This window comes from Silene latifolia, chromosome 10 (genome assembly GCF_048544455.1).
Source record: "Silene latifolia isolate original U9 population chromosome 10, ASM4854445v1, whole genome shotgun sequence".
NCBI lineage: Eukaryota > Viridiplantae > Streptophyta > Magnoliopsida > Caryophyllales > Caryophyllaceae > Silene > Silene latifolia.
The window spans coordinates 29,096,394-29,168,482 of NC_133535.1; the positions used below are offsets into that span (position 1 = coordinate 29,096,394).

The 72,089-nt window shown below is 37.4% G+C and overlaps 1 protein-coding gene, 1 long non-coding RNA gene and 1 other non-coding gene across 3 annotated transcripts; 2 read left to right on the forward strand and 1 right to left on the reverse strand.

The window, feature by feature from the left end:
* Nucleotides 1-17,722: 17,722 nt before the first annotated feature.
* On the reverse strand, nucleotides 17,723-18,772 carry LOC141607362 (uncharacterized). Its single transcript, XM_074426712.1, has one exon. It carries the CDS (start codon nucleotides 18,770-18,772, stop codon nucleotides 17,723-17,725), a length of 1,050 nt encoding a protein of 349 aa, XP_074282813.1.
* On the forward strand, nucleotides 18,303-18,409 carry LOC141610331 (small nucleolar RNA R71). The gene has a single exon (XR_012528234.1). It is a non-coding gene; the product is annotated as a small nucleolar RNA R71 (small nucleolar RNA).
* A 1,204-nt stretch (nucleotides 18,773-19,976) lies between the features above and the next one.
* LOC141608903 (uncharacterized) lies at nucleotides 19,977-20,335 on the forward strand. Its single transcript, XR_012527054.1, has 2 exons — nucleotides 19,977-20,062; nucleotides 20,153-20,335. It is a non-coding gene; the product is annotated as an uncharacterized LOC141608903 (long non-coding RNA).
* The last annotated feature ends 51,754 nt before the right edge of the window (nucleotides 20,336-72,089 follow it).

A 72,089-nucleotide genomic window follows, 5' to 3' on the forward strand; every position in this document is an offset into this window, starting at 1 on the left:
GTTCCAAACAGAAAGTTGTAGCAGATTCTACTACTGAATTCGAGTACTGTGCCGCTTCAGAAGCAGCAAAGGAAGCTATATGGATGCGTCAATTCTTACAAGGACTATCCATAGTTCCTAGTTCAAATGACGCAATCACCATCTATTGTGACAATAGAGGTGCCATCTTCCAGGCCAAGGAGCCTAAGTCTAGCAACAAGTCTAGACATGTACATCGGAAGGCTCACCTGATCCGTGATTACGTGGAGCAAGAGGAGATAGTGATTGACAAGATTGCTTCGGATGACAACATCGCGGATCCTCTCACTAAACCAATTAAATATGATAAGCATGAAGGGCACGTTATTTCCATGGGAATTAAACGTGTTCCTGAGTTGTACTAGTTGCTTATGGATTCGATACATTTTCTTTTTCATATTCTATTTATAACTTCATCGTATTATTTAATACTTTGTTTTTTCATGTGGATTGTACGACAACATTGAACGCCACAAAGTGAACTGAATTACATTATATTTTTTTTCATCCGTTATCGCCTACATGAGCTGATAACTCTGGCTATTATATTGTGAAGTTGATTGATGGTGGGTTAAACGAGTTATAAGTCAAACGGTTGGCTGATCGATCACAGATGCGAGTTATAACGATACCTCGTAGGACATTGTGACAACGTAATGGAGTCCTAAATGTTTAAAAACATTCAGTGTCAGGTCGTGGATTGGACTTCCATTGTGTTCCTAGAGTCGATTCTTTTGACTATTGACTGTCTCTTGAGATTAAGGCAGTTTTTGGGTGACTTTGGTTTCTTTCTCATGGTCGACCGTAACAGGAGGCTAAGCAGATTTTTACTGGGTCATTTCATACTGTGCTTATATCTGCAAGATTCGAGTTGAAGAAAATATCCAACCTTTATCAGGTTTAGTCATTTCTCAGGGCCACTCGAGGAGTTCTAAATGAAATGCATGGCCATGCTCGAATGATGATTCGTTTATCAGTTAAGTTACTCTCTAGTCGGGAAAACCACTCTTGATATTGATCACTTGTAAAATACGACCTTTGTGAATACGAAATTTGCAAATTGTTTTACATTGAGTGGGAGAAATTAAGGATATGAGAATCGGTTATCGCACATACACGTGTGAGGACAAGTGGGAGATTGTTGGAGCTAGTGTCCTCCACAGTTAGTGTGATAACGTTGATGTAAGACTTTTGTCGTCACTTCCCAATCAAAAACAATTTATAAGGAACCCAAATTAAGTAGTATAATTAGGGTGTCGAACACAAAGATGGCGGGGGTTAGATACTTAGTCCGTTTAAGTCTCAATTTAGTCAAATAAAAATAAAGTTGATTAATTATAAAGTAAGATGCAACAAGGTATAAAATTTAAACTAAATGAAATTGTTTTTAATTAATAAGGGAAGGCTAAGGTCTTTGGGTTCACAAAGGGCAATTAGGGGGAAAAACAAGGTCTAACAAGAAAAGGGTAATAATGGTGGTCAAGGGTTTAAGACTAATTTCTTAGTCACCTTAAGCTCCTCAATAAGTTGTCACTTGATCGAGATGAACTAGCTACAAATAAAGCATAAAGACTACCCAATAGCATGAGAACCAAGACGTACCGAATGCATCAAAGAGATGTTCTAACTTTCATTAAAACTCATTGATAAACACTTCTATAACCATCTAATAGCACAATGCACCAAGGTAAGCCAAACATGTTAAGGTAATGTCAAATTTTCATTGAGGCATTTCTACAAACACTTCAAATGCATTAAGAGTAGAAACCACATAATCACCCAATTCAAAAGGTTAACAACCCAAATTCATCCCCTTAATTACCCAAATTCCCCCTAGACCCTAGATTAGACTACTCACACATGTTCATGGGTGAGAATTCAACAATAAATTGCAACAAAACACAAGTAAACATTGTAAACATGATAAAGATTAGTACTTTAGATGAATAATGATTAAACAACATAAGAAATGTAAACTAATGAAGTAAATGTAAACAAAAGATGAGAATTGTACCAACAAAGAGGAAAAGAACAAGCTTGGACAATAATGGAAGAATGAATTTCTTCTAGTCTCCCAAATACAACCCAATTGACTAATTGTATACTAATGAGAAATGAAGAACTTGCATAAACAAAGGAAGAATTAAACTAATAATTAAAGAAAGATTACAACTTTTTATTGAATGAAAATGAGAGGGGAAATATTAGGGTTCTACAATTGTTGAGAAGAGGATGAACTAAGCTAGTCTAATTTCTATTCTAAATTCTAAGGTAGTGTTGTAAGGTGTAGTATCTATTTTCTAATGAGTAGGTAGTGTCCTCTTTATACTATTCTATAATCTAATAATAACAATAATATTATAATAATGCTAATAATAATAATAATACTAGTCCTAATTACAAAATCAATCCATCGACAAAAACTACACATACTTGATTCTTATTAAAACAAAACAAAAATAAACAAAAAAGGGGGAAAAAAGGACGCGTGAAACAAGACGCAGCAAAAGGGGCTCCTGCCGGTCAACCGGCGGCCGGGCATGATGCCGGTAGCGAGGGCAATGAAGCAAGGGACAGAAATTAATGTGAAATGTATTATGCCGGTACGACGGCTGCCGGGGCACCGGTAGAGGATCACAAAAATTGATGCGAGATGTTGGATTGCGTGTTGCGTGCCGGTAGCCCGGCTGCCGGCAACGAGACTTTCACAAAAAGAGAGCAAATTGATGTTGCGGCTACCGGTAGGGGAGGTCGCCTGCCGGTATACCGGTATGGAGTAGCATCTATTTTCAATTACTGCGGTTTCGATCCCGAGTTCGTGTCCAATTAGTTCAGATGGTGTGAACTGTTGATGGCGGAGGAATTGTTGATTAATGGTGGTGGTACTACTGGTTGTCGTGGTTATACGAGGCAGAGGAGTGGTGAAGGTGCAGGGGAATGATGTTGGTGAATGGTAGCTGATGGGTTTGTTCCTTTGATGCAGGTGGCGACATGGTGGTGGTGAATGAAGGGGGTGATGGCGGAGCTGCTGCTATGCTCGAGTCTGGGCTGATGGGCAGCCATGGTCTCGAGGAAAGCTCATGTCGGGCTCTAATTAAGCCATGGTGACTCACAAAGCTTGAAATTGAAACTCCGAAATCGAATACGGTGTGAAGCTTGTATCAACGGTGGATGATAATGTTGGGAGTGAAGGAAGGGGGTGATAATGTGAAGTCTCATGGTGAATTAATTTGCAGGAGGTTGATGGTGGTTAATGAAGGAGAAAACAGGTGAGGTGAGTGAATGAATGGTGAATGGAGAACGAGTTTGATGGTGATGTCGAAAATGGTGATGGAGGTGACAATTGTGTTTGATGATGAGTACAGGGGACGAAAATGAATGTTGAGGAGTTGATGATGATGGTGAAGTTGCTCGTGGTTGTTGATGCACAGGTGGTGAATGAGTTGCGAATTGCAGGTACTGGGTTGTGAAATGATGAAGGAGCAGGGGACGGTGCTGATGAAGGAGAAGCAGTGAAAATGGTGGTGAAGTGGTTAACGGGTACGGTGGTTGCAGAGATTTGAACAGAGGAGATGGAGGACACGGGTTGGTGATGAATTACGATGGGATGGTGGAGTTGAAAATTGAGATGGGTTGAATTTGATGAAGAGGTTGTAATGTTGCTGGTGGTTAAAAGTCAAGGTTGACCTTTGACCTTCTTCTATTGTTAGCATTGACTCCGCCTTGACCCGCTTTGCTCACCAATTTCCGCCTCAATTTATTCCAACTTGAATTTCCTCTTTATTATTCCGTCTCGCCTACACATTAAATTAATATATTAATAAAATAATAGTAATAATACAAATATTATAATAACAATACGACTAAATATTAAATGTAACTAATACGACTAATTATTATAAACTAGTAATTAAATGAGCTTTTTAGACATTTAAGTACAAAAAATCGATTCGGAATAAGGTATAAATACGGGGTAAAATACGACTAAAATGATACTTATCAAATCTCCCCACACTTAAACTTTACTCGTCCTCGAGTAAGCTCATTAAATTAAACCAAGATCCATAATATAAGAAAGCTAGCTAAACTAATAATATCCGATGAAAGACAATTAACGGGCCTTCTCCGTCCCTTCAACTCACATCGAGACACAATGAGGTATGCATTCCGATGCAAGGCAAGTGGGGGCTTGCGTAAAATCTAGACACATCCAACATTTAAGCACGTAATCAATCATAAGATGCATCACAAAAAGTCAAACCACTTTCCTCATCTAAGCGGCCGTATTGCTTCGAACAATTAAAGGTTTTGGTCGGGAGATACCGTCTCATAGTCCTGGCGGGGTGTCAATGCCCTAATGGTGGCTCAAGCAACCTCAATATAACAACCAAATGCCTAGGAAACAAATTCAAAGGCGGGAAAGGGGGAAGCAAAGCCTAACCTTCAAGATTTACACGACACACACAAGATTCGACCAAATTGACCCATGACTAAGGGGACCTAGACCACCGACTTCCTCACGGTTTTCACTAGTCTCTCATTTTCTTTTTAGAACGGGTGATTTTTGTGCAAAAAGTAACCAAAATCACTCAACTACTCGACTCGTGAGACATGCCCGCAATCTAGCATGGAATCCTCTCCTACAAGACCATTCATGAGATGCAAAAAAGGAAAATATGCATAAAAGAGCCAAGGGTTGTAACGGGCCTAGGTGACGTGACGAAACGGGATTGGTGCAAGCACCATTTTGGGAAAAATGTGGAGGTACACATCAAGAAGTTGCCAAAATTCCATTTCTTTCACTTTTATTACAACAAATGAGTAACGTCTACACCCTAACAAAAATTGGTTTCCCGAATTAATGCAAACATTGTGCAAACCCGACTCACTTTGGAAAAACACGAAAATTATCACCTTATTGCAACCAATGAGTAACGTCTACACCCTAACAAGAAATTGGCTTGCCAAAATCAAGCAAAAATTGTGTAAACCCGACTCACTTAGGAAAAACATCAAGTGCTCTTTTATTCTTACAACGCCTTTTTCTACTCCATTGATGAAAGGAGTGTTGCTTGACTTTTTCTCATCAAACAAAGTATAAGTGCAATTTTTACTTCTTTTTCCTTACATTTTTCTCCTTTTCTATTTCCTTTTCTTTTCTTTTTCAAAACCTCTTTATTCAAACCAACCAAATGAATGCAATTATTCCGACTCAAATCATCAACTACGACTCAAAACACCCTTCTTCATACAACCAACAACATGTAAGCAACTTTCTTGATAAGGGAAGGTTGTTTATGGTATGTAGCTAGTTTTGTAGGTGCCAAAAGAGAGGTTCAAGCTCAAAAGGGGTTAGCAAAATAGGACCTAGTCTAAAGGGTCGAAAAATAGGCTTATTTGGCAATGTGAGGCTCAAAAGTGAAATGCAACTAATTGTTTCAAAATATGCACATAAATGAACATCTCATGGTCTAAAAAGGAAAGGACGCCATGCTTGTGCGTCGTGATGTAACATGCCACGCAAGGAGCCTACTCACACCTAAGGCAGACCGGGTATGGATGTACCGGTCCCAAGGAGGCTATAAACCTCACATGAAAGTAGCTATGTCGAAATCTAGGCCTAGTCTACGGTCTTGGTCTCACATGGTGGTCAAAACTTTCCGGTCTAGCCTCATTTCCTGGGTATTTGCAAGCAAACACCCTAATAAGGAGGTCACAAGGTGCAAGCCACTAAGAGGGGAAAGACACGACCTAGACAATATCATCATAGAGGGTATCATGCTCCCTTCCTAGACCAAATTTTGTTCAAAAATTTATATACAAATTCAATGCAATAAGAAGGAAACACAACACATATATTACATGTGAAACGAATGCAAGCAAGAAATGGAAATGAACATAAGGTAAACATGCAACAATTTTTTACTAATCCTAGCAACTCATCAACACCAACAATCCACAAGTTCCCCAAGGGAACATCCAAGCCACAAAATCCCATTCTCCTTCAAATATATAAGATATAAAAAGAAAGAACGGTAAAGGAGTGAGAGATTAGAACGAGTTTACCAAGCGACTTCTAGCTCCTTTTTGCCTCAAATGGTAGATGCATATGCCAAAGGTTAGCCAAACATATATATACAATGCAATATTTTTTTATTTTTTAGAAATTTTTCAATTTTTAGGCATTTTCTTGCATTTTCTTAAATTTACAAGTATATAATGATATGAACAAATATAGACAATATTCACAAAATGGATATCTCCCTCCCCACACTTGAAATTTACATTGTCCTCAATGGAACAAAGTATAGGGAGACAAAAAGGAAAAATAAACAACATATTTTTGCTAGTTTTTCAACTTTTCGAAATTAAAGAACATGTTTTTGGATTTTTGAATATTTGAAAATAAATAACATGTTTTTGTATTTTTAAAATGTTGGAATTTCCTCCCCACACTTATTTATTTACATATTCTCAATGGAAATAAATGTGTGGAGGAAATTCGGAAATGAAATACATGTTTTTGTTGATTTTTGATTTTTCAAATTTTTAGTGATTTTGAAATAAGGATGCAATGCATGATCTGTTCTATATGCGGAATTGAAATACGATGCAAGCTATACTATATGAATGCAAAGAGAACTAATTTAGATTAGCTCCTAATCGGATCATATCACTAAATGCAAAATGCGTAAAAACTTGATTAAAGAGAAGGAGAAAGTATATACAATGCGGTGGTTCTTAAGTAACTCCACCAAACCTCTTCATTCAAAAACTTTATTCAACCGGGATCAATATCCCGAGATCCCACCAACCTTCCACCATTTTTACTACCAACAAAATAAGAGCCTTTCACCCTTGTCATCACATCATGTAACCTACACATGGCATGTTGAACCTCTTGCCATTTTCGGTTCATTTCTTCTTCAAGCTTTTCTTTAGTCTCTTTGTCAACATTAGGGTCACATACCTTATTTCCTTTCGATCTCTTCCTCCATATTTTGGGTTTCCTCTTTTCAATTTTTGGTTTTGATTTTGGAGGGACATTGGTGGTAGAATCGAACTCGGTTTCCCGAGTCTTGCCCATTTCCCCACACTTATCTTTAGCATTCACTTGTTCTTCAAGGAACTTACCCGGTGGCTCATCATCAACTTTCGGCTCACAAGAAATTAAGAGCTCCATGTTCTCATCTTCATTCTCATGGAATTCTAAAGTTTCCACTGTTGGAGTAGTGTTCTCCACAATGAGTGCGTTTACATATTAAATCTCGTAAAAGGAATATCAGGGATTTATTTATTTGTCAGCTGGTCATCGTTAATCGGTAATGATTGGCTGACTAGAGTTTGACATTACTGTTGTGTGACGGCGGTGATCAGCTGATCCCTTTAGGTCACACCTATAGGATGACACCCAAATAGAATAAATTAATTGTTTGTATGAGATACAAAATAATTAATTCCTTGTATTATTTGACTCTTAGTTAGTCACATAAATGTATTATTTGATGACGGGTTACGAACTCGGGATAAAGAGATTTATTATTTAATTATGAGATATTTAAATAATAAATGATTATAATTTATTAATTAATTGTTAATTAATTAATTTTATACGATATGTGTATATGTTTTGAGGTAGAATCAATTAGCTATTAAATTTTACAAGAGGTTGTAAAATTAGCTAAATGGGTTAATATTGACACATTGTATGTTGATAAAATGGTCTTATGATTACTTAATGGTTAAGTAGTTATTGGTAGTTGATTTATATTATTTAAGTGTTAAATAATTAAATTAATATTTAATTATGTAAGATAATTAAATATAAGACTTATAAGCATTTGTGGGGCAAATGTCGAAAACCAAAATGGACACAAATTGGACATATATTCCGGTTTTTTAGAAGGGCAAACAAGTGTCCTCTTTGTCTTTATTTTGTCCCCATATTTTTGCTATATATACCCAAACATTCACCTAATTCATAAGTGGAAAAAAATTAGAAGAAAACTTGGTCTTTTGGTGCTCTACTTGGACGGTTTGCATACTACTCCTTAGACCATTTTTTCTTCTTATTTTGTTCATAGTTTTTATCTTAAATCACATATAAAAACTAACTAATAATATTATCAAGGTAATAATATTAATTAGTACATCAAAAATACCATATACAAGGTTACTACTATTATTAACTAGTTATTAATTTTAGTAGTATTTTTGGGTTAATCTTGGGTGCCACCAAAGGAGATTACCTATATTGGTAATTGGTGTTCTTGGAGGATCATCTAAAATAGAAAAGCTCAAGAACTATAAAGGTAGGAGACCTTTGTAATGCCCATATTTGCCTTATAGCAATGTAAGGAACTTTTGTCTTAAGATGGTTTTAGACCATCTCTTTTATACATTCTTTTGCATGCATGTAGATTTAGACCAAAATTAATTAATTTGTTATTTTAATATCATAAGATGAGTATTAATATGGTCTAAATAACTAACAAGTGGTATCAGAGCATTGTTAAATACATGCATGTTGTCTTAAGACGATTTTTGTAATTTATGAGATAAATTAATAAAATTGATATTATGTTACTAAAATTCGTTTTATCACATAATATAGTCTTGCATGTAAATAATCTGGTCTTAGGATGATATGGGACGAAAACTTGATTTTCGTTAAATTTTTCCATTTTTTATTACTTAAATTGGCATAAAATTGAGTAAAAATGCATTAAAATTAATTAAGAGTTAATTGAATTGGGTTGCATGTTAATTTTATGCATGTTTATTTAGAAATAACCACATGCATGTTATATTTATGAGATAAGTAGATACTATAAATTAATGTGATTAATTTAGGTTGTTTATTAATTTTTATTTGATAAAAATGGGTAAATAATGGTTATTTTGTAAAAAAATATTGATTTAACTTTAGGGCTCGAAATTTCTGAATTTTTAGGTTTGATTTAGAATTAAATCGTAAAAATTATCGCTTTACCGATTAAATTGTGAAATCGTTTTAAATAAATTTCAAAAACAAAAATTTTCACTTGCATGGTATTTTTGGTGTAAGACCAAAATGTTCATGGCTTTAAAATTTATTTTCCCATAAATTTTTATATTAAATGGAATTTTATATGATAATTGTGAATTATTATATCAATTTTTGTCACAATTGTGTTTTAATTCCCATATAAATTCAAGATAATTGTTGAGAATGATTATTTTGATAGTAGACCAGATTAGTATGATGAGTAAGTCTTAAAATTGTTTTAAGAAATGATTATGAATTTTTATTGGTAAAAATTCCGTCAAGGCAAGCTCAAATGATCGTTGTTGGTAAGTTAGACGATTTGGCATGTCATTTTCCATAATGCATTATTTTATTCATTTAGATGAATGGTTTTTAGAATTATAATTATGTAATTTTTCCTAATATGGCCATAGGTAGAAGTTGGTATTTCCCGAAATGTAAGGGAATATCGACTTGTTTTGTAATTAATTGCGATTTCGTATCGCCTAATTTGTAATTAGTTAATAGTTTTATTTTAATTTTATTACAAATTGTATAATAGGGTATTGTTATGTAATTTAATTATTAGTAATTAGATGAAGCTTCTAAAGACGGAGTTTTCATGAAGACGGTGTTTTCGGAAAGGCGTTCCGAAATCCTAAAGAAGAAGGCCAATTTATGAAGACTCAAGGGACCAAGGAGTTGGTTTCCGAAGTGTAATAATTTTAGTTAATTAGATTAACTAGGTGGCCATATTAGGACTTGTTTGTTTTAATTCTTTTATGCATTCATGCCAAATCGTCACTACATGTTTTATTTTGTTGTTATCGATTTAATTGTCTAGCATTCACCAATTTAGTTCACTTAAAAGTGATAGACAATTAATTTGATAAGATCTCTCACATTTGTTTAAAATTGAGATTAGGCCTTACCAAATAATAGCACCTATGAATCCCTTCTTCATTAGAGGTAGGTTCGGATCACCGAGGTACACTCTTTTTACGTTAGGTAAGTAGGGTAATAAAAGTTATTACGCGTGAAAATTGGTTGGACTCAACGGGATAAATATGGGTTGAATCGGTCCATCGTGCCCATATTTATTCTGGGGCTAAAAGATAGATTTTAAGAAAATCCGTCAACCAAGAGTTCTAGTAGTAGAATCAGTCAAAGTTGTTGACTCACCAAATTTATATAAATATGGGTTGAATCGGTCCACCGTGCCCGTGTTTATATAAAATTGGATCTTGGAATCATTTATATAATTCAGTGGGAGATCATTATATAAATGGGAACTTGTTAAATAGTTTCACAAGTTAAATATTTCTAGACGATAAATGTTAATCTTTCCTTTATTTCCTTTGTAGTAATCACGATGACTTCTACTAGTGAAACCGCCACAATAGCTAGAGATTCATGGCTACGTTCTTTTATGGACAAATATGTTTTAAAAGCCGACGGTAGTAATTTTAAAGATTGGGAGGAACAACTTCGATTAGCTGCCGCAGGTGATGGCAAATTACGCTACCTTGTCGAACCCTCTCCCCCTTCGCCTAGTACTAGGGCCACTGCCGATGTAAGGGAATCAAAAGGATTCCGCTGCAATAAAAAATGTTTTGATTTTTTCAATGGATCCTGCTTTACAAAGGCAATGTGTCAAGTTTCGCGATGCACATGAAGTATTTTCTCGGCTTTCAACTATGTTTTCTCAAGCCCCGAGAATAATTCAAGATGATGACACGCTTGTTCGTTTCTTTGAGGCTAACCTCAAAGATGGTCAACTCAGTAAGTACACACGTACTTAAAATGATTGAGTACGTGGAAACTTTAGAGGGGTTGGGATGCAAGATCCCCGACGAACTTGTGGTGGACCGAGTGCTCCACTCTCTCTCGCACGTCAAGGGATTTACCCAATTTAGGGTAAATTACAATATGACGAACATGAAAAAGAGTTTACATGAGCTCCATTCTCTGCTTGTGCAAGCAGAGAAGGACATGGGATTGAGTGGGAGTACAAGGAAATATGTGCTTGCGATTAACGTGAAGGGGAAGAAGCAGTTTAAGAGGAACGCAGGTAAGAAGCCCGTTCAGGTGGAGGGCAAAGGTAAAGCAATTGCGAATTGCTCTACCAAGCCAAAATCCATAAAGGGTAATCCTCTTAAAGATACTTGTAATTATTGTAATAACAAGGGACATTGGAGACGTAATTGCACAAAGTACCTGGATGACATAAAAGCTGGCATTGTGAAGCCGACATGTAATTTCTCAACTGAATCTTTTATGATAGACATAAATTATGCTTCAAATACAACTTGGGTATTAGATACTGGTTGTGGTTCTCACTTGTGCAATCATTTGCAGGGCCTAAAAAGCATAAGAAAGCTAAACAAAGGTGATGTCGATCTCCGAATGGAAAACGGGTCTCAAGTAGCTGCCGTCTCAGTAGGAACTTATGTACTTAGTTTAGCTTCGGGTTTGGAGTTGCATCTTAATAATTGTTATTTTGTACCAACGCTATCTAGGAATATAATATCCGTATCTGTGTTAGACACAGAAGGGTTTTCTTTTGTAATTAAAGACAAGTGTTGTACTTTTTCCCTTAATGGGATTGTATATAGTCAAGCTATTTCAATCAATGGTATTTATATTCTAGATACTTGCAACGATGTTTATCATTTAGATAATAAAAGACTCAAAACAGGTGATCCTGATCTATCTTATTTATGGCATTGTCGATTAGGACACATTAACGAGAAGCGCATTAAAAGACTAGTGTCGACTGGTATAATTAAACCTTTTGATTTCGAATCATTTGGTACATGCGAATCTTGTCTTCTTGGCAAGATGACTCGTTCACCTTTTCTAGGAAAAGGATCTCGAGCTGGTGAGTTATTTGGTTTAATACACACCGATGTGTGTGGCCCAATGACAAATCCTTTGCTAGAGGTAATTATGACTATTTCATTACTTTTACCGATGACATGAGTAGATATGGGTATATCTACTTAATGAGGTATAAAAGTGAAGCTTTTGATAAGTTCAAAGAGTTTCAGAATGAAGTAGAAAACCAATTAAATAAGAAGATTAAAGCATTACGATCAGATCGTGGTGGGGAATATTTAAGCAATGACTTTAAAGATCACCTAATAAACTGCGGTATTGTATCTCAGTTAACTCCTCCTGGCACACCACAATTAAATGGTGTGGTTGAAAGGAGAAATCGAACTTTATTAGATATGGTTCGATCGATGATGAGTCAAACAGAATTACCTAAGTCATTCTGGGTTTTGCCATTTTATCTCATTTGTACAATCACTTAATAAAAGTCCCACTAAAGCAACTGACAAAACTCCATATGAGATATGGAAAGGGAAAGTCCCGAATCTGCGATACATGAAAGTATGGGGTTGTGATGCTTATGTCAAGAGTAAGTCTGACGATAAGCTTGCACCTCGTTCTGAAAAGTGTATTTTTGTAGGCTACCCTAAGGAAACTTGTGGATATTACTTCTACAATAGTAACGAGAACAAAGTGTTTGTGGCTCGTGAAGCTGTCTTTCTAGAAAAAGAGTTTATTTCTAGAAGACAGAGAGGGAGAAAATTTGAACTTGACGAAGTTCAAGAGCCACAAACTGATATGACAATACAGGAAGATGTTCATTCTACGTCCGAATCGCTTATTGTTCCTTCCGAACCTAGGAGGTCAGAAAAGGGTTAGTCGCCAGCCTGATAGATACCTTGGTATTATCAAGGAAGATGGTGACTATGAGGTTTTACTTTTAGAAAGTGATGAACCCAAGACCTATAAAGCAATATTATGAGTTCGACTCTAAGCTATGGCTCGAAGCCATGCAATCCGAAATGGAATCCATGTACGATAATCAGGTATGGGACCTGGTTGACTTACCTAAAGATGTTCGACCTCTTCAGTGTAAGTGGATATTCAAGATTAAAATCGGCATGGATGGACATAAAGATGTCTACAAAGCTAGATTGGTGGCAAAAGGTTTCACTCGGGTTCATGGTTTACACTATGATGAAACTTTTGCACCAGTTGCTATGCTTAGATCTGTTCGGATAATGTTAGCGATCACGCATTTCATGATTATGAGATATGGCAAATGGATGTCAAAACCGCTTTCCTGAACGGGTTTCTGGAAGAGGAAGTGTTCATGACACAACCTGAGGGTTTTGTGGATCCTAAGAATCCTAACAAAGTATGCAAACTTAAGAGATCCATTTATGGTCTTAAGCAAGCGTCAAGGAGTTGGAATCATCGTTTTGATCATGTTATTAAACAGAATGGTTTTTCTCGAAGTGTTGAGGAACCATGTTTATACATGAAGTTTAGTGGGAGTAAAGTTGTTTTCTTACTTCTTTATGTGGACGACATATTACTCATTGGGAATGATGTTGATATGCTTGCTTCTGTTAAGAAGTGGTTGGGAAATCACTTCCAAATGAAAGATTTGGGAGAAGCTCAGCGCATCTTGGGTATCCGGATCTATAGGGATAGATCCAAAAGGATATTAGCATTGAGTCAAGAAGCCTATATCGATAAGATTCTTGACCGATTCAATATGAAAAACTCCAAGAGAGGTTTTCTACCTATGGGCAGTGGGATCACTTTGAGTAAGTCATAGTGTCCTACTGAGCCTAAGGATATTGAACGCATGAAATCGATTCCCTATGCTTCCGCTGTTGGATCGATCATGTATGCTATGATATGCTCTCGTCCTGACGTCTCGTATGCATTGAGTATGACGAGTCGTTTTCAGAAAACTCCAGGTGAGAGTCACTGGATAGCCGTCAAGAATATTCTGAAGTACTTGAGAAGGACTAAAGATTCATTCTTAGTGTTTGGAGGAGAATCTGAATTACGTATAAGAGGTTATACGGATGCTAGTTTCCAAACCGATAGGGATGATTTGAAATCCCAGGCTGGTTTTGTGTTTTTGTTGAACGGAGGGGCGGTTTGCTGGAGAAGTTTCAAAGAGACTCGTGATCGCGATTCTACAACGGAAGTCGAGTACATTGCGCCCTCCGAAGCCGCAAAGGAAGCTGTTTGGATTAGGCAATTTTTAGAGGGACTGAAAGTAGTTCCGACCACCGAGGATCCTATCACTTTATATTGTGATAACAGTGGGGCTATTTTTCAAGCAAAAGAGCCCAAGTCTAGTAACAAGTCTAGGCATGTACTTAGGAAATTTCATGTAATTAGAGATTTAATCGAAAGGAAAGAAATTACAGTTTGTAAGGTTGGGACAACTAACAACATCGCTGATCCTTTAACCAAGCCATTGTCTCAAGCTAAACATGATAGTCATGTAGTTTCGATGGGGTTGAGACGAATGCCAGAACTGTTGTAAATTATTTGATATATAATAATCAAATATTGTATTTATTATTTCATATGTGATAAGTTGCATTTATCGTTATATTCAGTTTTATGTCTGAATTTTTATACTTTGTTTTCTCCAAATAGGTTGTAAAGACAATGTCGAACCCTATTAAGTGAACTGGATTAACATTGTATTTTGTCCCTAGTTACTTAATGAGGTGACATCTCGGAGTGACTAGATTGTATGGTCATAGTGATGACTGGTCGATTACATAGGCATATTGTGAGACAATTTGTCGGACAGTGACCGTTTATAGAGTCCTTTTGTTGCTAGGTCGTGGCGAGGACTTCTATTTATTCCTTCGAGTCAATTCTTTAGACTGGTGACTATTTGTCTGAGTTGGTACGGTTTTCGGTGGCTTTGGTTTTTGTTCTAGGTCGCACCGTAAAAGGAGGCCGATGAGCATTTTCTGGGTCATTGTGATCTGTATCGAATGAAGAAAATAGGTCAACAGGATTGTCCTTATAAGTCATATTTTATCTCAAGGCCACTCGAGGAGAGATGATTGTGAATGCGTGGCCACGCTCGGATGATATCTATAGTAGATTATCCGGTCAAGCCAGTCATTCTCCGATCGAGGAAACCACTTTATGATATGATCACGTGCAAGAACGACCTGAAAGACATCTTGCATTGAGTGGGAGATATTATTGGACAAGAGAATTGGTAACGCACACTTGTGTCAGACAAGTGGGAGATTGTTGGAGTAGTGTCCTCCACAATGAGTGTGTTTACATATTAAATCTCGTAAAAGGAATATCAGGGATTTATTTATTTGTCAGCTGGTCATCGTTAATCGGTAATGATTGGCTGACTAGAGTTTGACATTACTGTCATGTGACGGCGGTGATCAGCTGATCCCTTTAGGTCACACCTATAGGATGATACCCAAATAGAATAAATTAATTGTTTGTATGAGATACAAAATAATTAATTCCTTGTATTATTTGACTCTTAGTTAGTCACATAAATGTATTATTTGATGACGGGTTACGAACTCGGGATAAAGAGATTTATTATTTAATTATGAGATATTTAAATAATAAATGATTATAATTTATTAATTAATTGTTAATTAATTAATTTTATACGATATGTGTATGTGTTTTGAGGTAGAATCAATTAGCTATTAAATTTTACAAGAGGTTGTAAAATTAGCTAAATGGGTTAATATTGACACATTGTATGTTGATAAAATGGTCTTATGATTACTTAATGGTTAAGTAGTTATTGGTAGTTGATTTATATTATTTAAGTGTTAAATAATTAAATTAATATTTAATTATGTAAGATAATTAAATATAAGACTTATAAGCATTTGTGGGGCAAATGTCGAAAACCAAAATGGACACAAATTGGACATATATTCCGGTTTTTTAGAAGGTCAAACAAGTGTCCTCTTTGTCTTTATTTTGTCCCCACATTTTTGCTATATATACCCAAACATTCACCTAATTCATAAGTGGAAAAAAATTAGAACAAAACTTGGTCTTTTGGTGCTCTACTTGGACGGTTTGCATACTACTCCTTAGACCATTTTTTCTTCTTATTTTGTTCATAGTTTTTATCTTAAATCACATATAAAAACTAACTAATAATATTATCAAGGTAATAATATTAATTAGTACATCAAAAATACCATATACAAGGTTATTACTATTATTAACTAGTTATTAATTTTAGTAGTATTTTTGGGTTAATCTTGGGTGCCACCAAAGGAGATTACCTATATTGGTAATTGGTGTTCTTGGAGGATCATCTAAAATAGAAAAGCTCAAGAACTATAAAGGTAGGAGACCTTTGTAGTGCCCATATTTGCCTTATAGCAATGTAAGGAACTTTTGTCTTAAGATGGTTTTAGACCATCTCTTTTATACATTCTTTTGCATGCATGTAGATTTAGACCAAAATTAATTAATTTGTTATTTTAATATCATAAGATGAGTATTAATATGGTCTAAATAACTAACATCCACGGCAAACGTGTTTTGAACCACGGTTTTCTTTGAGGCATGCGGTAGCTTGAATTCATCTTTTTCCTCCCCAACTTTGAATGACAATAGTCCCTCTTTGACATTTATGGTAGCTCCTCCCGTGGCCAAAAATGGCCTACCAAGAATGATACGAGAGCGTCTTCCCATAGGGATGTCCAATACAACAAAATCGGTAGGAATTGAAAGCTTACCAACTTAAACCATGATATCCTTGAGAATCCCAATTGAAGATTTGATTATCCCATCGGCAAGCTTGATTGTAATGGAAGTGCGGGTTAAGCTTGAAATATTCAACCTCTTCACAAGGGCAAGTGGTATGACACTCACACTTGCCCCTAAGTCACACAAAGCACTATCCACCTTTTGGTCACCAACGATACATGGAATTGAGAAACTCCCGGGGTCATCAAGTTTGATGGGGATTTCTTTAGATTTGACCACATTGCACTTCTCACTTGAGGCATCAAGCTCATGGCTACTAATGTCCACTTTTCGAGAAATGACATCTTCTTGCTTGGCCAAAGAGTGTTCTTCTATCATCACCATCTCTTCTTTTTCCGGGTTCCTCTCAACTTCTACCCTCACATTTGGTGCTTCCACTATTTCCACAAGCACAAATTCTTCACTCATAATGGTTGGTGTAGTCATAACCATCTCTCCCTTATCCGGGTCGACTTCAACATCCAATCTTGTACCATGAATTGTCATTATTTGCTCAAGCACATAGTCTTCTATGCTCTCTTTTTCGGGCTCATGGTCAACTTTTTGGAATGTTTCCATAGCCATGGAAAAGGGAGTGGTGTATGATAACTCCTCTTGACTTGGCAAATCAAATGACTCTTCTTTTTCCTCTTCAACTCCAACCATGATAGCATTAACTTCCTTTGACTTCATAGGATCCCTTGGATTTTACCCTTGTCTTAGAAATACACCCGGTGGTTTTTGAGAACTCGTGAGAGCTTGGGTAGCCACCTTGGCTTCAAGACTCTTGATTTGTTGTTGGGTATTACTTGCCAAATCTCCTATCAACTTCACCAAGTTGTCATATTTATCATCTCCCATGGTATTGCTTGCTTGGAGTGGTGGCTCTTGGTTGAAAGGTTGGTTGGAAATTGGAAGAGAAAAGCCATATCCTTGATCTTTAAAGTTGGAATTTTTGTTGTTCCCTTGGTACCCTTGATTGAACCCTTGATTTTGCCCTTGGTTGTACCTTTGATTATTGTTGTATCCTTGATTGAACCCTTGGTTGAACCCTTGACCAAACCCTTGGTTGGCTTGATTACCTTGGTTTCCTTGGTAAAAGTTTTAATTACCTTGGTTCCCTTGGTTACACCCATAATCTTGGTATGCTTGAGATTGGTTGGCATAGTTTTGGTTGGATGCTTGATTGTTGTTGAACGAGGGCCTAGGTGGACGGTTGGAAAAATTGTTAAATTCTTGGAAAGCATTCACCTCTTGCACATTGATCCCATCAATGTTGTTGTAATGATTATTTGCACATACTTCATACGTGTGACCAATCCCTCCACATGACTCACATGTTGATCTTTGCATCACTTCCTCCATGGATGGTCCATGAGAAGTGGTAGTTTGATTCACTTGGTTCACTTGCTTCTTCTTACTCAACTCTTTAAGTTTTTTTGTGAGCATATCAAGCTTAGCATTAGTTTCCACATTCACAAAGAATTCGGGAGGGTGCTTGCTTCTTCTCAAGACATTCACTCTTGTGCCATAGTTTGCCTCGGAGTCCACCATTTTCTTGATTAGAGTCGTACCCTCCTCATCACCCAAATGATCGAATACCCCTCCCACGGAGGCATTCACCATTTCTTTTGTTCTTGGCAACAAAGTTTGGAAGAAGGTTTGGGTGACATACCAATCCGGAATCCCATGGTGAGGGCAACTAGCAATAAGGTCGTGATATCTATCCCATGCCTCACCCAAGGATTCTCCATCCTCTTGTTGGAAAGTGTGGATCTCATTTCGGAGCATGGCGGTCTTGGATGATGGATAATACTTCTCTAGGAACGCCTTGGATAAGGTATCCCATGTAGTAAATGTGTCCGGAGGGTGCACATTCAACCAACGATCCGCCTTGCCCGTTAAAGAAAATGGGAATAACATCATCCTTAGTGTATCCTCGGATACCCCATTATTTTTCATCATAGAGACCTTCCTCTTGAACCTCCTTAGGTGAGCATGAGCATCTTCTTGAATGTGTCCTCCAAACAAGTCTTTTTCAATTAGGCCAACTTGAGCCGGGTGCATCTCAAAATTGTTTGGAGCCAAGGTGCCAAAATTGATGTGGTTACAAGCATCATTATGGTTTGGACGGTTATGATCACGTAAAGCCATTGGTGGTGGTGGTGGATTTGGTATATGAGTGGTGTTTGAGGTGGGTTATTTGGAAGTTGGAAGTTGTGAAATGGATATTCTATTGAAGGCTCAATTGTGTTGTTTGGTTGTTGTTGAGTTATGTTTACAATGAGAGGTTGGATGGGTGGATTTTCTTGGTTTATGGTTGCTTGAGAAGAGGTTATAACCCTTGCAATGGTCCTATTCCTTAAGGCTCTAACAAGCCTTTCGGGGTCGGAGTCAAAGAGCAAAGCTTGGTGGTTCCTCCTAGGCATACAACATGACAAACCGTAAGACTCCTAGTACTTTTACACACTAGGGTAAGGCAAAAATCACACACACTCTACAAGAAACACACAAACTACACAAACAAGCAAACAACAAGTAACTAAGACTAAGCCTAACACTCTAACTAACTAAGCATAACCTAACGCCATCCCTGGCAACGGCGCCATTTTGATGTAAGGCTTTTGTCGTCACTTCCCAATAAAAAACAATTTATAAGGAACCCAAATTAAGTAGTATAATTAGGGTGTCGAACACAAAGATGGCGGGGGTATTGCTAAGAATTGCTAAGAATTTTTTATGTTGCTGGAAATAATGAGATTAATGAGATTGATATTGGACTACATGAACCGTGAGGCTTCTACTCTCTTTTTAAGATTTGTTCTATTTGTTTGTGTAGGATTAAGTTATATATTCATAGTTTAGTTGGTAATGTTGTTAGTTTTGAGTTAAAATGGAAATGGCTTATTTTGAGTTCTTGAGAATAGCTTATTATTGTTAATTACTTTGTTTGTGTAGAGTCTAGTTAATTGTTCATGATATTTGACTTCATATTGAAAGTGCTTTGTTGCAAAAGGCAGAGACTTCCATATTTGCTCCAATGATAATGGCTGACTTTATTCTATAGCATCGAAGTATTATTGAAGTGTCTTAGCCTATTGACATCATAAGGAAATGCTCCACATGTTTTGTGATTTCTTTACATCTGAATCCTGCCGGTGGAATCATTTTCATTGGTTTATTTTAGAATAGATTTGAATATTGCTGACTACTAAATCTTCTTATGCATGCCTGCCTAAAGTAGAGTGTTTTATTTTGTGATTGATGTACAGTTCACACGTTGTTTGATAAAGTTTTATATCTGATATACAGCTAGTAAAGACGAGAGATATATATGATGGTCAAAACTATCAGAATACACAAGCAATGAGGATTTTTTCTTTTAATCCCATACTGTCGAAAATTCGAGATTCCACTATCGATGCCACTCATGCATATGCGACGGTATGAATTTTCTCAGTTCCATATTGTTGCGTGATACTGTGATTTGTAAATTTTGTTGTTGTTGATCTTAATAAGTATCTTTGGTTACAGGTTTTCGATATTTCTTTATCTCGAGAAGACGTTTAAGGAAGGAAGTGTTGTATAATTAGTGCCCTAAATATTTATTAGGTTTTTACCTACCGTGTGTATGTGATTATTTATACACTTGGATGTATAATTTTGAACATCGACATTATTTTCCTGTCGGATGATATGCAAGTTCGTTGGTTGTCATTCTTTTGTATGTATTGTTTGTTTATTTCACTATTTGGCTTGTCAAAAGTATAGGACATCGTTGTCGTAATTTTGGTAGCAATTTTTTTTTAAAAAAAAAAATATCTATCTATGGTGGCGGTTCTTAAGTATGAAACGCCACTATTAGTTTACCTTTAGTGACGGTCCTTTACTAACAACCGACGTCATAATTACCTTATAGTGGCGGTTCTTAAATATGAAACGCCACTGTTGGTTTTTATTGAAATACCCATGGTGGCGGTTTTCAAAAGATAACCGCCTCTATAGGTGAGTTATAGTGGCGGTTCATTGGTAACAACCGTCATTTTTTGTAAATCTATAACGGCGGTTGTTATAAAAACCACCACTATAAGAGATCTATAGCGGCGGTTGTACAACCACCTACAACCGCCGTAAAGTTTATACGACGCCGTGATAAACGACGGACCCTAAATCTCTGAAAACCGCCACAAAAGGTCATTTATAACCGCCACTGTAGGGGGTTTTTCTACTAGTGTTAGTCCGTTTAAGTCTCAATTTAGTCAAATAAAAATAAAGTTGATTAATTATAAACTAAGATGCAACAAGGTATAAAATTTAAACTAAATGAAACTGTTTTTAATTAATAAGGGAAGGCTAAGGTCTTTGGGTTCACAAAGGGCAATTAGGGGGAGAAACAAGGTCTAACAAGAAAAGGGTAATAATGGTGGTCAAGGGTTTAAGACTAATTTCTTAGTCACCTTAAGCTCCTCAATAAGTTGTCACTTGATTGAGATGAACTAGCTACAAATAAAGCATAAAGACTACCCAATAGCATGAGCACCAAGACGGACCGAATGCATCAAAGAGATGTCCTAACTTTCATTAAAACTCATCGATAAACACTTCTATAACCATCTAATAGCACAATGCACCAAGGTAAGCCAAACATGTTAAGGTAATGTCCAATTTTCATTAAGGCATTTCTACAAACACTTCAAATGCATTAAGTGTAGAAACCACATAATCACCCAATTCCAAAGGTTAACAACCCAAATTCATCGCCTTAATTACCCAAATTCCCCCTAGACCCTAGATTAGACTACTCACACATGTTCATGGGTGAGAATTCAACAATAAATTGCAACAAAACACAAGTAAACATTGTAAACATGATAAAGATTACTACTTTAGATGAATAATGATTAAACAACATAAGAAATGTAAACTAATGAAGTAAATGTAAACAAAAGATGAGAATTGTACCAACAAAGAGGAAAGGAACAAGCTTGGACAATAATGAAAGAATGAACTTCTTCTAGTCTCCCAAATACAACCCAATTGACTAATTGTATACTAATGAGAAATGAAGAACTTGCATAAACAAAGGAAGAATTAAACTAATAATTAAAGAAAGATTACAACTTTTTATTGAATGAAAATGAGAGGGGAAATATTAGGGTTCTACAATTGTTGAGAAGAGGATGAACTAAGCTAGTCTAATTTCTATTCTAAATTCTAAGGTAGTGTTGTAAGGTGTAGTATCTATTTTCTAATGAGTAGGTAGTGTCCTCTTTATACTATTCTATAATCTAATAATAACAATAATATTATAATAATGCTAATAATAATAATACTAGTCCTAATTACAAAATCAATCGATCGACAAAAACTACACACACTTGATTCTTATTAAAACAAAACAAAAATAAACAAAAAAGGGGGAAAAAAGGACGCGTGAAACAAGACGCAGCAAAAGGGGCTCCTGCCGGTCAACCGGCGGCTGGGCATGATGCCGGTAGCGAGGGCAATTAAGCAAGGGACAGAAATTAATGTGAAGTGTGTTATGCCGGTACGACGGCTGCCGGGGCACCGGTAGACGATCACAAAAATTGATGTAAGATGTTGGATTGTGTGTTGCGTGCCGGTAGCCCGGCTGCCGGTGTCTATGCCGGCAGCTAGACTTTCATAAAAAGAGAGCAAATTGATGTTGCGACTACCGGTAGGGGAGGTCGACTGCCGGTATACCGGTATGGGGTAGCATCTATTTTTAATTAGTGCGGTTTCGATCCCGAGTTCGTGTCCAATTAGTTCAGATGGTGTGAACTGTTGATGGCGGAGGAATTGTTGATTAATGGTGGTGGTACTGCTGGTTGTCGTGGTTATGCGAGGCAGAGGAGTGGTGAAGGTGCAGGGGAATGATGTTGGTGAATGGTAGCTGATGGGTTTGTTGCTTTGATGCAGGTGGCGACATGGTGGTGGTGAATGAAGTGGGTGATGGCGGAGCTGCTGCTATGCTCGAGTCTGGGCTGATGGGTAGCCATGGTCTCGAGGAAAGCTGATGTCGGGCTCTAATTAAGCCATGGCGACTCACAAAGCTCGAAATTGCAACTCCAAAATCGAATACGGTGTGAAGCTTGTATCAATGGTGGTTGATAATGTTGGGAGTGAAGGAAGGGGGGAGATAATGTGAAGTCTCATGGTGAATTAATTTGCAGGAGGTTGATGGTGGTTAATGAAGGAGAAAACAGGTGAGGTGAGTGAATGAATGGTGAATGGAGGACGAGTTTGATGGTGATGTCGAAAATGGTGATGGAGGTGACAATTTTGTTTGATGATGAGTGCAGGGGAGGGAGGAAAATGAATGTTGAGGAGTTGATGATGATGGTGAAGTTGCTCGTGGTTGTTGATGCACAGGTGGTGAATGAGTTGCGAATTGCAGGTACTGGGTTGTGAAATGATGAAGGAGCAGGGGACGGTGCTGATGAAGGAGAAGCAGTGAAAATGGTGGTGAAGTGGTTAACGGGTACGGTGGTTTCAGAGATTTGAACAGAGGAGATGGAGGACACGGGTTGGTGATGAATGACGATGGGATGGTGGAGTTGAAAATGGAGATGGGTTGAATTTGATGAAGAGGTTGTAATGTTGCTGGTGGTTAAAAGTCAAGGTTGACCTTTGACCTTCTTCTATTGTTAGCATTGACTCCGCCTTGACCCGCTTTGCTCACCAATTTCCGCCTCAATTTATTCCAACTTGAATTTCCTCTTTATTATTCCGTCTCGCCTACACATTAAATTAATATATTAATAAAATAATAGTTATAATACTAATATAATAATAACAATACGACTAAATACTAAATGTAACTAATACGACTAATTATTATAAACTAGTAATTAAATGAGCTTTTTAGACATTTAAGTACACAAAATCGATTCGGAATAAGGTATAAATACGGGGTAAAATACGACTAAAATGCTACTTACCAAACGTGTATAAATCTCTTATAGGTTCACAGGGTATACTTAATATTTTATCAGTTAATTAACGTTTATTAATAACGGTTGGCTTGATAGAAGTTTGACGTCATTATCATACTGATGGCAGTGATCACTTGGTCCCAAAAGTCAAACCTAAAGGATGTGTTTGAGAGATGTGATTATATGAAAATATAATCACATTGATGCCTTATATGACTAAAAGGTTAGTCCATGTATTTGACTAAAAGGTTAGTCAATGTGATGATGAGTCGATTATTTAATACAATTAAATAATATCAGCTGAGACTAATTAATTGTTAATTCGTAAATTGAATATAAACTGTTATATTTAATTAATGTATATAATGTTAGCTTAAACGAATTAAGATGTTAATTCGTAATTAAACGTAAACGGTTATATTTAATTAGCAAATTATAAATATGCGATATTTATAGTTAATGTATATATTATACGAAATTGTTATAATAAATGTTGACAGACCGATATTAATAAATCGACTACAAACTGTTGTGTGTGGACTTAATAAATACGTGACGGCATAAATGACATTTGATAAAATATACACATTTTATACAATAAAAAAACCAACCTAAAATAAGAAGATTTCTCTCCTCATTTTGGGATACACGGTTTTGAAAAAAAAAAAAGAAAAATATCTTCCCCCTATTTCTCTCCTTGGACAGTTAAAAGAAGGGAAGGGAATCATTTTTCTCACTTGCTTTTTGACCTAAAACTCTCTCATCACAAAACCCTAAAACTACCCTAAAATTATTAGAAAATTAGGGTTCTTATTCTAGCAAAAAAAGGCATTTCTCGGAGCATCTTGGGTGCAACGATTAGGAGAATATCGATCTCGATATTTGTTCTTAGACCGAATTTCTAGGACCGAAGGTTAATTCTAATCTCTTCTCTTTTGTTTATGCAATTCGTTTATGACTCCTAATTTCATATTTCATAATTTCGTTATAATCCGAAATTTTCTTGATGAAATATACCGATATTTCCCACATTTCCGTCTCAGGGAATTTTTTATTCCTTGAGACAGTTCTTATTTATCTCTTTTAGTGCTGTGTATGCCCAGGTCCAACAGGTCGGTATTAGTTCCAGCTGATTCGGAGCCAATAAGACTGTTTCGGCATAGACTCCGTCTGCAAAGAAAACTTCGAAAGGAAGACTTGAGTACTTTCGAGCCCGAGCTACAACACTTTTTATTTGCAGAAGACCAGTCTTTTGAAGAAGACAATCTCATTTCTGCCGACAAGCAAGTAAAGATGCCTAACATTGCAAGTCACTCGGAGCCCAAAGCATCCTCGATTCCTAAAGGTTTTACCCTCCAAACTGAGGACGGTAACACTTTCGATATCCGTCCGTCTTACATAAATCTGGTGGAAAGGAATCTGTACCGAGGTGTGGCGGGTGAATATCCGCGAAAGCATATGGAAGTCTTTACCGACTATTGTTCTACTATTCCCGCTACTAAGGGAGTAACTCAAGACAAGATAAAGGAAGGGATATTTCCTTTTTCTCGACGACTCGGCCGTGAGTGGTCGATCGATCTTAATGATTCACTGCTGGTATCACCAGTTGGGAGACTCTCGCACTTGCCTTCTACAAAAGATACTTCCCTCCACAACGCACTAATCAGCTGAGGAGTAACATTACTAGTTTCAAGCACCTGATGAGACTTTCTACGAAGCTTGGTGCCGGTTCAAGAAGTTGGTGAGGTCTCTTCCTCACCATGGTTTTGATCAGTGGTTTTTGTTCAACCAGTTCTACAATGGGTTGTACGACGACCACAGAGCTATACTTGACGCCTCGTCCAACGGAAGATTTCAAAAAAATATTGATGATGATAAGGGATGGGGCATTATTGAGGAGATGGCGACCCTGTAACACCCCGTAATTTCGGACCATTATTATATTGCGGAAGTAATTTATTAATCAAGTTGAATTTAATATTAATGTATTTGAAGTAAAAATAATTCAAAGAAATATAATTCTATTATATTTTGAAGTAAAGTATTTATTTTGATAGTTTCGAAATGTTTAAAAATAGTTTAAACCGTGTAAAAATCTTTTAATTCGAAATAAGGGCATATCGGGAAAAAGTGACAACTCTTTTGAAAATTGGGCAAACGATTTTGGAAATGGGTCAAATGAGTACTCAATCTTCTTGTAATCTCGTGTTTAAGAACTTTGGCCTTGTCGGAATTTGCATTTGACAAACGGTTCTAATTATTGTCGAAACGAGCCAAAACCGACTCATAAAATTCCTTCTCATCCTGCTCCTTTCCTCTCCTTTCCACGGCACCCTCCCCTTCCTCCTTTCTTTCTGATTTTTCTTGCCCAACCACATTACCTTGAACATTCTAAACAATTCCCAAATCAAAAACACCATTTTATATTAAAAACTTAAGATTTCTAAGGTAAATTCATCATAATTTCTTCGTTTCTAGTCCGATTTTCGCAAAATTTATATTTTCGGAATCCTCTCTTCAAGATCTACATCCTAGTTTATTTTAATTTCAGTTTTAATTATGTCGATTTTGGCTGATTTTGGGCATAATTTCGACTTTTATGCTTATTGTTGTGTTTTTATTGTTTATTTAGGTGAAGATTTAGAGGACGAGTTTGGAGACTCGTATATAGTTGAAGATATTGGTTAGTTGGCAGATTAGGGTTTGGGTTCAAGGTGCTAATTGCTCATTTTGTTGCTAAAGGTAACATATTTCGAGTTACTCGACGAATAATCGTCACATTCTTTGCTTTTTGTTTGATTTTGTGATGGTTAATTGAGTGGTTTGTTTCACATGATAATATGGGTTAATTTCATGTCTAATTCATGTCTTTTGTTAGTTTAAGTTCACATATTAGTATGGAAATGAATTGGGAATGATTATTTGATGATTCAGACGATGTTAAACTGAACAAAAATGGAGAAATGGAGGGTTGGGGTGGCGGCCAGCAGGCCTAGCAGGCCCAGGCAGGCCCACGGCAGGCACTGGGTTGGCCCGGGTTGGCCCGTTGCTTGTTTCGCGGTTTTTCATGCATTATTTGTCGTTTCAGGTTTATTAATGTTATATTTAGTATAAGTAACAAATGGGTAATCTTTTGAAATGAATCATATTAGTAGTAAAAATTATGTTGATGGTAAAAATTATGTTTATATTGGTAGTTGCACATGTTAGGATAGGTTATGATATGAAATTGTAATGAATAGGCTTAAAATGAATTTTATAGCGATAATTGCAATGTTTTGATGATTAAGCCGGAAATTGAGCCTTGGTCCCTTTGACTGAATCGATGTCAGTCAATTGTGTGATTGGTCACCGCAATTTAACCCGCACTGTCGCAGGTCAGGGGGTTGCGGGTAAAAATTCGGTTGGATGAAATTTTATATGAATTGGATAATCGGCCTTTTTCTTGTTTTAGGCCATTTATTATGTTTTTATTTCACATATGTTGTTGGTTGATTTGAGTAGTTTCTTATATTGTAGAAATGGCCATAGATTCCCTGAAACCTTTAATATTATTAATATTGCTAGAGATGGAATTGGTATTGAATACTTCTTGCAGGTTGTTGTGTTTGTCATAGATAGGTCTTTATAGTCTCTGACGAGTATATGTTCACTGCTTAATAGCCTTTGTGTTCCTGACTTGGTGGGTTTATATCCAAGTTGGGGCATGACCTCGTTACTTATTTTGAGAGTAAGTGGTCAGCTTAAGTACTAGCCAACCCTTTGGTGGACTCCTTAGGGTACTCACTTTGTTTTAGAAAAATTGTGGGTCTTGGGTGCGGTGGTGTGTATCCGCATGTCTAGGTCTCAAGCATGATTTTAGGCTAGGGTTGTGTTGTGTCTTGGCCATGTTTTGATAGAACCTCTGAGCCAAGATACCGGTTCGATTACCTTCCCTACCTCGTGGTATAGACTCGAGTTACAGAGTGACTATTGACCGTGCTAAGAACTTATGCCTGGCTTTGATATATTGCCCTTTCTTGTATGGTGATTTTATGAATTGTAATAGGTGAGATGTAAGCCGGTTACAATTGATAAAGTTTGGATTACTATTTGTTATATGATTCACATGATAGTTTAATTTGGTCAGTTTAGTGTTCATATGTTAGAATACTTGATAATTAAATTATTTATCATGTTGTTTACATGTTACACTACATGTTACATTAAATATGACATTTCGTGGATGGGAGGACTCGAAGTTACTCCCCACTGAATTGTGGCTTTCGTGTTTGTATAAAATGCGATTGACAGGTTGATGATGATTAGATGGGGTACACGGACGAGCTAGTGAGCAAAAGAACCTTGGACTTAGTTTGGCTTTTTTTTTGTAGTACACCTTTAATCTTTTGGTTGTGTTTATATTTTGAAGGGACATATGTCTCCCTCTTTTTCTTTGGTTTATATCTCTTTATTCTCGCAGCTTTAGCATAGTTATGTAAATTAGTTTGTTAGTATTTGCAGGTTTTGGCACTCTACATTTGGAAATGTTTGTGAATGGTTTAGAAAAGTTTTAAAAATTACAGGTTTTAATTAGTTGGACCAATTACAAACATATCCTGTCAGTTTTTCTGTAGATTTTACGTGTTTATTTAACGCTATATGTGAGGGTGTCACAGACCCATTGTGCTAAATATGGGAACCCACGGGACGGTATTCGAGTGGTCCATTCGGCTGATAAGGCAGTCGTGGCTCAGCTGAAAGGCATGAATGCTCGGTTTGATAGATTGGAGCTGCAATCTGCTGGAGATAAACAGACGATTCATATGTTGACTAGACAAGAAACTGCCACTTGTAAGAGGTGTGGAAGCAATGACGGTCATACGACTATTTACTGTCTTACTAAGAAGGAGCAAGTCCTTGCCTTTCAGCAATATAGGCAAGGAGGAGGTTCCTATTACAATAATCAATGGGCGGTCCATCCCAATTTGAGGTGGACAAGTCATAATGTTCTCAATCCCACTCCTCCACCGCAGCAGTAACAACCTTATGTCCCTCCTCACAAGGCTCAACAAGGCTTCCAAAAGCCTCCTTCTTTTCCTCCACCGAGTCAAGGAGCATCATCTTCAAGTGGGGTAAGTGAGCTAGCTGAGTTAAAGACAGTGCTTCAGTCGTTGACAAAGCAATGGCAGATGAGTGACCAACAAAAAGAAGCTTCAATCAAGTCACTTGAAACCCAAGTTGCTCAGTTAGCTACGAACCAGTCCACTAGGAAACAGGGTCAATTGTCGTCCCAATCTAAGAAGAATCCACATGAGATGGTAAACTTAATTAATTTGCGAAGTGGTCGTTCTTATGAAGGACCAAAATTGTCTGCTGACAGGGATATTTCAGACCCGAGGAAGGCTGTTAATGATGATGAACAATATTTTGTCGCTGAAAATGAGCTCACCACGAAGAATATACTCGATCGACTGACTTATGGTGGTCGATCGAGTAGAATTGTTGAAGAAAGCACTCGATCGAGTAGAAATGTTGCTCGATCGAGTGAACTGGATAATCAAGGGATCGATCGAGAGGTGAAAACCACTCGATCGAGTGAAAATTTTGAAGAATCTGTTCGATTGAGTGGAAATATACCTCGATCGAACACTGTGCTTATTGAGGAACTCAATCGAGAGGTTGTTACTGCTCGATCGAGTGAAATATCACCTGGAAAGACTCGATCGAGAGGAAAAAAGTCTCGATCAAGTGACAGAGAGCTTGAACCTGCTGAGACGTTGGAAGAGAGAAACAAAGGGCTCGAGATTCCTATTACGGTGCCCTTCCCAAGGCGATTACAGAGCACAAAAGCCAATCAACAGTTCGGTAAATTTGCCGAGCTCCTGAAAAGCTTACAGGTTACTGTTCCATTCACCGAGTTGCTGACACAGATACCCTTTTATTTAAAGTTTATGAAAGAAATTTTGTCACGTAAGAGGCATATCAACGATCATGAGACGGTAGCTTTAACTGAGGTAGGGACTGCCCTAGTTCAAAATAAGTTGCCACCTAAACAGTCAGACCCGGGTAGTTTCTCGATTCCATGTCACATAGGTACCCATTTGATTGATAACGCGCTATGCGATCTTGGTGCTAGCGTGAGCGTCCTACCTTTGTCTCTCGCTAGGAGACTTGGTTTGACTAAATTTAATTGCACAAACATGACCGTACAGATGGCCGACCGTAGTATATCACTGCCGTTAGGAGTAATAGAAGACATACCTGTCAAAATCGGGAGATTCTTTATTCCCGTCGACTTCGTAGTGCTTGATATTCCCGAGGACACTCACGCCCCTATTATTTTAGGGAGACCATTTTTATTCACTGCTCGCGCAGTGATAGATGTCGGGGGTAAGACACTAACATTTCAGGTAGGAGATGAAGAATTGATTTTTCATTAATCTAAATCTCATAGGGCTCCCATGCAAGCTCAACCTTGCAATGCCCTATCCTCTACTGACTCCCATATTGACACTCGAGCTAAAAATGTGGAATTTTGTGCTGCAATTGTGACCCCTCCGCCTCAGACGGAGAGCGAAAAGGAGGAACATTCGTCTGTTTTCCTTGCTGCAGGTACAGATGGAATAGATGCAGGAGCTGTCAAAGGTCGTAGTGCAATTAAAGTCAAACAAACCGGGGATCCTAATGTCAAAGCTGATGGGAAAGATAAAGGGACGAGAAAAGTTCGTGCATACGTGGATGTTAACTATTCTCCCCCTACTAGTTCAAATTCACGCTCGTGGTGAACGAAGAGGACGGTCAAGGATGCTGAAGGGACCTCGTCCAGTTAGAAGCCCTCCTTTGGGCTACTGAAATGTTTTGGGAATTGAGCGGGGAATGCCTTGTGTAACAAATTGTAAAAATTAATTTTAAATTTCCGTCGAATTTCTTTATTTTCATTTTTAGAACTGCTAGACTTTAGACTATTTTAGCGTAGCTAGGCAGACTATAGACTGTTATTTGGTGATTTGGTATGTCCGGGATATGTTTGCGAGTGTTTTTATGCAGGTTTGGGGAGATAATGACGCATTGGGATGAATTACACGAAGAAAACAACTCGATCGAGTACCTTTTGTACTCGATCGAGAGGATTGCACAGAAAAGGGTTCGATCAAGAGGTTTACAAGTACTCGATCGAAATGGAATAAATAGGGAGTTCTCAATCGAGTGGAATTATACTCGATCGAGTGGAATGAAGTCAGGACTTATTGATCGAGTTGTTTCAAAACGCTCGATCGAGTGAAATTGAATTTCACACGCAGGAAGTACCTCTTTAACTTCTATTTTTCCTAATTATAATTCATTCTTCCATTTGTTCATCCCTTTTACGACAAACACCCTAAATTCCTCCATTTTTCTTGCCCAACACCAAATCCAACACCCACTTTGTTTACATTGCTAGTATATCGACATTTGCCCTCTGTTTTGCCCGTCAAACTTGCTCGTTTTGGCGGTCAATTTGGGAGATTAGGGTTTGCGGTTTTCATTAGAAATTCCGTCGATTACATCAATTTTTGGTCGAATCTTTTGTTTCTCTTGTGGGTTTCATTATCAAGTAAGTTTCTCCTTTACCAATTTTTTTTTAATTGCTTTATTTTAAAAATATGAGGTAATTGGGGGTTAGGGTTTGTGTTGAATTCTAAAATTTCGACTTAAATTGGGGTTTTTTGTGTTTGATTGATTCAATTGCTTAATATCCCCCTTTCTTACTTGATTAGGATGGAAATTAGCTCCCTACCTTCGTCTAGTTCGACTGTAGTTCCGTCCTCTACTGAGACGGTGGTCCATGCTGCCACCACCGTCGTTCCGCCTGCTAGTACCGCTGCTACTACCCCCGTTTAACCCGTTGTTACTGCTGGTGCTACTGTTGTTACTGCTGCTAGCTCGACTTCTGTTTTCGTTTATGCTGCTTCTATTGTTGCAGCCACAGCTAGCACCTCTGGTACGGTGACCACCCCTGCTGCATGGTCACCAGCTGTCACTGCTGCCTACAGGGCTGCTCTAGTACCTCGTCCCTCTACTGGACGAGCTTCTTCTTCAGGTACTAGAGGGCGGGGTCGCGGACGAGCTACATCCTTTGTTGGCCGCTCTGCTGGCCGTGTCACCATCCGAGTGGATGATTCACTTGATCCGCACCCCGACTATCCTGAGGTAATATTTGTTAATGTTATTCATTGCACTCGATTCTTTGATTTAGCTAGCTGTGATTTTATGTCTACTAAATTTTTGTGCCTTTAGTCACTTGATAGACTTGGTATTTACGAGCTAGTTGTTAAGATTTTGAGGGGTACGAGAATGTCTGGACTAGTCACCATGAGTGCCTTGACCTTCAAGGAGTTGACCCTCGAGTTTTTCAGCTCCTTTACCTTCTCTTCTGGCGCTTACGCCACTCACCCGACTTGTGCTTCCGTGTCTTTCCGGTTATTTAACCGGACTCTCTCTTAGACTTTAGAGGAGTTTGGTACTAGGTTAGGTCTTTCTTTTATGGGTGACACTACCTCCCCTAGGAAGGTCATCCGCCAGTTGTGGAGGACCTTGGCACAGACTACTTACGAGGAGCTCAAGCTCGCTCAGGTCCACCTTCCCCCTGCCCGTTATTTCTTGCGTCTCATGGGTAGAACCATCTTTGGTCGTAAAGAACCAAACAATGTGAACAACATTGATCTTTCTATTCTGGGTGGGTACTTGAACATTGACAGTGAGGGACCTTTCGTCCTTAACATTGCTTACTTGACCGCCCAGTACTTTCACACTGTGGGGGAGAAGACCACGGGCACCATTATTTGCGGTGGCATAGCCACTTTTCTTGCCCGTTCTCTTTTCCCCGTCTTCCCTCATGACTTACAGTACATAGATACTGATAGGTACCTAGGCATTCCTGCTATGCTGTCTATGTTTTGGTTTGTATCCGACCACTAGACACGGAAGATTTCTGGTTCCTTGTCTGAGACCCTTCCTTGTACCACTTTACCCCGTCTCGTTCCCCTGCCCACTGTTAGGGGCAGGTTACCTCCACCTCTACCCATGTACCACCTCCCACTTAGACCACCTCCTACTATGTCCGCTTCTAGGAAGCGGAGGAGACCTGAGACCGAAGAGGGATCCACACCTTCTACGGGTGGCCAGCTTCCACGGCCATTCCTACCCCGATCCCTACTCCTGCACCCGACCAGACATAGCCGATTTACCCGGCTAATTTTGTACCTCCTCCACCTTTTGAGGCATCCGCGGTCCTTGACCAAGGGCGCCGTGACAGTTTGTTGCTTGAGCTTCTTAGCAGACAGGCTCGCATGGAGCGTGACATAGCTCTTACTTTGTTCCCTCTATACGAGTATCACATGATGTGATGACGTCCAGTTCCTGAGGGTTGGCCACACCCGTCCTTTTACCGGTACCCAGCTGTGGGGTACCCAGAGCCAGCCAGTGACGAGGAGGAGGGCACAGCTCAGGAGGAGGCGCATACTCAGGCCGAGGAGGCGAGGATGAGAGAGTAGGAGAGAGACCCGGACTACACGATGGAGGACGTGACAGACGAGGCTGACGAGTAGCTATTGGTCTACTCATTTCCCCAGCTTTCAGGCTGGTTTGGGGAAGTTCGTGTATTGTATGTATATTCTTGCTCTTTTTTTTCTTTTTGTCTCCTTTTTATTTATTATTTTTCATCCATTTATTGGTTGTATTTTTCCCGTTCCCCCGTATATATCTGCTGGTGTATGCTGGAGGACAACGAGGGCGTTGTCCGTTTTGGTTTGGGGAGGGTAAGACATCCTTTGAGTCTGCATTTGCATTTGTTTTGCATTCACGTTTCTATTTTTCTGCTTGCATTGTTTTCATTTCTTTCAAAAAATGAAAAAAAAGTAAAAAATTAATAAAAAAATTAATAAAATACTCACGTTTCATTTTGCATATAGGTTGAGTCGGAACGATTGATTTCCGTGATGATATTGCACTGTAACTTGTCATTTTTACTTGAGCCTTGCACTCTATCGACAGTTATTAGCTGAGTCTTATGCGTATCTACGAGTTTTTGTTCAAATTAAGCTGACCGTGTAGACTTGACCTGATAAATTGACAACCTACTCTATAATTTCTAAGATTTAGAGCCATATAACTAGTGACATTCATGACCGGTTTACATAGGAATTGAGAGTAGTACTCCTTGCATAACATGTTTACCATTTTTTGCACATTCATGACATTCGATTTCTTGTCAATTGCATACATTCGGGTTTGTGGTCGGTGTCACATGCAGGGAGGTGCTTGCAAATTTCCCTTTCTTATATTTTTCACCCATTTAGCTCCACTTAAGCCAAATTTAGCCTTTTTGACCCATTAGCTACACCCAAAACTAAGCCTGCCCAGTCAAGGTAGTTTAGTGTGTCTTTTGTGGTATGTCAATCCATTGCGAGTTTGGCCCGTTTTTATTGTTGGAGTTGGTGGAAAATGAGGAAGGAGAAAGGATGAAAAATGAAAAAAAAAGACATGAAAAGAAAAAAAAAAGAGACGTGAAAGAAGTGAAAGAAAAAAAATGAAAAAAAATGAAAAAAAAAATTGAATTCACGGGCAGAAGAAGAAAAAGAAAGAAAAAAAAAGAAAAGAAAAAAAATTTAAAAAGTTGTTTGGAATTGAAATGAGACCGTATTAAAAAAGGGAATTTTGTGACCGTCTCACTCCTCTGTTCTTATTCATATATTTTTGAGGAGATAGTGTATTTGGTTAGTGAGTTGTGTGTCATGCAGGGCACTTATGCTTTATTTTTTAGTCAGTTAAGATTCAGATAGTCTTATATGGTCTTGTTTAGAAGCTAGCTTGACGCTTTACCTTCATATTCCCATAATTTATTTTGCCTTTTCATACCTGAACCTCACTATTCCTATACTTTTTGTAAGCCCTCGGCTGATACGTGCATTTTATATAGTCCTTTTACGCCTTTTTATGCACGTATTTCTATGCTATTATCGTAGTTTTATGCTACGAAATGCCCCGAATATTCTACTTTGGTTTGTTTTGTTCTATTTGCAGGAATGGACCAGAAAGTAGTGAAATCAAGCCTTTTACCGTCCGTTTTGCATGCATTTAGAGGAAGAGTGATTTTGGAGCCGAAATGTAGCTGTCTTGGGATGCGTGAAGTCATTTCGGAAGCTAAATAACCAAGTCAAGGCGGAAACTAACGAAGTTATGAGTTGCTGAAGTCAAAGTGAATCGATCGAGTGGTTTTCTGGTCGATCGAATGCTTTTGAATGGTAGAAGACCTCGATCGAGTGTTTTCCTTACTCGATCAAATGGTTTCATTTTATTGGTTACTCGATCGAGAACTTATATTGGTTAATCGAGTGGCTTGAGCTTAATTATACTCGATCGAGTAGTTTTAAATGACTCGATCGAGTGGTTTTCTATTGGGCTCGGGCTTTTTAGCTTTAATTCGTTATTAGGTCAAAAAAAATCCTATTTCTTATAAATAGGAAGGATGAGACGTCATTTTGTGGGGGATCATCGGATACATTACTTTACAATACCTTTCTTTTCCCTTTTCTACTGTTGACTGCTTTCCTCTCTTTTTCCGGATCTACTGTAATTCTCTCTTTTTCCCTCTTCTTCTTTATTTAATGTTTATTTCCCTTCCCTTTATTTCTGTTCTTTCCTTTATCATGTCTAGCTAATTTCTCCCTGCTGGGATTAGGGAGTCAATGAACCTATCTTAATTGCTAATTAGTTTGCAGATTGTAAGCGTTGTTTTTGTCTATGTTGTTAATCACTGCCTTAAATTGTATCTTGCTGATTGAATCGATGCAATTAGCCCTTTTAATTTTGGTAAGCCTTGACCTAGACCGGAAGGTTGGGAGGGGTGAGACCTGAAGTGAACAATAGGATGCTTTAGTGAGGGCGGAAGCTAAGCTAATAGTATTTTAGGGCGAATTGAGACCGGAAGGAGATATTCGTTGCCCCTTAGACCGACACATCGACTAATATGTGACCTTAACTGCGATTGACTGACGTTCATTGATTACCCGATACCCTAGTTCTCTCTCTCTCTCTCTCTTTAATTTCTCTTATTCCTTTTTAATCTCATTAGTTTAGTTAAAACAATTCAAAACCCCATCTTGTGACCTCAGAGGGACTAAATTGACAAGTAGATAGTGACCGCCTCCCTGTGGAGATCGACCCTACTTACCGCTGACTTCTGTTAGTAGTATCTAGGTATTTATTTTTGGTACCCAACGACGGTATCATCGGCTGTGACAGACATTGTTGGTTGGAGTGTATGCATAGTACTTGAATCGTATATCATTTTTGTTGCATGCATGTTATGTAGGTCGCAGTTTAGGTGAGTGACTGTTTCTCTTTCTCTCTTATACAAATATAATTCACCTTTTGCTTCATGAGAGAAGAGTGACCACGTGAGAGTCCGATTTTGTTGGTATTGCATGGTCGATAGGTCATCTTTATTTATGGACATCTTATAATTCGTTTGCGTATTGACTACTGTAGCTATGACTGTTGATTTCTGTTACATTAAATTGGTTCAAGTAGACAAGTTATAGCTAGCTCTGAGTTTTCATTTCCATTCCATTGGTTTGCATTTAGTTTACTCGAGGACGAGTAAAGGTTCGGTTTGGGGAGATTTGATACGTGCATTTTATATAGCCTTTTTAGTCTTATTTTGCACATATTTCTATGCATTTTTATACCGTTATGTATTGCAAAACGCCTCGAATTGCTACTTTGGTTTGTTTTGTCTGAATTGAATAAATGAACCTGAAAGTGGTGAAACCCTACTCTTTTCGTCCTATTTAGCATGCATATTGAGGAGACGAGAATGTTAGAGAAAGAATCATGCCTTGAAGTGCGTGAAGGGTGGTCAACGAAGCAGTCAATGACGATTTAGAAGCTGATTTTGAAGAAAGCCACACGATCGAGAAGCATTTTGGTTCGATCGAGTGGTTTGCAGGATAGAATAGTTCGATCGAGTACTTTACTTTACTCGATCGAAATGCTGGAATTTGGGTTTCCTCGATCGAGAAGGATTTTTACTCGATCGAGAGGGTTAGCTGATGAAGTCCTCGATCGAGTGGTTTTATATCACTCGATCGAGTGGTTTTGGTATTACACGGGCTTAATTAACCCATGTTGGACTTATTTCGTTAAAGACTTTGTTTTGCCTATTTAAGCTTTCATTAATTAGGTTTTTAAGGACGCTTTTATCATCTAAGAACTCTCTTAATCTCGCTTTCATACTTCTACTGTTGAACTCTCTTCCTTTAATCTCTTGCTAGTGGATTTGTTCTTTACGCCGGATTGCTAGAGATTGTAATCTTTCTTCACTTATTAATCTTAATCTCATTGTTTCTTGCTTTAATTCTTGTTTTCTTCTCTTAATTATTTCTGCCCTAAGTCGAGCCCACAAGTGGCTCACCGCCTCCTTGGGGCCCAAGCCCCTCTTCTTCGGTGGCCTCATCAAATCCGAACTCACATTATCTCCAAAGTCATCAAAGTAGGCGCGATTAGCCTTGGCCGCCTCCTTATACTTCAAGTCGATGACCTCATCATTGCTGAACTTTGATCTTTCTTTCAAGGTTGAGGCTCTTTACCATTTGAATAAGCGGGAGTCACCGATGTAGTTAAAGCGAGGTTTTTTACCTCCCAAATTGGCCAAGTGGCCCACCACCTCTCGAAAGCATCCACAAGCTCGTAGTTTCGGAAAACAGTCTCTTGGACGAGATTATATTTAGAAGGCGCCTTTTCTTGATGACCCATTTGCCTCATGACCCTTTCCGAATAGATGAACAAAGCAACCTTCTAGCTCACAACCATCCAAGAGCGAGAAGAAGCGGTCGTAGTGCACAACCTCGTAAAGGACCCCAAGTGCCGCCACGACACCACCCAACGGATTTGAGGACCGCTCTCGTCCACCAATTTCGAGGTTCAATAGGCCTCACTGCTTGAAAATATATCCACATACATACAAACCAAAGTTCAAAACACGGGCAAGCAACTACAAACTACTCAACGCCTCACGGCGGGCCGACCTCGGTCCCCCTAAGAGTCGCGGGCAAAGCAGACACCACGTCTTGCTCTTGCACCTTCTCGGGATAGCTCTCCAGCGTCTCTTGCTCCATCGTGACACGAAGCTCATCCACCTCGAAGTGATCTCAACATCCTGGCTCCGCAAATCCTCCTCGGGATGCCTCAACTCCTGATCTCGAGTGGTGAGTCCATGCCGATGTGCCTAGATCGTCGCTCTTGCCTCGTCCAATCAGGATTGACCCGAGTGAGCTCCGCCGAATCCGCAGTACTCTGCAAAACGCAACATAGGTCGCTAAGATATAACCATGTAATGCAACAAAAAAGACACAAAAATAACCAACAAAAGGCACCTGCACAAGCTAAGACTCCCTCGCAGCCAGGTCACCAGCAAGCGCCCTCCACCGGTTAGCCATCTGCCATAGAGCCTGATGACTAGCGGGCGACACTACATAACAAGGCAAAACCTTTCAAGAAAAAAAACAACACACAGAGCAAATAAAAATACATACGATAAGGAGAGCTCAAGCTAGCAGGTCACCCTCAAAACCGTCAACCTCCACTCCATGTCAGCATCTGTCACCTCAGGAACCGCAGGCCAGGCAGATGCAACTGTAACTCCTTACCACTCGGCCCCGGGAAGGTAGTCTATGCCGTAAAAGCTGGGGGCTTGGCCCTTATAAGGTTGTCAACACCCTACAATGGGAAACCATGTCAAAGATAATAAACCCCTCTACCAAAAGCAAAAATCAATGAGCACAAGCTATTCTAAACATACCTCAACCAGGTACCAAGCAAGCGTCAACAAACAAAAGGTGTCGTAGTCTACCCCCCGCAACAGTAAGTTCTCAACTCCACGACCGTGAAGGTGCTCCGCAACCCCATCAGGCGTCGACGCCTGGAACAACGCCCTAGGCGAGTCGATAGGCACCACGAAAGTCTCACTGAAGCACTGGCGAGCCAAACGCTCTCCAAGGTACCAAACTGGGTCGATCGCCGTCTCTAGGTACAAGCACTGACAACTACGGGGCCGCAAGCGCTCTGTGACAAAGGCAGGCACACCCGTGTAGTGCTCCCAGGTCCACCCAACAAACTGGATCCACGACAAGGCTAGTCAACTAACTGGGAGCTTTGTAGCTACCTAGTCATCCTATCTCTACCTTTTTTTCACAAAACAAAAGAGACAAGGAACGAAAACTCACATCGTCAATCCGAAGGGCGTTCACCTGACGTCTGCAGTCAAAGTAAGTCAACTTCGTAGACTTCTTTCGCGCCACCGTCCAGCCCTTCACGAACGGGTAAATTAGAGGCACATCACCCACCGTCTTCGGACGCAAAGTAGGCAGGTAGGAGTACAGCCAAGCCTACAACATAAGCAACAACAAAATAACCAACTTTCAAAAACTTCGAATTGCAACACCCACTAATCCGCAAAAAAAAAAATGTAAAACAAAGAACAACAACACAAAAAGCACTCATACCTCCAGAATGAGGCCGAGACCAACCAAATCAGAGGAACTACCCTCATCCATCACCTCTGGACGGACCGTTGCGTGAAGGTAGCGAATAAACTGAGACAAAGCAGGCGTCACCCAGTCGTCTTGGCCGAAGGTGTCCAAGTCAGCAAGCAAATGAAGTACTTTGGTCGACAAGCGCTCACCCTTGCAACCAAAGTACGTAGTACCGAGAAAGTACCCCAACCACAACCGCGCCTTCTGCGCGGCATTCTCAGCCTCTGCCTCAGCGCTCGCCAACGGTGCTGGAACGAAGCCGGACACCCTCACCTTGAAGTGATCTCTCATATAAGAGTTTGCCATCAATAAAGTGGTCACGTCGGCGGTGAAGGAAAAGGTAGATCTATATACTAACATATTCATATATGTTTTAATTTAATTTGTCATAAAATTAATAGGTGATCTTATGCATGCAAACTAATCAATACTATATATTAATTCCAGAAACCAAGGGACTTCAATGTAATTAAAGAAAGTTATGCAAATTAATTATACTATATAGTTTTAAATCACTAGCACCGTGTGATGGACCCGATTTAGGGATCTCAATGCAAATATTATATAGTTTGGGTTAAGATTAAATTATATAGAAATATTTGTAAGAAATTAAAATATGGTCAATTTCCTTAAAATAAAATAATTAATTAAGATGGTCAATTTCCTTAAAATAAAATAATTAATTAGGATGGTCAATTTCAAGGAGACTAAAAGAAAGAAGATGCTTGGTAATTTTCCTAAATATTTATAAAATACTAGAAGATGGTCAATTTCCTTAAAATAAAATAATTAATTAGTATAAACATGCACACTTATGGTATGAATTATTATCATCATAAAATTATATATTAAATTTAAAATCTATGCAATTTTATTAAACTTTATAGTGTATTAGATGTATAGATATGTTAATTATTTAACATATAAAAATATAATATAAGTAGGTTATAAATAATTCAAGTTAGATTTCATAATATATAATATTGCATAATTCTTTCGATTTGATTTAATGCATATATGTAATATATTATAAATATATAATCCTCTTAAAATTGCATGAATTGTAATAACATTGGATATAGTTATATGATAATAATCACTCATTTGAATAGTAAAAGTAACAATATTATCAGCGAGATTAGTGAAAGTGGTAGAAACAACAACGGGAGTAGTGAAATAATCAATATTAATGCGGCAATAGTGAAAGTAACAATAATTACGGCTGGAGTAGTGAAATTACCAATATTAACGCGACAGTGTGACAGTAACAATAACTACGGCGGGAGTAGTGAAAGTAACAATGATTACGGGCAAGTAGTGAAATGTTATTACTATTGTTTCATTAATAAGAGTTCAATATTAATAGCGGGAGTAGTGAATTTTTATTTAATCGTAACTTTGGGATATGCCATAGAAAAATATATTAATGATAAATTTATAGGTTATGCAACTTTAAGTAATTTTATTTAATGAAAAAAAAATTAATGGTAAGTAGAGGTAGCCCGGGCGAAGCCGGGCACCAATACTAGTAAACAATATAAAGAAGAAACCATCATCTTACATTGTGATTTTCGGATTTATGGGCACAAGTGAGTTCACCTACTCACTTGTTCTTGAGCTTCCAAATATTGGATGAACAAGGTTCAAATTAGAACCTCTCCCAAAAGCATATACCCAAGGAAACTCATAATAACCAATATTATTTAGATCTAGTAATAATATTGGTTTTACTATAAAATTGACACAAAATAAATTGTATTTTTACTCTTGAAAATCTCGGTCAAGAGGGAGTATTTGTGAGATTTTATTTCTTTAGAAAAATCACATATTGTAGAGATTATATATTTTCTTACACTAGAAAATTATATGGTGAAAAGAATGAATAATGTTATGTAAGAGAAAAGCACTTCTCTCTTTTCTTGTGGGATGGCCGAAAAAATGCATTGGGTAGTATGCCCAATGCATTTCATTTTTGCTCTTCACAAGAGGTTAGGCATGCAACTCTAGGGTTATCATTGTGTTTTGAATAAAATAAATTTAAACAATACAAACCCTTAATGTCCTTCTAATTTTCGGTTACCATATAAAATGGTAGTCCATATTAACTTTGTCATTTGTCAATTTTGTTATGTGTTACATGTTACATGACATGTAACAATGCAATGTATTTTTATCATATTAAAAATCAACATACTCATAAAATATGTCATTTACAAAATCGACTAGTAATTCATAATTACTTGTGCCAAAAGCGTTCCCGAATTATAAACTACAACATTCTGTATTTATTATAATTTATTCATTCTGTTTCAATTGTTTCTGTAAACAATAATTTCATCTAAGTAATAAAATAATTCGATTACTTAGACCGTGTCTCATTTAATCATATTTACAATAAGATACGTAAATTATACTCACAAAATCATCCGTCAATTTTAAGCAATTTAATTAACTCGTATCGGTATACGATTAATTAAATAATCAATTAAGAGTATTTCCCTATAGGTATGACCTAAGGGGATCAATCGATCACCACCGTCGCACGACGAAATGTCAAACTCTAGTCAGCCAATCATTACCGATATGTGTGGACCAGTTGACTGTAAAATATTACATCCCACATGTATTCTTAAAATGAGATTTAATAATGATATTTAAATCATGTGATCGCACTATTGTTGAGGACACATTTCCCAACAATCTCCCACTTGTCCTCGACAAGTGTGCATCACCAATTCTCTTGTCCTATTACTATCTCCCACTCAATGCAAGGTGTCTTTCGGGTCGTACTTGCAAGTGATCATATCGAGAGTGGTTTCCTCGATCTGGAGAATAACTGATTGACCGGATTTATCTATCATAGATACCTTCCGAGCGTGGCCACGCATTTCCAGTTCATTACTCCTCGAGTGGTCCTGAGATATTGTTTTAACCCTGACAAGGGGGTGGACAATTCCTATCGCACTTATTCTCTTCGACTAGCCACAGCCATCATAACCCAAAATATGCCCATTTGACCCCATTTACGAAGGACGTAGTAACACAAATCAAAGTTAATCTGAAACTGTGCCATCTTAGGCGAACAGTCTTTAGTCAAAAGAATCGACTCATTAGAATACTATAGCAGCTCTCGCCACGACCAGGCTATATAAATTGCCAGAACTCTATAAGCGGTCATAAGGCCCGACAAGGTGTTCCTAACAGTCTGCCTATGTGATCGACTAGTCATCTCACATGACTCTATGGCACTTGAACTTGCCATCAATCGCATCACACTCTAGTCACTTCGAGACGTCACCTCATACAAGCGACTATGGGCTAATACTATGTTAATCCGGGTTCACTTTAACGGGGTTCAACGTTGTCTTTACAACCCGTTTGGATGTAACAAAGTATAATAAAAGAGTTTTAAAGTAAAACTCGAACGACAAATGCGATTATCACATATAAATAGTCAATGCCTGATTACTATTTCATGTTCTATAATCTAATTTGATCTTGTACGTAGTTGTTCATTTCAATTCAATTGAAATGACATGACTCATCATGTTTAGCCTTTGAGAAGGCTTTGGTTAGTAGGTTTTATCAATTTCTTGTACCTTACTCAACCTTACTACATACTCGTTTTCCTTTGTAATGTATACATTTGCATTACAAAACTTTCTGAGTACGTGTCGAGATCCAATCAAGACATAGGCCCTCTAGCCTAAGAATAGCTCCCACTGTTTTCACAGTGTGCGGGACTCATCCTTCTTGCACATCTCATGATTGCAAGTGTACTCAATTTCCGTTATAAATATCTCTCATTGTTCTTTATTGCCTAGAACGATTCGAGAAAATCTACTTCTTAATTAACATTGCCACAATGGTATCTTAACCATCCTAATGTGTTTTGATTATGGTTTTGTCGGAAACCATGCGCAATCTCAATTGTCAATTGTCACTTGTGTAACACCCTTACAAAAAATTGCATCATAAACACTTTGCATCATAGCCTTAATGCTTCTGCAAGCACTTAAGGGTAATCTTTATGGCTTACTTGGTAAAGATTACTTAAATTCGATTTTGAAAACAATTCATCATACTCAAAGCATATGAAGTGTTATACATCATTTCTTTTTAATTGATTCGGCAGTGGAAGCAAATGAAATCAATCAAATATGTTCAATTTAATTGAACTAGTCATGAATCTTATCAACATAAGACTTCTTACTTACGCTAATATCATGTGGATTTATCTTCATAAATCCGGATATTCAAGATGTATTATAATACTCCAAAAGTCTTAAATCATTCTCAATGATCAATATGTCATCCACATATCGGACTAATTAAAAATTCCGTAACTCCCACTAAACTCCATGTATAAACATAACTTCTCGACTTATCGAGAAATGTTTTATCACATGATCAAAATGTTGATTCCAACTCATTGATGTCCTACTTAAGATCCTCTCTTAATTTTCACATTATCTTAGGATTGCAAGAATCTATAAAACTCATGACATGTATTGAATACATTCCTTCTATTGAAGAAGTGGGTTTTAGATTCACTTGCTGTATGCATATCCTCATAATGAAACACAATCCCTAAGAAGATCCAAATAGACTTAATCATTTCAATTAGTGCAAACCCCTTTGCAACCAATCTTGCTTTGAAATATCTCTTTATTAGTGCAAAATCCTTTGTCACTAATCAAGCCCTTTTGTTTCGGATTTTCATGGCTCTAAGCCTTGTATTGAGTTGTGACTTAAATACTCTTATGTAAGTCATATGTTCATTACTTTCTAGAAGTAATCAACTTGAATCAAACAATTTCTTTTGTAAGTTATAAGCTCTTTACTTTCTTAAAAGTAGCATGAATTCATCATTTTTAACAAGTGACGAATTTAACCTCCTAGGTTTTGAAGAAACAATGTCTTACACAAAACGTCTCATGTAGCCAAGAAAGACCAGTTTCTTGCGACATAACATTGTGGCTCTTGAATAATTTCTCCCACTCTGTCTTCTAGAAATAAACTTGTATTTTAGAAAGACAGCTTCATGAGCCGCAAACCCGTCATGCTCGTGATAATTGAAAAGGGAAAAATGAGCATTTGTTTCTTGTGAAAACTTACAACCATGGTACCCTTAACATTTCATATCTCATATGATTCAATTTAGTGGAAAAATAATTTAGACAAAAATGATAAAATCCCCAAAAGGATCAAGTAACTCAAAGTAACTTGATTGAAGTCCAAACCATATCGAATAGCGTTTGATTTCTTATCCATCCACACATTATTTCATAATGCGTGCTAAGAGAGATTAACTTGTGATACTATATCACATTTCCTTTGGCTTATATCAAAGTCTTCACTTTGATAATCTCATCACGACTAAATCGTGATTCCATGAACTCTTGAACTTCTTCAAAGATTTCTCTATTTACCTTATTAAGTGAACACACTAGTGTCAACTTAAATCGTTGGTAAAAGATGATGATCAACCTATTTTGGATCGATGATTTATAACCTCGATCTCCTTTTCAACCAAAAGGTACGAGATATCTTGCTTTGAATACAAGATACGCATATACCATTAACAATCTAATGGTTTCAAGAGTACTCAATAACTCTTTGCGTTCATCATTCCAAAATTTAAGGTTTAATCTTGGGTTACCAATTTGAGTCTTGCATCATCTTCATGATATATCATTCTAGTTTGGTTTAGAATATAATCACTTTGATGATGGGCTAGCCATACATCAAATCATGGTGTATAGGGTCACAAAAGTGAAACCTCTTTTGTATCTTTAACAAATTGTATTCTTATTTAGAGTTTATGTACTTAATAGTCACAATTAAGTACAACTCCAAACCCGAAAACTAGATTTAGTACACAATGACTCTATCTCTTGACTTCATTGTTGCTAGTCGTCATATTCTAATCATCCTACGTATCAAACATAATGATGAAAACCACCACCGGTTTCTAATATTGACGAAGTAATACTAGCAAAATTTATGTTTAATCAAATAAACATTTAACGAAGAAGGTCCCATTAGATGTCCCACAACTAACTTGTTGATTCTTCAATAATTTGGGGTAGTTTCCTTTCTCGTGTCTAACATTTAAGACAATGGAAACTTTATCGGTCGGGATTGATAGGTTTAGTATCGTCATTCTCAACAACTTTACCTTTAACATAACCTTGTATCAATTCCATTCTAATTTTACTTCTTTAACCTCGTCCTCATCTTAACGGTTTAAGAGAATGCTCCCACTCATTTCAATGAGTCTTTACTTAGAGAAGCAAAGGTGAATCTTATAAAGATTACTCTTCAATTCAATCGTTTTGGTCTTAAAACTTTCATTGAAGTGGTTGCGTTATTTTGGTCAATTACGAATTCTGACAAAACTAATTACCAAAACAATTTATCGTTTCAAGGTACTTAATTCAATTAAGTATATGAAACATAATCCATTGTAAGTAGAAGTGTTAGTCAAGAATCAAAAACCTGTTTGATAATAAATAACTTTAATCTATACTCTTTACAAGAGATCCTTAGCAATGGTTCATTCGAGGTCTTTAGAAGAAAATTCAAATTTTGTCTTTAGATACGATGTTTTAATGGAGTTTTGAATCGAAATGATATCGTATATGAATTCTGGTAAAGAAATAGAACAATATAACAACGGAATAGTGGAAAACTTAACATTTATCGTTTTATTAATACTTGAAAAACAAGTATAGTATTTACATAGTGACCTCTACCCAACTATGATAAATGATTCCAAGATCCAAATTCATATTAATTTGGGCACGGTGTGGCCGATACATCCCTTATCAATATAACTCGGTGGATTAACTCTTTAATCGATTCTACTTTTAGAACTCTTGGTCGATAAAATTACATTAACATTTATCTTTAGCCCAAAACACATCCGACAAGGGCACGGTGTGGCCGATACATCCCTTTTCAAAAAATTTTTGTTGAGTTCAACCCAAATTTCGAATAAATGTGTCCATGATCCAAATCCACATCAACTTGGGCACGGTGTGGCCGATACATCCCTTATCAACATGAATTCGGTGGATAGACATTTATCACCCACTTCCCTTACGTAACAAGGTTTGTACCCCGGTAGGGCCGAGTGCACTCCCTCGCGAAATAGGTTTTCATGGTTTCTACTATTTTGTAAGGCTAAGTCTCAATTGTTTATTTTAGCGAGAGGTCATGTCAATTTATTATCTATCACGTTTTAAGTGAACTAAAGCGGTGAACTACGATAATTTTAATTGACACGGTCGATAAACTCGATGAAGATGATAATGCATGTTTTAGTTATGGCGATTTAGCGATGCATGCAACATATAAATAAAATGCAAAGCATAAAAATAACTCCTAGTATGACCTTCCTAAAATAGAAAATCTAATTAACTATTACATATTCGGAAACCAACTTCATTGGTCCCTTGAACTTCGGTTGTGGCACGCATCTCTAGGTAACACCGTCTTTATGTATCGCCATCTTGAAGAAATCCGTCTTTGGGAACTCCGAAATGAATAAAATTACATAATAAATTACATAATTTCCTATTATACATTTGTAACTATAATAAAATAAATCTATTAAATTACAAGACGGTGATACGAGATCACAATAAAATTACAACCGAATCGATATTCCCATACATTTTGGGTAATACCAATTAAAAACTGAGGCCATACTAAATAAAAATTACATAATTCAAAATTACATAAATAAAATTATGACAATCATAAAGAAAATGCAACATTATAATATGTATGAACATGCCCAATTTTATGCTAAATCGCCTTTAATTAGCCAATATCGTATATTACTCGGTTTTTACGGATTTGCGTGATTTCAACATTTTATAATCACAAAAATTACATAAATTCATATTTATGCATAAGTTAATTACCCTAACCTCTTAGGACTCAAAATTTAGTCTTCACTAATTATTTGACCATAATTAACTCATATTTCTAAAATTGTTCATTAATGGACCAAAAATTACAATAAAAATGCTATAAACTTCAAATAAATCACAAAAATTCAAATAAATTTGAAATTTGAAATTTAAACTCATGAACATTCTGGAAAAATTACCATGACACTCATAATGTTCAAAAAACGTAGGTTAAAAATTTCGAAATTTTTCCGGAAAAACAATGTTGCGGTTTATCGGTTTTTTTTAACAAAATAATCATAAAAACATGAGAAAAATTATATTCAACAACTTTTCAATTTTAGATCTGAAAAAGACAATAAAATGCAACATCTGACGTTTTTCCTTAGTCATAGATTATGTTTTATTAATTTTTCACTAATAATGTCACTATTTATGCTATTTTTCATCAAAAATCCATAAATCTTGCACAAAGACTTCAATATACCCTATTATTTTACCCACATCTTGTAAAATTGCATGTGACAACATACTAAATTTCTATGACCAGATTCGAAATTTATCTCATATTAACCTATTTTTCACTTAAATCCGATTTTTATCATGAAAAATCCATTTTTCGAGCATAAGAAATCATAAAATTATGAAAATTTCCAGATCATCTAAAAATAGCATATGTAAAAACATATCCAAAAACCACTAGAAAATTCGAAGTTTAGCTAATTTTCGTCCAAAAATGACATTTTTATCATAAAAATCACATTTTAATGCCAATATTATATAAAATGAACAATAAAATCCATAAATTAACCAAAATATCCTAAATACATTTTAGGATCATAAACTTTAACATGAAAAAATTAATTTTGTGATATATCATAATAACACAAATTATACAAGTTTTATATGTTAATCTTTATAACTCGGAAAAACTTTTAACCGATTTGCATGCAAACAACCAAGGCTCTTGATACCGATTGAAGGAAAAGGTACATCTATATACTAACATATTCATATATGTTTTAATTTAATTTATCATAAAATTAATAAGTGATCTTATGCATGCAAACTAATAAACAATATAAAGAAGAAACCATCATCTTACATTGTGATTTTCGGATTTATGGGCACAAGTGAGTTTACCTACTCACTTGTTCTGAGTTTCCAAATATTGGATGAACAAGGTTCAAATTAGAACCTCTCCCAAAAGCATATACCCAAGGAAACTCATAATAACCAATATTATTTAGATCTAGTAATAATATTGGTTTTACTATAAAATTGACACAAAATAAATTGTATTTTTACTCTTGAAAATCTCGGTCAAGAGGGAGTATTTGTGAGATTTTATTTCTCTAGAAAAATCACATATTTTAGAGATTATATATTTTCTTACACTAGAAAATTATATGGTGAAAAGAATGAATAATGTTATGTAAGAGAAAAGCACTTCTCTCTTTTCTTGTGGGATGGCCGAAAAAATGCATTGGGTAGTATGCCCAATGCATTTCATTTTTGCTCTTCACAAGAGGCTAGGCATGCAACTCTAGGGTTATCATTGTGTTTTGAATAAAATAAATTTAAACAATACAAACCCTTAATGCCCTTTTATTTTTCGGTTACCATATAAAATGGTAGTCCATATTAACTTTGTCATTTGTCAATTTTGTTATGTGTTACATGTTACATGACATGTAACAATGCAATGTATTTTTATCATATTAAAAATCAACATACTCATAAAATATGTCATTTACAAAATCGACTAGTAATTCATAATTACTTGTGCCAAAAGTGTTCCCGAATTATAAACTACAACATTCTGTATTTATTATAATTTATTCATTCCGTTTCAATTGTTTCTGTAAACAATAATTTCATCTAAGTAATAAAATAATTCGATTACTTAGACCGTGTCTCATTTAATCATATTTACAATAAGATACGTAAATTATACTCACAAAATCATCCGTCAATTTTAAGCAATTTAATTAACTCGTATCGGTATACGATTAATTAAATAATCAATTAAGAGTATTTCCCTATAGGTATGACCTAAGGGGATCAACTGATCACCACCGTCGCACGACAGTAATGTCAAACTCTAGTCAGCCAATCATTACCGATATGTGTGGACCAGTTGACTGTAAAATATTACATCCCACATGTATTCTTAAAATGATATTTAATAATGATATTTAAATCATGTGATCGCACTATTGTTGAGGACACATTTCCCAACAGGCGGTGGCAAAACATCGCCAATCAATCTCGTGATCACGGCGTAAGACACTCTCTCTGGTGTCTCCGGGAACTGAACCGACGTCGCCACCATGAAGACCCGACACCATAACAAAATCCTCAAAGGTGATGTCGATCTCCACAAATTGCATGTGAAACAACGACGTCGTGTCTCAATAAGGATCCAACATGGCGCGAATCAAACACAGGTCGACCCAATCGAAGCCCCGTGAATCTCGCGTCAATCGACCACCAAAGAACCAATACCGATCTCTCTATCAACACCCTCGATCCCGCTCGCATGACGTCGAAGAAGCCAATGTAAGTCGAGAACCTTGAGAACGTCCTCATGGTAGCAGTCTCCTGAAGTTACAAACCAAAAAGGATTAGAATGCCTATTCAGGGCTTGAAAAAGCAAAAATAACAACAGCTCAACAAAATAGCAAACTCGATTGGCCCTCTTGTGCATGGTAGGAGATACGAGTGTCAAGCCGCAGCAACAGGTTGCTACCATCAAAGCCCTTAGCCCACACTTGGTCGACCGCAAGTTCAGCCTTCGACAGGCTTAAACTCGTCTAGCCTCAAACTCTGCGACGAACGCTACATCAGCCTTAATCTCCACCCACCGCCTCTTCTCACCACGGGACCTCACGGTGCATCGAGGGCCTCTCTCGGTAATCCTCCTCAACAACGTCCTCCACTACCCTCGGCACACTCCCCGACGTACCGACCGACCCAGACTCAGCCAAATACTCCAAGGTCCTCAAGACCTCCACCTCTAAGGCCTCAGCTTCGGACCCAGCGGGCCTAGCAGCCGTTGAACACTCACCCGAGGCCAAAACAAACCAACGTCAGTCTAAACTTCCGCATTACAATGGCACAAAACAGACAAAATCGCAAAAGCAAAAATCACCTATAAACACAAAAAAAAAGTAAAGAACAGCAAGGGCAAACCCGCCCAATACTATCCAACGCAATTTTTCACAAAAAAAAAATCGCAAAAAACGACTCGCCATTCTTTTCAAGCAAAAGACAAATCAAAACAACAGCAAAAAAAACACACGAAAACAACCAAACACCCTCGGGCTAACACATGACCTTCAAAAAATATAACAACAAAAAATATCCGCCCGTTCCAACCGGGCATTTTACAAAGCTCTAAAGGCTGTTTTACGCCAAATTAAGCGCAATCAGTTCAAAAACTCAAATTACGGCCACAACAATGCAATGTAACTTGATCACGTCTCAAGACGACCTAAACGGTCATTAAGGTCTATTCTAAGCAATATGGCTCAGTTCGAGCCCAAGCAGGCGCTTATTTTGCCAGCATAAGGCCGTCTGATAAAGGCGAAATCCGAAAGTTCGCCCCTAGCACACAACAAAGGTCTAACATAGCAAAGACGACCTTCCCCCACTGCAATGCAACCTAATGGAGCACACGACTCAAGCAAATAAGCACGACATTGCGAAATAAGACATTTTTTACACCTTATTCGCGTTTTTCGCACCTAGTGAGCGGGAATGGGGACCAAAATGCAAATTAAAAGCACCCCTATACTCCTAAACAGGTTTATAACCTAATGCAAGCATCAATTCTACTCAAAAATGGGCAAATAAAAAACGCCCAAATCAATTTCAAATGAATTAGAGTTTCGTCATAATTTAATCAAGACAAACGCAAACAAAATAAAGTGGAATAAATAGGATTTACATACCTTAAGACGACATGACGATTATAGCACAAGTGCGAGTAACAAGTATGATCAACAATGGTGATTTTTGAGAGGTTTTTGTTTGATTTTGTCGAAAAAATGGCGAATGAAGAGCAACAGACTATCGCGTCTGTTTTGAAGAAAATAGGGGAGCCCCTTGTATCCCCAAAGGTCTCGCACCTCTATGGTGTGCTCCTGTCTTTTCTGGCAAACTTTGGGCTTTGGCCCAAAATGCACGTCCAATACCAACACAAAAACACAAATAGCAAATAGCGAAATTCAAACTCGCTATTCTGAGCACAAATTTCAAATGACGTAATTAAAAACCGTTATCTTCAAATACAAATAGCAATTAGCGAAAGTAAAATTCGTTATTATCACAACAAAAAAACGTTGACACAAAATAGCAAATAGCGAAAATAGAACTCGTTATTCTCAGCACAAATTCCAAATGACGGATTAATAACCGTTATTTATTTCAAGCAAAAAATAGCAAATAACAAAATTTCAAACTCGCTATTTCTCACAAAATTCCAGGATAACGGAATTAAAAACCATTATTTCAAACAAAAATAGCAAATATAGAAATTTCAAACTCGCTATTTCTCACAAAATATCAGGATAACGGAAATAAAAACCGTCATTTTTCTGCCTTTCAGAACTGCAGGTGGAGAAATTCAAACTTGTGATTCTCGCGAAAACTGTAAACCACAGCAATAAAAACCGTTACTTCTCTTCAAAATTCAAAATTACAAATGGTAGTAATAGAGGCCGCCATCCACAAGTGCCAGGACCAAGTTACAAAAAGCCTCTCTCTTCCAGGCACTGCAAACATCCTCTTTAAACAAAAAAAATTCCCCAGCGGAACCCCTGAAAACCGGAGTCATCCTTCAGGAAACTGGCTAAACTACATGTGTAAGCAGCAATGACCGGGCATCAAACAAAGCGTCTAGCACCTTCCGCCCCCAACAACATCGATGTCGCTCCCCATTAGGTCGGTTGGACAGATAACCTCTTGGAATAGTCCCGATGATTCAGGTTATTTCCGCAGTCCCCCATTCAACAATTAATGGCTCGCGAGCCTCCACTCGCCGACAATAAAAAACCTCTTGAAGTAGGCCGTATAATTCAGGCTATTTCCCACAGTTGATCGACCATTAATGGCTGGCGAGTCTCTACGCAAAAACAGCAAGCAACCTCTTGAAATAAGCCCGATAATTCAGGCTATTTCCCGCAGTCGACCATTCGGGGACCATCAATGGCTGGCGAGCCTCTACGCGACATTAACCTGGCTGGCGAGCCTCCATGCATCTGCAACCCAGCAGGCGAGCTTCTACGCGCCTTACAACATCAAAATGGCTGGCGTGCCTCTACGCGCAAACAAGAAGCAATTCAAGGACATATCCCAAAGATGCCTCGGGTATAACTCCTTCCTATGGCTGGCGAACCTTTATACATAGTCTAACGGACTTTAAAAGACTCACACTGGAAGTCGATCGACTCTAAACTGTTCCCAATGGCAGGTCCTTAACTCCAATCCCCGAGTCGCCTGGACGTCACCCTTTTCGGTGGCAGGTCCTTAGTCTAAATCCTTTTGCGCCGCCTCGACGTCGCTTCGGTCTCTAGGTTGTAATCTTCAATTTACCTGGGGGACTGTACTTTGACTTTTGCCATGTCCAAGCTTCAGTCAAAGTGGGGGCTCTATAGATACCCGGTATCTGTTGAATCCCCAACTAACACTCGATGATTATCAGACTATAACATGCTTAGGAATCGCTACGTTTTATTGACAGTTTATATAACTACGCGTCGAAAAACTCAAAAAACAATTTCGAAAATGAAAACATTTTCAAAAAATTTCAAAAACACCTGGAGTGTTTTATGCACGACGACGAGGTCGCAACGACACTAACTAGAGTCAGAACCGACACCGGACCAAAAACCAACTTAAAGTTCAAATCCTGACTCCAACAACAAGTCAAACCGAGTTAAACACAAAAACCAAACCTCACACAATGCTTCCATAATACGTATACATGGTATACGTGGTGCCAAAGTAAAAATCATATCCTAAAAAGCCTAGGATAGAACAAAGAACAAATTCAAATGTATGATAGTGACAAGACAACTCGAATAACCGCGGACATGCTCGCGCCTCTTCAAGCAGCTTTTACAGCCACGTCGCCCAAAACACACAACACCACACAAATCTCTATAAATACCCCTCAAATGCCACCATTTGAAGGTACGCGAGAGTCCGCCCCTTCTTTCGTCCCTTAACATTCTAGACCTCGACTGCTCGAGTCAGCAATCGACACGTTATCGTTTGGACTGAAGTACCCCTCAAATGCCACCATTTGAAGCAACCTTACACATTGTTTGGTACCGTCATCGTACATTAAATCACTTGACTTACCACTTCTACACCATCACTAAAATAAAGCAACACTCCATATTTTACAAAAACGGTTTTAAATCGAGTTTTTTGACTCACGAGTTTTTACATTTTGTCGATTTCTCGTCAATCAACCTAGCATATAAGTATGAGGGTGTAAATAATTCTCGTCTTTCATGTTCTTTTTATCTGTTTTCTTCACTTTAATATGATAAAAATTCGCAACATGATCCAAAATAGGGATTAATCAAGCCAAAACCGAGTTTTGACTAGAGACAGAGGCTGGTAGTCACCACTACCAAACTCGCGCCTCTTTAAGCATCCCCAGTCAGAAGTCAAACGTGTTTGAGTTTGTCTTTCTTAGATTTCATTTCTTATTTGCAATCGGTTTTTACCATTTCAAGTATTTCAAATCTTTTTTATGATGAGCATTTTTAAACATGAATTACATTCACCCTTGGCTCTTCATGCCATGACGGATTAACCCGTGACTCGGTGATAATATTTGGTTAATTATATTTTTAAAGGGTATTTTAAAGCCCTCTTATTCATTTGTTTACATTTGGAAAAACCATATTAGTCATACATGGATAATCATTCTTGGTTCTACATACCATATCGGTTTAACCCGAGTACGATGATAAACTTTGAATAATTAGAAATCAATGTACTTAATATAATTAGTTCATATCAAGCATTTTGTACTCCTATTTTACAAAACTATTCATGTCAAGCTTGTAAAACCGTACTCGACATCGAATATTATCAGGACAATGATAATCGTTCCGAGTCACGTTCTTCATATTAGCAAGAAAACGGTCTTAACGACCATTTTTTCAAAAGCGGGTTTTTACTATAATACCTCGGATTTATATGTTGTTGGGTACTCTATCAAGTAGGGCTTACTCTGTCGAGTAAGTTAGATTGACATTCTGGAGTATATTCTACCTGATGGGCACTCGATCGAATAAGGGCAACTCAATCGAGTAGCGGGTACTCGATCGAGAAAGTCGGGTTTTATATGGGTTTTTCCGAGTTTTGATGGCAATGCGTGAAATAATATATAAAGCTTGTACGTCAGTTCTTTTTAAGTTTTTCCTAAAACCTAATTTTTTTACAAAGAAAACAAAGCAACGTCGATTCTTATTCTCTCATTGCTATCAAATCCAAGGGCCAGAGTCGTCGGATTTCAGAGTTTTTTATACCGTTGAGACTGCCGTATTGTGGGTAAGATCCTATTACAGTTTTTATGTTAATTCGTTATTTTGGGTTAAACCCTAATTAGGTATATTGGGGGTGTTTGAGAGTATTGTTGATGATAGATTGTAATGGTATGATTATGTGTTGATAGCGGGTGATTTCATAGAAGAACGCTTTTGATCCCCTGCTTGTGTTAATTTTGGTGATTGCATTCCAAGTAGGGTTTCCTACTCAGTTATTGTATACATAATTATGAGACGGTTGTTGGTTGTTGGTTGTTGGTTGGTGGTTGGTGGTTGGTGGTTGTTGGTTGTTGGCATTTGATTATATCATAAATAGATTTGGTATTGTTGATATTGTAATTAGTTGTTGTTGTTTGTCTGTGGTCCACGAGGTGCGCCCTCGGCTGAGTGGAGTCACTTGCGTGAGTGGCTTCATGCCCTTGATTCGTCATTTGTGGAACCCGCCACAAGAGGAGATGTGCACATTAAGGAACATGGGTTTTAGCTCGGTAAAGATGAGCGGGGCTTAGGTGGGAAATGTTGCAGTCCCCCACTGGCGGTGTGGATTACTGATTGCGATTGGTAATCTGGTAGGACTAGACCTTCAGGCCTGTCGGATGATTGGTGATGTGATGGTGTGGGAGGATTGTGACTGTATACTTGTTGTTGGGTTATCTTATGTCGTACTACAGTAACTGAACCCATTTAAATGTTTTAAAAATTGTGGTGATCCATTCAGGGGTGGTGAGCAATTGTCTAGCAGGTATACTGTGGATGCGCGCGGATTAGCTGGGGATGGAGTTACCACGAGTTTGATAGTAGTCTTCCGCTGTGTTATCATAATACTTTTTGTTACTTTAGTTGTATTTTGATTTTAGAACATTTGCACTTTACTTTACAGTTAGTTCTGATGTAATCATTTTAAACTTTATGCTTAAATTATGTTTCTTGATGTTCGCTTTTGATTACTATGCCTCGGGTAACCGAGATGGTAGCATTCTCATGCGCTAGGTGGTCTTAGTAAGGCACCTTGGTGTATTGGGGTGTTACAAAGTGGTATCAGAGCGACGATTTTGGAACTTGTAACTAATGATCCCAATGAATGTAGAGAGTCAAATTAAAATAAACCCGGGTAGGAGTTGTTAGGAGCTAATGCAAAGGCTTGGGAGACGTCCTAAAGTCGCGAACTCGCCCTACAACTTTGAACCGGTCACTATGGAGTGTCATGGGATCGCTACGTGTTTACTATTGTTCATGTGCATATGTTGGATGAATATTTTGGATGAATACATTGGATGAATATGTTTGGTGAATATGTGGTATGATGAATGGATTAGTGTAAAAACACGAATAATCGTTGCATGATGATATGATTTATGGTTAAGCAAGTTGTATGATGGAAGTGAGTTTATAATGTTGTTATGTTAGTAACATGTAAATAAGGGATTTGTTGTTGTATATTATGTTATTGTTTTTACGTAAAATATAGAATAAAAACATGTGGCTAGTACATGATTGATAAGTTGAATAATATATATGCATGATGGATGTTATTGTTTGGCTTTTGTAGATAGTAACATGTGGTTAGGGATACTGTTTTTATGAGTATTGAGTGGTTTTTGTTGACTTTGTTGTTGTTTAAGTTATTTGGAAGGAAAAATCAAGTAGTTATGTTGTCCGATTATAGAGAAGTTGTCTTTAAAATGTTATAACTTGAGATGCATATATGATATTGATGTGATTCCACTTGGAGGTGATAGCTTGTTCTTGTACAATTCTAACGATAGGTCACACGCCCAAAATGACCAAGAAACGAGTGACATATGGCGGTTTTACGAAAATTGGACAGTGTTTGAGAACTGCGTAGGGTACTCGATCGAGTAGCCCTTACTCGATTGAGTAGCCCTTACTCGATCGAGTACACCTCTTGTCACTCGATCGATTACCCCTTACTCGATCGAGTTGACCTGGTAATTTGGTTGTGCGTCCTTCTGATTTTCACCTACTCGATCGAGTAGGCCGTACTCTATCTAGTGACTCCTGTATTGGTCTTATGCTTATCCTTTTTACCTCCTTGCATATCATAATTTTTTCAAAGATGTTCTTTTGCTTCTTTATGCATTGTTTTACATATGTGTTGGTCCTGATGTGTAAGTTACCCAATCTTATGATGTAAGGAGTGGCACCGTATGGTGGGTATAAGTTTGGTGGGGAGGACATGGGTTATATGTGGTTGTGATGGATAGTGGAAAAGGAAAGGGAATATTGGTGAGTTTATCGAGGCAAGGAGCATGTTTTGTGAGATGTGGTGAGTGATATAATCGCGAGTTTGAGCAATGCAAAGGTAAGTGAATATGGGTGAGGGGCAATGTAAGTCTAAGAAATGTGAGAATGAAAAGATTGAAAGGAGGGATGCGAATGGTGGTAACTTGGGATATTTATGGATTTATGGAGGGAGATAGTTATAACTGGGTTGGTTAAGAATATATATAATAGAAGGTCGTTGTAAAGGGATAGAGAAGAATGGTATATAGTGAACTTAGATTGAGTTATGCCGCGACGTGGATTTGTAGATAGCGACTGAGTTTGAGAATTTGGATTACTAAGAGGTGAGCCTAGTGTGTAATTCTTTAGACAATTAACGGTATGAGGTGAGTTTTTGGTTTTCTAGGGATAATAAAGGAAGATACAACTAATTTAAGAGTGACTTAATGCTCACTTAATGTTTGCTGATGATTTACTACTGTTCAGCAAGGGGATGCTCAATCTATGATGACTCTGCTAAGGACTTTCTCTACTTTCTCCAAAACATCAGGTCTCAAAATGAGCAAACGAAAGTCTAATGCCTATTTCAATGGGGTGCCATTAGGACTTAAGAAGGATATATTGCACATATCTGGGATGGTGGAAGGTAGTCTACCCTTCAGATACCTAGGGGTCCCTACTAAACCTACCAGACTAAGCGCAAATGATTGCAAACCTATCATTGACAAAGTGGTTGACAGAATAAGGGGCTTGGGAGCAAGGAAATTGTCCTATGCAGGGAGATTAGTCTTGGTGAAGGCTGTCCTAAAAAATCTTCATAACTATTGGGCTAGTATGTTCATTCTACCCAGTGGAGTCATAACTCGTATTGAGGCAATTTTTAGGAATTTTCTATGGGACAGGGGGGCAGATTTCAAAAGATCCCCTCTCGTGTCATGGGAGAAAGCTTGCAAACCTAAGGAAGAAGGGGGATTGGGTCTGAAAAATGACACAGTCTGGAACAAAGCAGCAATTGGAAAGTTAGTCTGGTGGATTGCCACTAAGCCTGATCATCTTTGGGTAAGATGGGTTCACCACACTTACATAAAAGGAACAAAATGGCTGTCTTATGAACCTTCAACTTAATCTAGTTGGTACTGGAGGAGAATATGCCATGTCAAGAACTTATTATCTGAGGCTTACGAGAGTAATTTGTGGTCAGAACAACAGCACAACAATTACACCATAGCCAAAGGTTATGAGAACTTAAGAGAAAAAGGAAAAAATGTAGAGTGGTACGGTTTAGTGTGGAACAAATGGTCCATTCCAAAACACGGTTTCATTTCATGGGTGTACCAACATAATAATATGAACACCATGGAAAAACTTTGTAAGTTGAATATAAGTGAGGAGGATACCTGTTTGATTTGCAGGAGCAGCACGGAAACCATTGAACACCTCTTCTTCAACTGTCCATATAGTAGAAAGGTTGTGGTGAGAGTAGGAGACTGACTGGGAGTACCAATCCCGTTTCATAATCTTCTCAACTGGAGATTGGGGATCTTGGGTACAAAAACCAAAAAGGGGATTATCAACGCCACCATCAACGCCTTCTTTTACCATATTTGGCGACAAAGGAACCAAAGTCGAGTTGAGCTCATACTGAGTAACCCGACGGGAGTGGCAGACCTAATTATAGCGGAAATGAAGTGCAGATTGAAGGCCACAATCATTAGACCGACTAACGATAAAGACAGGAGCTTTGTGAGTCGGATTATTAGAGATTAAGAGTACAGCTGGATAAAATTTGAGGATGAAGATAAGGATTTGATGAGGATGATGTCGTTTTGTTTATTTGGGGAAAAAATCTAGGGTTCATCCTATCAGTTTGGTGTTGGTTTTGTCTGATTTACCTGTTTTTGTTGTCGAAAAGGGAATTTGTTATGTTGGGGTCATTTAATTTGGGTTATTGAGCTGATAGCCCAAAATGAATCTCGTGTATGGTTACCTTTTATTATATATATATAATCTTACCTTTATGAAAAAAAAAAAAGTGTGAGGGAGTAGCATGATGAGATAGGATCGGTGATAAGAAAGAATGAGAAGATATTGATGTGAATTTGAGTTGTGGAGCAACGAGAAGGTAACCGGCTTACAAAAGAGTTAGGTAAAAGGAAGAAGAAGATGAATTATTAATTGGTATTATTGAGTGAAAAGGGGAAAGAAAGAAGGAAGTAAGACGAGAAACGTTGACCGGAGTTAAGGAGCATGAAAGTAAGGAATCACGGAGTTGTACGAGAGCATCATGAGAAGGTGTGAGTTAATGTTTATATAGGAGTTTTAGGACAACATGTTACCCATGAGTTTCGAGGAATTAAGGAAAGTAAATTTGGTAGAATATTTGCATGATATGAGATTTTGGTGGTGAATTGAGTGACGATACAATTAATCATAGAATTGGAATGAATGTTGAGGTAATTTTTGTTTATGGGTTTGATGTTTGTTATTTGGGATGTTAACTGAAATAGAAATGAACTGTGATAATTAGCGGTGAGGGTAAGAGATTTGTTATACGAACAGTAGTGGTGTCGTGGTGTTGTCACTAGTGGTTAAGGGTGATGATAAATAGGAAAGATAGTCATTCTAAAGAGGTTGATTTTGTAGAGGCCGAATTGGTATGTATGGTTGTGAGGGAATATACGATGTGGTTATAGGAGGCGGTTGCTAGTAGTTGGGTATTAATGGTATGGTTACATTTGTCAAGATGTGATTGTTACTCGAAGTGGAGAATATGTTATGATGGGCATAAAAGTTATGCTTGGGCGAGAGGTAACCGTTATCAGGTGGTAACTTATGTGATCAGGATTAGTTAGTTAGATTCGATTATGGGTCTATGATGTGTTTAAGTGTTTGTGGAAGACTCTGACCTCACAGGTAGTGGTATGGTGTAATAGTTATAAAGTCGTTATCTAAGTGTTCCGCGTCATATGTTGTGTACGGTAACATAATAAGATGATATTCAAAAGTGATAGTTTTGGTGAGCTGGCATGGCTAGTTATACTTGTATGTGTATTTACAATATATGTAAGTGATAGTGTGATGTTCCGACCTCATGAATAATAGTATGGATGACATTCGTAAGGTTATTATCTGTTTATTCCGTATGATATGTTGCGTTGTGATCTAGTATAGCGGTTTTTAAGGAACTTTTCTTGTTAAGGAAGTTATACTAAGTCAGTGTTAATATGATTGTATAAGTTCCGATGACTATCGATGTGGTTGTTGTGCCTCGGGTGGTGATCCGGGCATGGTACTTCGCATTGTGATGCGGGTATTTTCGCGCTGCAGTGCGGCTCTTGATGGCGGTGTTGCGATGCTGTCACCGGTTGTGGTGGACTAGGTGGGATACTTATGAGATGAAATTTCGAAAGTGTATATCAGTTACGTAGATTGTTGTTTTGTTTATTGTTGTTTCCTGTTAGTTTCTAGCTGGGCATATAGATTGTTGTTTTGTTTATTGATGTTTCTTACCAGTTTCGGCTTGGAAGTGAGGTTAAAGTATGATATGAAAGAGAGTTGGGTATGTTTTCATTGTTGTCATGGTAAAGTAATATTTTGATGATGGGACACAGTTGCGAGAGGTTGTTGGAGTACTGTTAGAGTAAGAGAGCCTTGGATATAAGAATGGTTGTGGATGTTGAGGTTATAGGCGGTTATCTTTGACATGCGATGGTGATGAGGATAATGAGAAGATATAGCGAAGGATATAGTATTAGTGAGTTACGAGGACGTAACATTTAACTTAAGAGGAGTAGGATGCGATAGAGAGAGTTTGATGGTTGTACAAGTTGCAGTATATTTGGAAGTTTGAGTCTTGGTGGAGAATAACACTACTACAGATACAGGCTATAACGGGTAAAAACCGTTGTTAAAACAAAAAGTGGACATTGTTAAAGCGGCCGTTGTAAAAGGTATTTACAACGATTAGGTTATTTACTAAAACCGTTGTGGAAATTATTCACAACGGTTAAAAGCCGTTGTTGTTGCGAGTAAGTCGTCGTGGAAAGTTTGACAAAATTTTGGTGGGAAAGATATAACAACGGTTATAATATAAAAAACCGTTGTTGTATCTTTCCCACCAAAATTGTGAAGACTTTTAACAACGGGTATACGGAACATAACCGTTGTTGAAATTGTTAATAACAACGGTTCTTCTTTTAAAACCTGTTGTTGAATATTATGCGCGGGTATTTGTGAAAGGTATTTACAACAGTTCTTCTTTTAAAACCTGTTGTTGAATATTATGCGCGGGTATTTGTGAAAGGTATTTACAACGGTTTTTTTTAGTAACCGTTTTTATTACTTTTTCGTAATTTTTTTTAAAATTAAATTTGTTTCATGCCATTCAAAATCCTGCATATATCAGCAGGAGTATAAATCACAGCTGGGTTAATCAGAACTCAATAGATACAATTCAACCACAACAGCAGCATCATACTTACAATTTGTTTCACTTTCAGATTAATTCATACTAACAATTTGATCACTTTACATGAACTAAGATTCCTAAAACTGTGCATCCCCCTAACTCTATCTACAAAGATCATTCCCTAACTTCAACAAAAAATTTACTAAGCTGATCTAAGCTCTAAGTATCATGCATTTAGTCTTCATTGCAATGTTCTAAGACGTATTTGCCCAACAAGTCCCTTACCTCGTCTATTTGGTGCCTTTTGTAGTCAGGTACTTGTGGTGTGTTGATTACATACTGCGGAAAAAACAAAGATGAGACATTACTGATTGACAGCAGCATTAGTGTTGTTCATTAGTGTAACAACATACATCATTCAGCATAGCAACATCATGGTATAGCAGCAATCAAGACAACATCAGCTCTAATTTAAAAAAAGTAATAAACACATTATTAAATTACTAACGTTTTCTGGAATAAGGATACATCTTCGCGTAATAACCTCCAACATGAACCGACAAACGTAGTATCCACATTGTATGCTATCCGGCTTGCGAGGGACCTATTATTACATAAAAAACGAAGAGACGAGAAGGCCCACATCAGAATCTTCCACTTTAGGTATTGTATTTGCGCACGTATTATTATTAAAGACAGATTTTTGCACTTAAGGTATTGCATTTGAGCACGTACCCCTGTTATCGTAATAAAAGTAGGGCAATCATCAGAATCTTTCATGGGTTGATCCTCGTTAGCTCTTTTCTTCTCAAAGGCCCTTTTTTTATTAAAAAAAAAAAGAAAAAAAAAGAAGAGGCAAAAAGTCATATTTTTGGAGCAAAAATGAGCTTTTTGCTACAAATAAAAATTGAAACTTAATTTTATTATAAATAAATCAGTATTATAAACTTACTTAATAATCAAGCCCTTAAATGTCTCGCTTGGTTCTCTATGCAAAGAGTCCAACCAAAAAAACTTTCTTCTTGGTCGGCATGATGGCTGCTAGCACCCAATGTCTCCTACATCAAGAGACATCAACATTATTAACAAGTACATATATTAGTTATGAAAATGCAATTGTAGGTGGAATCGTAATATTAATTTGTTTATTACCCGATTTCATTATAAAGGGCAAAAATGAGCTTTTTGTTTGTCGCCAATTCCCGAGCAATATAATCTAACTGATCTTCGTACGAAATCAACTTGATATGCATAGATAAAATATAGGGGCCCGGGAATCCGTATAGATCACATGGAATCTTATTCTCGGGGATCACTCTCGATTTCAAGAACCTACATTATTACGGTATTAATTCCGGTATTTAAAACACTATCTAGTCAGAATATTAGAATATGAAATGATTTATTAAGAAAGTTACTTCATCCAAACAAATAGGTGTTGGACATCAATCTCGAGAAGGCCAGCCCAAATGCTAGCAGCTCCCATGACAGAATTACTTCGCGCTCAATCCCTAAAATATCCTCATCGAGCGAAATAATTATCAATTGCTTGTTTGCTAAACGACGGCTAGCCTCCATATACAGTTCCCTCATCGTCAGCGTTCTTACTTTTTGCATGTATTCACTCCCAGAAAAATTAGTGGAGGTTATACTCTTAACATCTTTCAGTTCGGGGAAATAATGCTTTTCTCTTTTTGTGCTACTACCGGCCTATACATGTAGATAAATAAAATAATAAAAAATCCAAAGTTAACATATCCTAGTTGGAGTAATAAAAATAAAAGAGTACTTAACTAAATACCTTATCAACCTGCTCTTTCAATGATGACGCAGTTGATACGTTCGTTTCTGTACCAAAAATAAATACCTAGATTACTACCAACAGAAGTTAGCGGTAAGTAGGGTCGATCTCCACAGGGAGGCGGTTTACTATCTACTTGTCTATTCTATCTGTCTAATGTCACAATTGGGGGTTTTGAATTGTTTTGACTAAACTAAAGACACTAAGGTAAGAGAGATAAAAACAAGAGAAATTAACAATAAGAGAAGGGAACTAGGATTTCGGGTCATCAATGAACGTCAGTTAATTGCGGGTAAGGTCACAAATCAGTCGATGTGTCGGTCTAAGGGGCAATGAATATCTCCTTTCGGTCTCAATTCACCCTAAAATGCTATTAGCATAACTTTCGCCCTCACTAAAGCATCCTATTGTTCACTGCGGGTCTCACCTATTCCAACCTTTCGGTCCAGGTCAAGGTTTACCAATATTAAAAGGCTAATTGCTTCGAATCAACTAGCAAGATACCGTTAAGGGCAGTTTAACAACAAAGACAACAACAACAACGACAGATCTAATAGCCTAATTAGCAATTAACATTCATTCATTGACTACCCTAATCCTAGCAAGGGAATTAGCTAGACATAAATGAAAGAGCAGAATAAGGGAAGGGGGAATAAATAACATTAGATTAAAATAAGGAGAAAGGGAGAGAAGAGAGTTACAGTAGAAATAGATCCGGAAAATAGAAAGTAACATTCAACAGTGGAAAAGTAACGTGCGGTCCAGAAACTGAGAGAGTGAGAGAGATTACAATGACATCCTACCTTCCTATTTATAAGAAAATAGGAATTATTTAACCTAATGACGGAAATAAACCTAAAAAGCCCAAGCCCGTTGGATAAACCACTCGATCGAGTGGTTTAGAACCACTCGATCGAGCAAAATAGAGCTCAGACCGTTCGATCGACCAAACAAAGTGCTCGATCGACTAAACACAAATAAGCAACTGGTCGATCGACCATATAAAGCACTCGATCGACTGATTATTTGACCTAAAACCACTCGATCGACCAGTTAAGTACTCGATTGAGTGAAACTTGACTTCAGCAGCTCATTAATCTCGTTAGTTTGACTTTGACTTGTCCTTTTAGCTCCCGAAACAGCTTCACGCATCCCAAGACAGCTGTAATTCCGCTCCAAATTTACTCTTTCTCCAAATGCATGCAAAACGGACGATAAAAGACTCGATTTCACTACCTTCTAGTTTATTCCTGCAAATTAGACAAAATACACCAAAGTAGCATATTCGAGGCATTTTGTAGCATAAAACTACGATAAAAGCATAGAAATACGTGCATAAATAGGCTAAAAAGACTATATAAAATGCACGTATCAGCAATAGTAGGCATGTCTGGGGACTTAGGCTTATCCGTCTTTTTTGTCCCCTACACAACATTTCCATGCTTTTTAGAAATACAGAAAAAATATAAATAGAGGTTTTTAAAAAAATGGAGAAGTTAATTAAATACCTCATCAAGTTGTTGTTTCGACGAGGCAGTTGGCATGTCTGGGGACTTAGGCTTATCCGTATTTTTTTTCCCCTACAAAAAATTTCCATGCTTTTTTGAAATACAGAATAAATATTAATAAAGAGAGGTTCTTAAAAAAATGGAGAAGTTAATTATATACCTCATCAAGTTGTTGTTTCGACGAGGTAGTTGGTATGTCTGGGGACTTAGGCTTATCCATCTTTTTTGTCCCCTACACAAAATTTCCATGTCTTTTAGAAATATAGAAAAAATATAAATAAAGAGAGGTTTTTAAAAAAATGGAGAAGTTAATTAAATACCTCATCAAGTTGTTGTTTCGACGAGGTAGTTGGCATGTCTGGGGACTTAGGCTTATCCGGTTTATCCGTCTTTTTTGTTCCCTACAAAAAAAAAAACATATAAAGGTATTTTTCTAACACCAACTGCTTTCGGTTGAGGCGGAGACGAACGAGCCAGGAAGATGTGAGAAATAGGCCATTGAATGAAACTTCCAACCGCATTTGCCAGAATGGTAATGTCGTCACGAACTGGGACGGGCAGTTGAAATTTTTCATGGCCTTCAAAGACTTGAGTTATCTCAACTTTTCTATGATTCGGCAAAAGTGGTTCGCCATGAACCAATAAAGTTTCCGCTGATTTGGTGGGCAAGTCTACGAGACCCCGACCAACATGCACAGGTTTCGCGGATTTAGGGTCAGTAAGAATAACTACCTTCCTATTTATGGCCTGAAGAATACACATACATTATATATTATATTCCAAAATTTAATAGAATTCATATAAATTTCACTAAAGACTTCATGCATACCTTGCCGAAAACTGGGAACTGAATTGAAAGGGATGTATGTTGCTGTTTTTCATCAGCCGTCTTCTCAAGTTGCATCCCCTGATTATTGTCAGCTGTGGCGGATAACTCAAGTTGCATCCCTTTTTCAGACTCATTTACCTAATAAAATTAACCAATGGCTCGATGTCAGAAGTTATAACATTAGAGCTGGTAGGGAACACACCCCCTGATCTTACCCAAAAAAAGAAAAAGAAAAATAAGGAAGTCATATATTTACCTTATCGGCTTTAGTTGTTAAAACTTCAGAAGCAGTAGGTACCTGACCTTTCTGAATCTCGTTAACCGATACTTCCTCCTCATGTACTGCCAAGGTAGTAGTGTTCTCGACCTCTTGACCAATCTGTTGTACCTTACCCCCTTTTACGACATCCTCCATCATCTTCAATTCTTCTTCGGAAGGCTTGCCTCTAGAATTCATCTTTAGTATCACGGATGCCAATAACTGAAACTGCGTGCCAAAAATGTAATGTTTAAGCAATTTGTTTAAAACAATAACATGTGAACTTAAATGAAAATAATAGAATAAATGGTACCATGTCAGCCTTCTCAGCCTTAGCCTTCCTTTTCTTCTTTTTTTTCTGGCAGTTGTCCCATAATATTTCGTGACTCCAACATGTAACGGGACGCCCCTCAATCGACCTGGATGTTCGGGTCGGCCGATCGCTCTAGCAATAACGTCATCACGACCATTGGGAGTGAATTTCCCTTCTTGTACCTCCTTCAATACCTTCTCCTATAATATATTAAATAAACTTCAAATTATATTTGTGACTAAAATAATAAAGTTAGTAATGAACTCGTCTTAATAAAATAATGTTTACTATGTTGGCCAAAAATTCCTCATAATATTTGTCACACGGCCGGGATCCTTTAGGCGTGCGCCCTTCTTTATAAGTTACGTGCCGATTCAAGTCGGTCACTCCCTTTGACACCTACACATTAACATGGTAACTGTTATATATATAAATGTGTATCAAGTCCAAGTGTGAATAAAAAAAAATCAAATAAACAGGGGGATGCTACTTACGAGTTGGTCTTCTATCAATCTGTAACCGCCTCGAGAACCATACCATAACCCCTTCTCGCATGAAATGTTAGCACGATTTGTTTTGCTAACGGCCTTCAAATTATATAAAAGCGCAAGTAGATGCGATAATAAAAAAATTATAGAGAACTCATTAATTAAAAAAATGATAGGTAAGTCATTAAAAGGCGATGATACTTAACCTCAAACTTCTCACTAGCTTGAATCACTTTGAAAATATCCCATTGTTCCTGGGTGATGGTGGTACACTTATTTGACGGTGGGCTCTTACGCATCTCCCCCATCTCCTTGTCCACATACAACCAATACTTACCAACGTCACACTTCCACTGCCTTAAGACAGATCCTGCCTTCTTTATTAAATACTTATCATAGCATTCGGCAATATTAAAGGTTTCCTGCATCATCATATCATTCAATTTACATAGCATTCACTTTACCTCCAAAATAAAATGTTGTTTCGCTACATAAGTTATCATACCTTTATATGATCCAAGAATAACTTCTCCAATACACGATTCAAATTCCTCATTTCATCTAAATGGATAGGCACAATCTATCTTGTTTCACATCCAATCCAAGTGGATAAATCCTTCGCATTTGGACCAGTAGGCAAACCCTTCGCGTTCCATGTTATACTAAGCGGGTGTTTAGCCGCTATAGCTGGAAGGGCTGGAGGTCACTTCGTAGCACCCCTCTCACCAGGCTTATGATCCCCAGGGTTATTATACTTTTGACTTCTTTTCCGTTTTTCACCCATAATAATCCTAAAACCCTAAATATGAATGAAATAGGAAATGAACAAAGACATGCAGTCATGCAGAGTATCTAAAACCCTAAAGAGGAATGAAAATTTAAAACAACAGTTTGAGCTTCTAAAATCCTAAAACCCTAATAAGAGGAATGAAGTAGATGATGCGGGATGATAAAGATAACAAAAAAGACGAAAAACAAACAGATGAAAAACAAAAAAGATGATCTTAAAACCCTAATGACGAAACACAAAAGTGAACATACCTGATGATGATGATGATGATGATGATGATGATGATGATGATGATGATGATAAAGAGAACGAGCAGGATGATAAGGGAAGGCGACGGAATCTGGGCGTCAGAAACTGGGCAACGGCCGACAACGAGGATGTAGAAAGCGGGGGAGAGAGAATAAACTCAGGATACCAACGGTTGAACTGTTGTGTGTGTTTGTGTGGTATGCTGTATACGTGTATGTGTTTGTAAATTAGTTTTTTATTAAGACAAACTATTGACAACGGATCCTTAAAACAAAACCGTTGTGATATGTTAATAACAACGGGTCAATAAAAGTCAACCGTTGTAATAAATTTATGACAACGGTTAAAATATACCCGTTGTAATATATTTTCACCCAATTTGCGCCAAAATGAAATGTATGTCTAAAAAAAGCAATGACAACGGGTAGAAGTACTACAATCGTTGTCACTTCTTATCTCATTTTTTTAATCTAATAAGACCAATAACAACGGTTCCTGTGTTATAACCCGTTGTTAAAAGTAATAACAACGGGTAATGTCAACATAACCGTTGTTATTGTTTAACTCTTTTTTTTTAAATTACTGTAATTGCATTACAGTCCAAACCTATAACAATACAGCAGAAGATCACAATCAGAATAAAGAGAAAGAAAATAGCGAAAACACTATATATACTGCAACATTAATCAGCAATTTCAACAACAGCATCCATATCTAATAATAAGATCAAGAAAATAAAACAACAACAACAACAACAGCATGCAAACTGCATATCTACAGGATTTACCATGCCAAATTTGGGAAACTTTACCAATGACCATTGCTTCTATTGGCTTTTTAAAGCTACCAAAAGCTAAAGACAACATACATACACTCCAGCAACACATCTCAAACTTGCTATAAATTCAGAAAAAAGGCATCCCATTAGCTCAGTATCCATTAGCTCCCCACAACTCATAAATAAACCATCAAATTACTGGTCTGAAAATGACTCAAAATGTTGGTCGTCCATATCACTGTGTCCTGATGAATGCCCCAGGCCACATAGATATAGACAATGGAAAATTTGCTGCCAAAAGTGTAACACCCCGTATTTTAATAAGCTGGATAAAATTATTTTAGTTGCTACTTTGTATTTAATTACGTTGGTTAACGATTTACATATTTATGTTTTTCAGCTAATTAATTAATTTCATTATAATTCGTTACGTTAAATTTAATAATCGTTAATAAGTTCTTTTAAAAGTCAACTCAAGTTTGTTAGCTGACTTTTTATTTATTTACTTAATAATTTTTGTTTCTTTCTTGAGTCCCTTTTATCGAAGTCGAGCTAAGTGGGCTCCAGACGGATCTGAGAAGAATCGTCCAGTTAGCTATTTCGAGTTTGTTCCGCTAAATGAACAAATTTTGTTAAACTCCGCTAATTTAGTAATAATCGTTAATAACTCCGATTCGAATCGAATTCCTATTATTTCCGTTAGCTGGCTGAGTTTATTTTATTTTCACTCATTAAATTTATTTATTATTGATTCCGTTTTATTACTGAGACTTTTTCTAAAACCGATTTTATTAACTCGAGACGGTTTTAAAAACTAGCGAAATTACTTAACGATGAAGAAAGATACGTATAATAAATAGCTAGCAAGCAAGCACGTCACTCATTTCTACGTTGTTCCTCCATCTTCTTTCTTCTTCTTTCGTTCTTCTTCTTCTTTTTTTTTTCCCCTTTACAATTTCGCGTCTATAAACCCGTCCCGACGCTTCGTTTCTCAACCGTTTTCAACTATTTTTGTTCCATAGCGCTCCTCTCGTCGTTCTCGTCATTCCGATGTAAGTAACATTCATTTTCGTCATATATTTTTACAAACCCAATTTATACTTTCAGCTTTATTTATTATAAGACGGTTGTAGATGCTGAGATAGGCGGTCTTGTAGAAGATTTGTTAGTCATAAATGATTAGTTCAATCGGAAAAAGGTAACAATGATAGGTTACTCGATATTACTTATAAAATATGTTTATTTCGAATGCTGGTTAGTCTGTTTTATAGTTGAGATGGTGTATAATTATATATAGGGATCATTATGGATGTTAATTAGTCCGTTGTATAGTTGAGACGGTGTATCTTGATATGTGGAGATGATTGAGACGGTGTATATCTTGACTGTAGGGATCATTTGGGATGCTAGCTAGTAAGGGGTATATTTAAGACGGTGTATGCTGACATGTATTGATTGTTTTGGGATGCTATTTGGGATAAAGATGATTGTGTTAGAATAATAAAAGGAATTACGGATGGTTGCCATGTTAGGTGTAACTAATTTATAAATGGAAGAGGAGGTGGGATATGTGAGACGAAAGAGATCATGATGGATATATAAAGCTTTATACGTTGAAGTGCAGAGAGATATTCATAGCCCTTGTACCGTCAGTTGATTAATGGCTTTGAGGTTCAGATTTGGACAATGGATTTGGGGTATTGTATATTAATTTGTGTTCCTGGCTGTAGCTTGGCAGTGGCCTGGCCGTGGCCTAGGCAGTGGCCTAGCTAAGTCACGAGTTTGAGGCCATGTGTAGTTGGTGGTTAGGCCGAGTTTGAGGTTGTCATAATAACTTTTGAGCCGTGTCTATAATTTGTTTTGACGCTAGTTTGGTTTATTTAAAATATAATTAAATTAATTTCCATCTCATATTTTATATAAAGATAATTCGTTAATATCGTCCTTTCACATAATTATTTTAGGTGCCTCATATGTGGTTGAAGATGAAGAGTAATTTTGGGTTTTAGAAGCTTTCTCAAGTTATTACTTGTCTCTTTGCTAGCGTAAGGTAACTATTCCGAGTTACTCGACGAATTAATGTCACATTAGTAGTTGATGTTGTGCTTGTTGTTTGTTAAGTGTTTAGGTGATTAATAATGTGTTACTTTCGTTTTTCACATGATAGAAATTGGAAATAGCATGAGAATAATATTGCGATAAAATTTGTGATTTGGGCCAAAGTAGGCCAAGACTCTGAGCTGGGCCAGATTGACCGAACGAGTTTGGTCAAACTAGGTTTAAACCGGTCAGCCTCGATTTGACCGATGACCCGTCGCGGGACTCGGGTCGAGGGTTTGTCTATGAGGTAAGATTGGTTGTTATTGGAAGTTTTATGTTATGCCTTGATATTTGTAATTATCATTTCACATGTTGGTTGTTGGATGCTTTGGATGCCTTATGCTTGAATCTTCTTGCCCTGTTGCCATTTTAGCTAGTTCTCATGAATTATAAGATTAACGGTTAGCTGGAATTTGGATTATTATTGATATTGGAGATATTGTTGGATTGTCAGCTGAATATGCTCTTGCGTAGCCTTTCATATACTAGGGTGTGTATGATCATATGAGTGTGCAAGTTTGGACTCTTTGCCTCTCTTATGGTTAATTGGGTGTCCTACTTGTCTTGTGTGGTGTGGGCTAAAGTATTCAAGCTGGGACCTAGATTGGTTTTATTTAGGTCCTAGGTGAGTATTTCGGCCTTCGTCATAGATAGACCATTATAGTCTTTGACGAGTATATGTTTGCGGCTTAATAGCCTTTGTGTTCCTGGCTTGGTGGGTTTATATCCAAGCTGGGGCATGACCTTTCTGCCTATTTTGTGAGGAGATGGTCAGCTTAAGTACTAGCCAACCCTTTGGTGGACTCCTTAGGGTACTCATGTGGTCTTTATCATGAGTCTTGGGTGCGGTGGTTTTATCCGCATTTCTCTAGGTCTGTGCAGTCTAGGATTAGGGTTGAGTCGTGTTTTGGCCATGTTTTATTCATATTAACCTCTGAGCCAAAATACTAGCTTCCCTACCTCGTGGTATAGACTCGAGTTACAAAGTGACTATTGATTTGTACTAGTAACTTATGCCCTGTCTCTAGATATATTGTCCTTTCTTGTTTGATGATTCTATGAATCATAGAAGGTGAGATGCAAGCCGGCTATGGTTGATAGAGTTTGGATTCCTGGATGTTATGTGATTCACATGATAGTGTAGTATGAGTCGGTCTAGTATTCGCATGCTAGGACTATGTGTTGTTATATTGTTGTTCACATGATAAGCACGATTGTCTAGTATCTATATGCTAAGGCTATGTGTTATTCATATTCATATTCTTATGTTTACATGTTATATTAATTATGACATTTCGTGGCTGGGAGAACTTGGAGTTACTCCCCACTGACTGTGGCTTTCGTATTTGTATAAAATGCGAATGACAGGTAGGTGATGCATATATGGGGTACATGGACGAGCTAGCGAGCAAAGTAACCTTGGGACCTAGATTGGCTTTATTTTATTGTGACCCTTAAACACTTTTTATGTCACATACATTTTAGGGACATATGTCTCCCTCTTTACATTTGGTTGTATAACTTTGCTATTCGCGACTTTAGCAATGGTTATGTTGTGAAACTTCTATTTAGACCTTGTATGTTTTGACACCTTCCAATTTGGATATCTTTATAACAGGTTCAGGTTTTTAAAAATTACAGGTTTTTACCCAAATGAACCTATTACAAACATATCCATGCTGTTTTATTCTAGAATTACGT

Excerpts from the sequence above, each read along its gene's own strand:
- LOC141607362 (XM_074426712.1), bottom strand. The coding sequence starts at position 18,772 with ATGGCTTTACGTGATCATAACCGTCCAAACCATAATGATGCTTGTAAC.